The sequence below is a fragment of the Diceros bicornis genome, chromosome 22 (assembly GCF_020826845.1).
Source record: "Diceros bicornis minor isolate mBicDic1 chromosome 22, mDicBic1.mat.cur, whole genome shotgun sequence".
In the NCBI taxonomy this organism is placed as follows: domain Eukaryota; kingdom Metazoa; phylum Chordata; class Mammalia; order Perissodactyla; family Rhinocerotidae; genus Diceros; species Diceros bicornis.
This window is the reverse complement of record NC_080761.1, coordinates 55,861,038-55,933,126: the sequence shown is the minus strand read 5'-3', so window position 1 is coordinate 55,933,126 and position 72,089 is coordinate 55,861,038.

Here is a 72,089-nt window from a genome sequence, read left to right as displayed (position 1 = left end):
ACTGCATCCCCTTCAGAGCCGCAGTGCAGGAGCTGTGCCCTGTCTGGTCCGTGTGGGGCAGCGTCCCCCATGGGTCTGCCTGCTACAGCCTCTGTGATGTCTGTGAGCAAGGCTGAGAAACCGCACGCAGGATCGGGGCCTAGAGCTGGACTCTTCTCTCCTCTTTGGTTTTCTCAGAACCCGAGTGGAACACACAGCCGATTTTATCACAGCCCTGATTAGGTTAGATTCTGAGGGGCCATGTCCAGAACCGGGAAAATGGGGGTGAGCAGACAGGGACCCAGTTTAGAGCAGAACCCCTCTAAGTAGGAAGAGCCGACCTGCCTGGAGGACTGGGTCTCACTACAAGTCACGAGTCTCAACAGCTACTCACCCAGGGAGAGGGTCTCCTCGACGACCCGAGTCTCCTGGACCAGTGAGGAGGCTTCTTAAAATTGTTGTTTGAGCCTTTTCACTTGGCCGGAGGCATTAATTCAGGCCTTGCCCAAGCTGGCGGGGAGCTCAGAGCTACCATGGTGAATGTCACCCAGGGTGGAGGTGATATCCTCATCGTCAGGTACACATGCACACACACACACACACGCACATATACACGAGGAGTGAATCCCCGAGGGCACACGTGGGCCCTGTCTTTGGAAATAGTTTATACGTCAGGACCCCCCAGGTGGGACACGGATTACTTAGGAAGTCAGGTGAACCACTGGGCCTCTTCTCCCAGGCTTCAGTCCAGCCTCCGGTTTTAGAGGCTCTTCCTGAGGCCGTCAGCTTTAACCTGTTTTGTTTGTCTAGGAGCGTGGATGCTATGTGGAGGTGTTCTGTGGGAGACGTGCAGGAGCTGGGCCATCCTCCACTGTCCAGCCGGGGGTTCCAGTGTGATCCTGGGCTCGGCCGCCAGCCTGAATCTGAAGGAGTCGGGGAGCAGGGGAGGGTTTTGTTTTGTTTCGTTTGTTTTTTAGGAGGAGGGGAAGGCTTTCGGGAATAGTTCTGAAAATACAAATATCTTCAATGTCTTCTCTCCTCCTCATGCCTTTCTAGGGGTCGGGTTGTGTGTTTGTGGTGTTATCAGTGTATTTTCTTTAGCGCTCAAACCTTTATTAAGTTTCTAAATTAATTTTTTTATTTTTATTTAGATGTTTTGTCTGGAAGGGTTGTATGTACGAGGGACAAAAGTATTTTTACAGAAAACGTTTTTATATAAGTTAACTAGAAACACACGTCGTGTTTAAGAATTGGTTAGCACAACATTTTGAATTTTTGGCAGATTTTAAAATGAGTTTTTGTAACCTCTCGTATTTGTTGTTTCATAGCCATTTAATTTTCTGTTTATTTAAGTCCTTAGAAAGGTGTGGAAGGGGACACAAGGCATGGAGACCGAGATGTCGGTAACTAAACGGAGGAGATACAGTTGCAGCGAGGGGCAGACCGTCTGAGCAAACGTATGGCGCGAAGAAGAAGCCCCTTTTGGGGGAATTGTACTGAGTCCCAGTCTGGTCGCCTGCGATGTGGGGTCCAGGTTGGGCTTGTTTTGTCTCCTTTTATCAACCACTTAAGACTGCTTTTTAATTGTTCATGAGAACACTCAATTCCCAGAGCAGCTTGCGGGTGATAGGGAGCAGGGAGAGTTTGTACGTCTCGTGGTCGGGCTGTGATCAGAGGCCGTGTGCCCAGGAAACTCGAACAGGAAACAAATGTGGTCCTGCGGGGCCTGGATAGCGCAGCCTGAAAGCACAGCAGGGCTCGTGGGTGGGGTGCCTGGGACAGCCACCCGTGCTGCACAGAGCTCTGCCCACCGCGCTGAAGGCCCTTACCGCACTTGGTTACGGACGGGCTCTCTCAGGTTGGAGGGCGGTCGCACCCCATTCCGGCCCTGCAAAAGTGACCCGGGAAGAGCCATCAGTGACCCAGGCCCAGGTTTGGGAGGGGAGGTCTCTATATCCCAGCCCACAATGGGCCAGTGGCGACACCAGCTCCTGGGGCGAGGTGCCGGGAGGCAGAGGACCACTCTGAGAACTTTCCCGAGAGTAGCAAGAACCCGGCTAGGCTGGGTCTCGCCTGCTGCTGTGAGTACCATTTTTATTTTACCGTGTAGGATTCCTGAGCTGTCTCCACCCAGTGGTTTGAGACTTTCGTTCAGACTTACAACAGGATAGATTTTTTTGGCTTTAAGATTATTTTACAGCCATGGGCCCTGTGCTCAGTGTCTGCTAAAGCCCAAGAACTGTCTCTCAAGGGGCGTGTACTTCTTAGCTGATTCCAAGAGCTTATGAGTCTAAAAGCCCAAGGGACGCCTCTCACCTGTGGTGGTGTTTCCTGCCGTAGGTTCTAATCCGTCAACTGGGAGGTTGCTGAGACCTGTAAGCAAATGGTAAAATAGATGGGTGGAGCCCAGGGAAGGGTGACCTGGGTGGCCCCTTGGAGGGTCTCCAGAGCGTTCTGTTGACTGGGCCCCAATTTGATTTGAAATTTGGTCCAAATTTTGCGTATTTGACAAGTATTCTCCATTATCTACATTTGGGGCTGTGTTGTATCTGTTTCTTACTTTTTAGGTTCTCTGTTTGTTTTAAATTGAAGTATTTATTTTAAAAAAATTTTTAATAGCTTTATTGAGGTGTAATCGATATACAAAAAACTGCACATATTTAGTGTGTATAATTTGATCGGTTTGAACATATATGTACACCATGAAACCACGACCACAATCAAGGTAGTAAACATACCCATCACCTCTCGAAGTTTCCTCCTGCTCCTCTCTTTTTTAGTTTTTGTGGTGAGAACATTTAACTTGAAATCCACTCTCTTAACAAACTTCCGTGTACAATGCAGCCTTGTTAACTATAGGCACTGTGTTGTACAGCAGATCTCTAGAACTTAGTCATCTTGCATAACTGAAACTTTTTTTGAATATGTAGTTTTTATCTCTGTTTTTATGCTTTTTGGCTGTGATTTGTTGCTTTCCAAAGATAGGATGGATGAATCATTTCCACTCCACCATCTCAAATAAACCTGCAAAACATCATATATTTTAAATCTTAGAAATACAATAATTCCATCAAAAGAAATGTTTTTGAGGAATTTATATTTTTGTTCATCTTTCTTTACTATTACCCTGGTAAAGAAAGATGCAAATAAAATTGTTTTTGCAAAAATAATTGCTTAAATTACTCTTTATAGAGATTTAAGAATTTCAGTGTTTTGAGTATCATAATTGTGGTTAAGACTTATCAAGTAATTATGGGTAACTCTAGTATTATTTGTTTAATACAATGCTTGAATTATCAGAATAACTATTAATTTTCAACTCAAGTATTTTCATGTGGATTGTTTTCCAAAGTAAAACATTAGTCACGCTAGTTATCGCTACTTTAAATGAATAAGAACAGACATACTATGTATTAGATGCAGGATTGCCATGTGTGAGTCACTTCATATTCTTTAGTTTATGCATTACTCACAACAGCCCTAGGAAGTAGCTATTCCTCTCTACAGATAAGGAAACTGAGGCTCAAAGAGTTTAAGTCACATGGCCAGTTTCACATAAACAGTAGATAGAAACGCTGGGAGACACCATCATCTCTGCTCTGGAATAGCGCCATGGTTCCCAACTGGTCTCCCCACTCTCAGTCTGTTCTCAACCCAACAGTGAGGTTGCTGTTAAAACTTAAATCGAAACCACAATGAAATATCCCCTCACACCTGTTAGGATGGCTAACATCAAAAAGTCAAACGATAACAAGTGCTGGTGGAGATGTGGAGAAATTGGAACCCGTACACACTGTTGGTGGGAATATAAATTGGTACAGCCATCATGGAAAACAGTATGAAGGCCCCTCAAAAAATTAAAAATAGAACTACAATATGATGCAGCAATCCCGCTTCTGGGTATACAGCCAAAGGAAATAAAATCACTACCTCAGTGAGATATGTGTATTCCCATGTTTATTGCAGCATTATTCACAAGAACCAAGATATGGAAAAAACCTAAGTGTCCATCGACAGATAAATGGTTTAAGAATAGGTGATATATATACAATGGAATATTATTCAGCCTTAAAAACAAAAGAAATTCTGCCATTTGTGACAACATGGATATGAAGCTGAAGGACATTATGTAAGTGAAATAAGTCAGACAGAGAAAGATAAATACTGTATTTGATCTCACTTATATGTAGAATCTAAAAAAGTTGAAGTCGTAGAAACAGAATAAATTGGTGGTCACCAGGGGCTGAGGGATGGGAAAATGAAGAGATGTTGTTCAAAGGGTACAAACTTTCAGTTACAGGATGAATAAATTGGGGATCTAATGCACAGCATGGTGATTATAGTTAATAATAATGTATTGTATATTGAAGCTTGCTAAGGTAGTAAATCTTATGTGTTCTCACCACACACACACAAAAAAAGGCAATGATTCGAGGTGATGGATGTGTTAATTAGCTTTATTGTGCTAATCATTTCACAACATATGTGTATATTGAAACATCATGTTCTATGCCATAGCTACATACAATTTTTATTTCTCAATCATATTTCAATAAAGCTGGGAAAAAACCCAAACAATCAGAAGGCAAAAACTTATGACATGCCATGTCACTGCCGGGAGACAATTCTCCATGGGTTTCTTGTTTCAAAGCGCATGTTTGAATAGCAAACAGCCTTGGACCCTAGAGAAAGTGTATCCCTCCAGAGAGGTTTAGAAACCTACTACCCCATGGTAGTAAAGATAAAGCCTCTCCTTCCCCTCCACAGAGACATCTGCTTACACTCCAGGGTAGTAAGTGGTCTCTCCCTTTGGAGACGAGGAAAGACAGGCCAACACATACAGCAACCCTACAAAAGCTCACAGCTGCCCAATTTTTTGATGCACCTTACCCCCCATGCAGAGAACAGAGAGGACCCTCATCACACTGTCTTGTTGTGCTGTGGGCATGGGGACCAGCACAAGATGCTTCTGCTGTGAGTAATAACAGTCTGTGTCTTTGGTCAGTAGATGCATATAACTCTGTGGGAGAATCACTTGTTAACCTACAAATACAGTAAAAGCTCAGACCCTTCACAGTTTCTGACTCAACAGTCACTGGTCTGGTTAGACCCCGCCATGGTCTCCCCACCTCACACCATGTTAGTACAAACACCTCAAGATGATGTTTACTGGGCTCAGCAGGACTTGGTCCCCACAAGCTGTTTTATTTTCTGTTCTTCTTGTCACTCGACTGCAGCATCGCTGGTGTCTTTGCTGATTCCTGAACAGGACAGGCAGTCTCTTGCCTCAAGAGTTTGCATTTACTGTTCCCTCTGCCTGAAAAGCTCTTCCCCCACCTGTCTGCTCGGGCCACTCACACCAATTTAAGTCTTTGTTCAGCCTCCTGTTCTTAACAGGCCCTTCTCTGACCAGTCGTTTACAACTGCAACCTCTCCCTCTGTGCTGCTCACCCCTCTTATCCGCTTTATTCCTCCTCATCTCACTTATGGCATGTTGTACTTATTAATCTCATTTATTGTCTGCCTCCCCTCTTCAGAACGTGAACTCCATAAAGATAGGCTCTCCCGTCTCCTTTATTAATCCTTGTGTCCACCACACCCAAAACAGTACCTGGCCCACCACAGGAACCCAATAAAACTTTGCTGAATGATAAATGAATTAACTATCAGTCCAAATCTATGTTGTTTTCTCTTCCACACTGACTTACAGTCTTATGAATATCTTTGACTGGAAGGAAACTAATTAACATTTGAAATGATAACACAAGAGGAAAGACTACTTTTGAGAAAAGAACATCATGAATTTAAGAAATGAAATAATAATAGCAAATCTAAGGGAGAATTTTAAAAAGTTTACAGAACTGAATGTTGTACATTTTGTGAAAAATTGACAATTTTGAAAACAAAGTGGAAGCCATCCACAGCTCACTTGCTCTGGGCGGATGCTTTTGACTACCTTCTGGGAATCAGAGGAGCTTCCTTGCCTGGACAATTAGGTGGTATTTTGAGTTACAACATGATTGATTCTTAGGTACTTCGCTGCAAGCCAAGCTGATCAACTGGCGTCACATATGGCTCAGAATTGGTTTCACTCACCTTTTCTGGGCCAACAACTTCCAGAAACCCTTTCTATAAAACGTGTGACGTGAATCATTTGGAAATGATTCTCTCAGTTGTCCAAAGGAGTAATTTGCCAGGATTAAAGTTACAGAGGTACGAACAAGTCCTGATCTAGTAGGTTCTGGTGGATTCCATTGGTTTTCCAAAAAGATAAAGATAATGAGGAAATGCCAAAAAATACGAAATTAGTGTAATTTGCACTTTTCTCTGCGAGACCTTGAGCAAATCCTTAACCCACCTGAGCCCGGCTGCCTCACATACAAAACAGAGAGGGTGATGCCTGTCTCTGCAGCTAGTCCAGAAAATCAAAGGAGATAAAGAATGAAAGTCCTACATCGTTATACAGATTCAAGATTCAGCATGATGGAAATGGAGAGACGAGACGGCTTTGTAAATACAGACGTCACTTTGTGATCCATGATGAGACACGGTTCCCAAGCCCCAGTCAAAACCTGGGTGTTTTATATAATCTGTGTGACGGGAGGTGATCTGTGGTAAAATTAGACACATTCCAGGAAGCACTTCCAGTCTCGACTGAACGGAAAATAAGACCCACTCGTATGACTAACACTCTGTAGTCAGCCAGCACCGACCTGACTGGTGAAACCTCTGCCCGCTCAGCCTGAGACTTAACGTGAACTCAAGGTGCTGAGGCCCCCCTGAGGGTTTTTGAAAAACCTAGATCCTGCTATTTAGGAGCAATGGAGCCAAGTGAGTGTGTGTATGTGAGTTAGTGTATGTGAGTGTGAGCAGGAGTGAGTTTGAGCCTGATTGTGAGTCTGTGTGAACATCAGCCTGTGTATGGGTTTGTGAGTGTGAGTATGCCTGAGTGTGTGAGTGTGTGTTCTCAGCTCTCTGCCTCTCTATTTTCCCTCTATATTTACACAGAGATAGAAGAGGAGAGCGACACCATCATACACATCAGGAGAGGAAGGAGTCTATTCACAGATGAAAACATTTATTCTCTGGCAAACAGGATATATTATGTAAAATTAGAAAATCAATGTGCACTAAAATGTTAAAAAGAGTGATCTTTTCCAACTCAGTGACACACACAGAATAGCCCAAATACAGCAGCTGCAGCAACCACAGCTCTTTGTCCCTCTCCAACTCTCATGAACTCAGGTTTTGATCTCTAATCCTCTTCTCTCCAGAAGGAAATGGTTATTTTACTCCATAGTTCATGTCAGTAAAAAGTCACGATGTTTCCAGAAAAGCTAGAGCTTCCGCCCTTTAAGGCCGTTACTGGAAGAGCTGGAAGTACACAGCCAAATTTTGACAAATTGCATTAGCATCAAAATAATAATAGTAATAGTTAATGGCAACTGTTAAATTGATGGGGTTATGAACTCAAAGACGTGTAAAAGACACGGATATAAAATGGAAAGAAGGATAACTGTAATAAAAGGATGAACATAATAGACACTTTTAATTCATTATTGATTTTAATAAGTTGGAGGGTGTTTATGCTATTTGGCTTCACCTAGTTAGTCTACACCCGTGTGTAAAGAATGGGTTTGTACTTGTTTCTTTCTGTGTAAGAAGGAACAACCAACCAAAGAACTGGGAATAAGCCAAGCAGTTCTGGGAAAAATAGAAACATACCCAGAACATTTAGATAAGAACAAGCGGTGGTACGAGTAGGGAAGCCAGCCCAGCAATTGCTCCCAGTAACCAAGTGGGTTTCATCAGTCAATCCCGAAGGTGAAATTAGCCACATCTTATAAAGCAATGCCGTCCAAAGAAATATAATGGGATCCACATGTGTAATCTAAAATTTTCTAGTGACTTCATTTTTTAAAAAAGTGAAATGAATCAGGTGAAATTAACTTTAACAATTTATTTCATTTATCCCAATATATCCAATGTATATAAACAAATGAGAATGTTTATATGTAATGCACATATTTATATGAAATATGTAATGAACATATATGAAATGTACATATACATACACATTATCATTCCCACACGTGGCCCTAGACACATTTCAAGTGCTCAGAAGTCACGTGTGGCCATTCTACAGAGAGGAACTCCCTAAGTAGACTCATTCCTTTTCTTAGGGGAGAGGGGACGGTGGTCATGAGAATATGGGCACTCCAGGAAAAGCTTAAGAAAAAACACACAGGAAGGAGCAATAGCGATAACAGTAAAGAAGAGGAAACAGGGATTCCACAATACTTTGTTTTCACAGTCATAGAAAAATTATGTTCAATTTTTATCCTTGGCCTATTTTATTATAATATGCTCTCTTTTTCCTGCCTTTCAATCTGGCTGTAGACAATGCACACATGTTTATAATGCGTGTGTATGTGTGTACACTTGCATTTATATGTATATGTTCATATATGTGAATAAAATGTGCATTCACTGGACTTATGGACTTATCTGGAGGACGGAAGGAAGGTTGGAAAGTAGGGGCCAATCTACTCATCCAGTTGTATTAGAGTTTCTTTGAGTCACTGATTATTTTGGTCAAACTCCCGAAACTTCGCAGAAGAGTCTTACAACTGTGCAGCCACTAACAATGGAAGTACTTACCCTACAGAATTTTTTAAAATAATATTTGAAGGCAGGTGGAAACTGATCGACTTTCTGTCGTGTGATGGTGTTCTCATGTGAACTGCCCTTGGACCCACACTCAGCACAGGGACCGGACTTCCAGCCTGGCGTGCGCTGACCAGCCGGGAGCCTGGACTTTCCCACTAACTGCTTCTCTCTACTAAGCAGGCTTTTTCTGAATAACGGTGAAAATCTAGTCAGAGTTTAGCCAAAACCTGCTTCTTCATATTTAGCAATACGCAGGGCAATTTATCAAGGTAATAGCAACTCTCTTGGAAGCCTCGAAGGCTGCAATTCATTATTCGAAAAACAAAACTTCAACAATACTTTATTATAGTGCTAGTGGGGATGCAAGTTTCTGTTAATCAGAAACCAGAGTCCTAAGGAAGCCGGCAAAGAAACTCTCCCTCTTTTCTAACAAGAGCTTCACTCCCCCACCAGATCCCCTGCTCACTGCTTCATCTCCTAATGGGAAACGAAGATGTCAGAGTCTGATTTCTCACCTGACCCAGATGGAAAGCCTGGGCTGAACTCCTTTTCAAAGACTTTCATTGTTTTCATTTTCCAAAACTCCTATACAGAATCTAGGTTCTATGAAAATATAAGATTTTAAAGGCTAAGAATAGCTTTTTAAGAAAAAGGAAAAAAGATAGGGATCAATACCAGCTAAACTCAAAAGCCCTAATTCTCCTTGTCAGTTTTCCATTGCTGTCCAGGAATGCAAATAAATCGTTGCATAGGTTGATATACTTACTTGGAAGTTTGGCAAACATCACCTAGATAGATGATGTAGTTAAGTGCGTAGACTGCCTGGATTCCAGTCTTGCTCAGGCATTTGCTTGCTGTGTGACCTTCAGTAAATCACTTAACCTCTCTGCATTCTAATCTTCATATTTGCAAAATAAAAGCAAAATGGTATCTGTCTCACAGGTTGTAGAGAAAACCAAATAAGTTCATACAAGTGGCCATTCATAATAGGATGTTTTTAGAGTGAAGAAGTTTTAGAATCATTCATAACTAAAGGGTTTGAATAGAACTTTGAGGCCCCAACCATGTCTGGAGACTCCAGATTTATAGTAGCCCCCACCAGTAGAGTCATGGAATTTTTTGCATGCAGCTGCTATGAGGCAACAGATGACAGCACTGGTAACAAATTGGGATTCGTGGAAAAGAGCACAGTGGAAAAACAAGGTCCTGAGAGTATTAAGGATTCTGGGGTGAGGTGAGGTCAAGTGTTTAACTAAAGAGTTCATGTTAGAGAGAAAATGTGGTTGCCCGGGGCCTTCAGAGCAAAGAGGTGGAGAGAATGAGTGAGTTTAAGGCGGGAAGACCGAGGGTTTGCATCCTGGGAGATACTGGGGTTTAATAGTTCAATGTGACAGTCCAGGATTCCTACGGAGCAGGTGGTAACTCCAAACAAAGGAGAAGATTTATTTTTTAAATCAATAGACTGTAATTCACATGGAGATTTCATCCAAGATCACAGGTTTCTTTTAAAGTAAACATATCAAATAGGTATTTTGTTTATTTGATTTGTTTTTTGAGATAGGAAAAATACAAAACATTCAAGTAATCTTTCTTTTGACTCAAGAATAGTGATCATATAATTATTTCATAAATGTAAGAAGCAACTCATATGCTGCAGTTTAACAATGCAGATGTGACTACAGCATGCGTTTTCAATAGGGGCCATATCACTCCCAAGGGGGTGAAAACTTGGTTCTTTGAGAGAAAAAATTCTTAGATATGACAACTGTGTATGGCCCTTCAAAGCTCAACTTGACCCAACAAAATCTTATTCCTTAGTGTTTAATTTCTCTCATTGGGTTTTCTTGGATATCACACAAGCAGTGTTGACATTGAGTTAATGGCATTGACCCAAAATGTATGAAGGTCACGATGCAAAACTATGCGAATGGATGGCTGTGGGGGAGGTCTTTCTCTCCACCAGCTGCTCCAGCTCAAGGCACATGGCAAGAGGCGGTGTGTGCCCACTGGCTGCCTCATGGGCAATGTTTGTTCAAGCTCACTGATCTTACGTGTGACTTCGCCTTTGAGAATTAAAGAGTTCATGTTTTATCATTTAATTCTAAAAATATTATTCAATTCACCATTAATTATGTCAAGTGCTGACCTAAAAAACATCTGTAATATCTGAATGATAAACATTATCGTCTCATAGCAAACAAATTTAAAAGTTCATTTCACTAAACTTTTTAAAAAATTAATTTAATTCTTCAATTATTTCACTTTTGCTGGGAAAATAACAACAAAATGATTTGAATTATTTTTAAATTTTGTATTACTTTGCTATTATTATAGGTTTATATTACTAATGTGATACATTACAATTTATACAAATCAATAAATTACATTAAAAGCTGTTCAGATAATAAAGTTAAATGTTATAGCTTTTAATTTTTATTTGAAATTTTAAGTTGAGTAATTCTTAACCCTGCAATGAGTAAAATGAGTAAGTTTTATGCTGCTCTTTTTCTGTATAAAGCACAGACATATACGTAAGCAGGTATACAGTATATCAGTGGTGTTAAAATTTCTTGAGGGTAGTGATTAGGCAAAAAATAGCTAAACAGGCTTTTGGCCCATTCTGTGGTGTGTGTAGGAGGAAGGATGGTGTTAATAATGGGGAAAAAGTTGAGAAACGCTCCACTAGAGATGGATACCCAAATATGTCAGAGGTGTTCCTCAGCCACCCCAAGGTTCAGGGAGCACCAGGTGGAGGTGGTGCCCCTCCTGGAACACAGCAACCAACAGTCCACCCCCGCCCCCCACCCCCCTCAGCATCTTCCTCCCCGACAGGCAGGCCTGGGGTTCTGGTCCTCTGCTGTCAGCTGTCTTCGCATCACCTCTCAAGGCTGCCCTGTCTACTCAGCTTTTCCACTCACCGATGTCTATCTTCTCTTCCCCAAAAGTAACGCAATATCAGCAGTAGTGCAGTGAGGTAGTCTAATACCAGCATTAGGCAAAGATTGGACTTGCCAGTAACAGGATTTGAGATGTTTGAGAAATTCTCTCAAAATTAATAAGTTGGTGAACTTACTCCGTTCTTCTCACTTTCCCCTGAGATGTAATAAATACACTGAGGTTGGCTTGTATTCTCTTTGTTTTTATAAGTTTTTTATAAGTTTTTATAAGTTTCTAAAATATGTTTGTGTCTATACTTTTTTTAATAAGTTTTTGTTTTTATAAGTTTCCAAAATATGAATGTGTCTAGAGCACATTAAATAATAGTATGTGTTGTTACAAGTTGCATTTTTGAATTAAAAAGAAATGCCTGGCTTTGAGTGAATACTCATTGGTGTTTATTCCCATGGTCTGGATAAAGTTCAGCTCCTGGGCTGGGCCCTGGCTAAGGGCTTATTTCTCTGATGCATCCCGAAGACTGGCTAGTGCAAGCTCCCTTTGTGTTTCACTAGCTGGGTCATCAGGAAATGAATGAAATCGAGTCATTTCTGTCTTGAGACTGAAAACTCAGTTAATGAAAAGGCTCCACTTTAAGGGTTAAGTTTTTCTCTATGGAGAGAAGCTGAGTGGGTTGATATGGGGGCTGGTCTGAACAGATAGTCTTCCCTGTAAGCAAGTCGTCTGTGATGTTTGGATTAGCAAGACAGGCCACTGGTCGGGGTGGGGTGGGTTGGTGTATATTACAGAGAACATTACCCCTGGACGTGCACACACATGATTTAGATGCACACAGAGCGCACACACAGAGAACTGCACAGGCTCAGAAGGACATTTCTCTCGTCCTAATGGTGGGGTATGGTGACAGCACTGTGACCGAATTCGAGGTCTCCCAGCGAGAGCCTCTTGTTCTAAAGCCCTTGTTTGAGGACCCTGTGTTCAGGGTGGAACTCCCAAAGGAAATCTCCCATCTCTCTTACGCCAATTCCCAAATCACGCGTCCCTGAGCAAAAGAAAGCCCAAGGATTGTTCGTCTTCCCTGATACTCCCGTCTGCACCATAGCATGTTTCTGGTAATTGCTTCTCACCTGGAGGCCCTTTTGAGATGACATACATTGGTACACAGTCTCTTGCCACCCACATCGTCATAAAAGAGCAGAAATTGGTGCCTGTGACTCATCTCCGGCAAATCTGAGATTGTTTTCTCTCAGACTTGGAGCCCTGTGCACGGGAGGTGGGCTGCTCCTGCTGTGCTGAGAAGGGCTCCGAGGAACTCTGCAAGCGTGACATCACCGCAAGGCCATTTGCAGGGTTTCATTGGCATTCGCCGCTGGGAATTCCTTGTGGTTAGCTTCTATTTGTGTAATAAATAGAAGCTTTTTACCTAAAGGATCTGTAGAAGCATCGAGAAGCAGCCTGTACCTTCCATGCTGTGTACGCAGGCTAATGTCCACATTTTTAGTGCCCTCTGCATTTCAGGCTCCCCCTCCCGCCAAGAACTCTTTCCAGCCAAGCTCAAACATCCACTGCGCCTTGGCTGTCCCTGATGCTGTTCCAGTTCTCCGACAACATCTATCTTAACAACAACCATTGTATTTGCTCTCGATTCTGTGGATTGGGAACCAGAATAGGGTGCGAATGGGTTAGTTCTCTGCTTCATGGGGCATCAGCTGGGGCAGCTGGCAAGGCTGCAGACTGGTAGGCACTGCTTGTCTGGGAACCCACTCCCCGTGCCTCAGTGCTCACTGTCAGCTGGGTTCCTGGACTCTCGTTTGACCTCTCCACGTGGTGTGCCTGGGGCTTCCTCGTGGCGTGGTGGTCTCCAGGAAGTTGGATTTCTTCATGCTGACTGGCTTCGGCCAGGGCCCTACAGCAGTAGCTTAAGATTTAGGCCTGGAACTGACACTGTGTCATTTTTGCCACATTCTAGTGGTTAAAGCAGCTCACAGGCAAGATCGGACTCTAGAGAAGGTGGGAGTACCAGGAGAGATGGTACATCAGCAGCCACCAAATGTCCATTCGCTTCCTCTCCTTGGAACAGCCGTGCAGCTTCTCTGCCAGCTTCTCTCTCCCTGGACATCAAGAACGCCATCACAGAGCCCTCCTTGGTGCCTCCAGCCAGAAATATTCTCCTCCATCTGAATTCCCGTTCCCTTCTCGTGGACCCCTCGCCTTCTCCCTTGCAGTGTCTTGACTGTTTCTTGATTCCCCTATTAGACTGCAGGCTTCAGATAGGCAGGAACTGTCCATGCAAACGTGACATTTCCGGCTGGGACAGTCCTCTCTGCCCTGGCCCCTTTTCTTCTGCCTTCACTCCCTGCTACCAGTTTCTGCAGGGCTTCAATACACAGGGGGAGGGTGCGAAGTGGTCATTTCTGTATTAGATTAATATTTTGTAAAATTATATTTGTAAAAAAATAACAAGTTAAGTCAGTCTTATGATACCTTATGTGCTAAATATAAATGTTTGCCCTGGAGTTATCAATTTGGATGTTAGAAATGCAACAAAACAAAGAAAAGAAATAATGAAAGAAAGAAATTATCTGAGACTTACTATTTAATAATAGTTAATATTTAATAACAATTAATAGAAATATATTTTTTGCATTTTCCTATATGTTTGAAATATTTCTTAAATACAGTAACAATAATACAATTATTAAAAATAATAAAAACAGTTAAAAGTGAAAAAAGTTCCACATTCATTCAACATGTGTTGATCTCAAATTTAAATTTCAGAGGGTGATCTTACTGTCAAATTCAAAATTGTTGAGGAATATTTTATACAGAATCGATAAGATTTCTCATTTCTAAGTCATCAGCTACAGTGAGGTACAGGAAAACATGGTTGTATTTATTAATAATGAAGGTGGAATACCCTCCCTCTTTAAAAAGACGATTTTGATTGTCTAACCAAATAGCTGTAAGACAACACCTGCCCTCTAAATGCTTATCATCTAGAAGTTTATGCATCATTTGGTAGTGACAATTAAAATGGTGGTGATGTGGGGCCAGCCCAGTGGCATAGTGGTTGAGTTCGGCGTACTCCACAGCCCAGGGTTTGCAGGTTCAGATCCTGGGCACAGACCTACACCACTCCTCGGTGGCCATGCTGGAGTGGCATCCCACATATAAAATACAGGAAAATGGGCGTGGGTGTTAGCTCAGGGACAATCTTCCTCACCAAAAAAAAAAAAAAAATGGTTATGATGATGAGGTTTAAAGGACTAAAAATCCTAGGCAACAAAGGAAAAACATTTTTCCCCTATTGTAGAGGGAAAAATGGTGACTTTTCACGTGTACTGACTGGTTATCATGTGCTGGGCGTTATCCTAAGCAATGTGCCTACATTACCACGTTTAATTCCGCAACTCTGGGCTGGGGTTTCATACCCCCATGTATGCATAGGAGGAACCTGAGTCTCCCAGTTTCTAATCCACTTGCACAAACTCACAAAAAATAGTATATAATTGAGCCAGGATTCCAGCTCAAATCTCCTCTTTAAAGCTTTGCTGAGCGTCCTCTTTTACCAATTTGTAAAAAATTTAAGTTAAATTAGCAAAAGCCCATCAAGTGTGTGTCTCAGATAATGTTGGTTATAGATTGATTCTATCATCCACATTGTAAACAGTTACCTGAGGGTTCAGGAACCTGGATCCTTGACTTGCCTCTAGGTTAAACTATTCTACTGAGACGTCATGATTTAAAGGTTGAGCAGAGATTTATTTATTTATTATTATTATTTTTTTAATTCACAAAATCCCTTCACCCCACTTCGGGGAACGGCAATTTTTACCTTTTGGAAAACTCAGGGAATTACCTCTTCACTGGCGTGCATTGTCTGGTGGGCCTGCGCAGTAAGATGTTATCCCCTCCTTTAGCAAAATACTGGGTAGTGACCTCAGCTAGCCTAGTGGAATGGCCTCTCAGACATGTGAAGTCTGAATGGGTTGATGCAAGGACATAAAATTGTCACTCGTGGATTTTGTGAGATGAACATTAATGAGATGATCAAGTTGTTGGCACCTGCCACCCAGTCCCCCAGAACCGCCCTGTGTCCTGTCCATGTTCAGAGCTTGGATTTCCAGATTTTGGTTCACTCTATCTGTGACACTGTTGACGTATACCCATTTTGTAGTAATTAGCCAGAGTAGATGTCTGTAGTCTGTTAAAGAAAAAAAAAATTCAATGACATTGTGAAAGCATGCTGAGGCAGACTTCATTCAATGGGGGCCCATCTCAGTGGGTGCAGGGACCACTGTGATGGGATATTGCAGCGAGGGAGAGGGATTGGGTTCAACTCAAAGTACAATGAGGAAAAGTGGGGATTTATAGCCAAGGAGCAGGGTAGGGGTCAGTGGATGGACAATGACTCAGAGGAAACACCAGGGGTAAAGGGGGTTCAGGCTAAACTGACTGAAGGCAGGGCAGGTGGTCAGACATCACCTGGGGGTGGTGAGGGATGAGGAACTGGATCAGATGTTAAGGGTGATCAGATGTGGAGGATGGGGGATTCTGGTTAAACTGACTTAGCAGGAATCTTGCTAAAACTGGACAATGCAGGATGAACAGGGAAGCCAGAAAGTCAGCCCGAGCTGAAAAAGAGTTCAGGGGGCTGAGAAGAGTTTGGTCAGTGAGAGAATCTTTGCAAGTCTGCTAACAAAGAATAAATTGACAAAGGCTCTCTCCTTCACGAAACCTCAGTGAGGCTCCTGGGAGCCCTCGAGGCCTTGACCTTGGCGTCCGTCCTTGTGGGGCCCCGCATCACCCAGTTGTGGCAAGAATCTTGCTGAGTCAGTTTGGAGAGAAGCCTCCACCCAAATATCAGATCTGATGCTCTGTGACATCTGATAGATGCCTCACCCCCTTTGATGTCTAAGCCCCTGGTCTGCTTTCAGCAAGAATCCTGTTAGGTCTGTTTAGCCAGAACCCGCTACCCCTGATGTTTCCTCCTAGGCATTTCATCCACTGACCCCCACCCCGCCTTGGCTATGCTGAGGTCTCTTTCCCCTCTTGCAATCGTTCCTGAATGAAATCTGTTTTCACCACTTGAACTACTGTCTGGCTCTGGTTTTTCTTTAACAGAATATGGTGACTGTGTTTGGTGTTGCAAAATGAGGACACGAGGATATTGTCCATCGCTTTCTCCTCTCTTTTACGTGAGTGGTACTCTGCCCCCCAGCCTCACTTTCAGGGAACACATCTTCCATATCCTTCCTGATCTTCATTTCTGTTCTCTCTGTCCTGTTAGGAAATTAGAAGCTCTGCACCCAACAGTCACTCATAAGTTAACGTTTTTCCTTCATGCAGGTGTTTATCAAAAGAATGAGAGATCCAGCTCAGGCCCTTTCTAGAATCCCGTTATCCTTTGCAAAATCAAAGGTCTAGGCCATGCACCCGCTGTGCCTGAGGCGCCCTGGGCTGCTGCAACATCAGACAGGCTTTGGGTTATTTTAAGCCGGTTCCCCCCGGGTCTTGACTCTGTGGCTGTGTTTCTGATGGAGGAGCGATTCAACGCCACACTGGCCTGGTTTCGAAAGAGAGTCAACCAAGTTAGAAAACACCTGACAACATCCACCAGAAGCCATTCCGTTTGCTGAGGCTAAGGCGAACACTTTTGGCAATGGAGAGATTAAAGAGACTCTTATTATCTGACTGCCAAAAAGAGAGGCTCTTAACAAAATGGTGGGGGCAGGCGTGATTCTCAGTGTCTGATGCAGACAGGCAAGACACAGCCTCTTCTTGTTACCACTTGCATCAGCTTGTGTTCTAACACCAACTCCCAGCAGTTTCGTGAGAACATTTTACATCCATGACAAGTGGAGTCCATTCTCACGGCCTCTCCCAGGGAGCACATCAGAATCCTGGAGGGTTCCTAGTTGCCTGCAAATGAGGAAAGGGCTTCTCACCTCCCACGTATGTCAGTCGCTACTGGCGTCAGCATTTTGAGAGCTTTCAGCGGTCAGTTAAATCCCAGAGCTCTTGTGTGTGTGTGATATTTATGGGCTGTTATAATTTTTGCTGAGCCTGGGAACCCCATTCTTAGTGCCCCAACCCCTAAGCCCACCATAGCGTCGGCATCTCTGAGATCTCATCTTCTGTCTCAAGAGATGCAGAAGAAACTGCAAGTGCTGTTGGTGCTAGCGAGTTCCCAGGCCCCTCTCTGCTTCTCAGCTGATATCCCCTCCCCCTCGCCCGTTCAGAACACCTGGCACACATTATCTCCTCTGTGGCTGAGGCTTATGCCCCAGGTAGGCTGCCAAAGGCTGCCTCTCTTCCAGGCCAAAGTTCTCAAGACAAGAAATTGTAGAGCCTTGGTACCTGCTGGAAATACAGTGCTGATGTTGGGAAATAAGAATGGATATTTAAAGCAACATTGATGCCTCCAGTTTCTCAGCATACGTTCGGAGATGTATGTGGCTAACAAGCCAGCTTTTGTTGGTGGGGAACATCCACTTTCCCTTGGTCCAACTCCTGCGTGGGACCACAGGACGCTCACTCCATTGAGGATACAGCAGCCTCCACTCCACGCCCCCAGGGGATCACAGGAGTTTCAGGTGCTCTGAGTAACGTGAGGTTGATGGAATCTAGTGATCAAGAGAGAGTGCACCATGTTCCTCTAGAGCCCGTGTGCAGGTGGGGTCGGTGTGAGGCCAGGCACTGCCCTGGATACAGACGAGGGCTGCAGGGTGGGTGTCCAGGTTAGTGCAACAAGGATGCTTGCCTAGTTCTGTTCACTCAGTTTGGTTAGCTAAGTGTGTTAAGTTAGGTCCGAGGCACAATGCATTAGTTCCTCTATACGTAGTCATGGAATTCAGTGGCCTGCTTTTCCAGGGAGCTACAAAGCCCCGTCACACCCAGCCCTTCTGCAGGTTCACGTCTTGTACCAACGGCTTTGCAAGGCCCCACATCGTTGTTGCTTAGAAGGACAACACGCAGCTCAGCTCCATTCTTCTTCGATTCAAGAAAACCTGAAGAGGAGCTTGTCAGACGTAATTTCAACGAAATCTCACAGGATAGAACCTGCTCTGCTCTGGAAATGCAAAGAGATCAACACTGCCGTCCCTTCCTCCTGATCAGACACCAAGGTAATGAAAGACCAAAGCTGCTGCGGGGTCATCAAACGCTGGGGTTCCTCTGAGCCTCTGCTTTGAGTGCCTAGGATGCTGGTGGGAATGTCAACTCCTTTACCACCTGTCGTCCAAGGGTCCCACTGAAGTCCTGCGATAAATAAGGAAAACAAGGAATATGGACTCACAAATTCAAACTGCCTTTGAAGAGCTCCAGGACAAATGTTTTATTCAGAAGTGTTGAATCAGAATTTTTTTCCTAGTGTGTGAGCTTCCTCCTCAGTATAAGTTATGCACATTTGAAAGCAGACTGCAAGGTGCTGTAAATCAGCTCTCCTTGGAGTCTCTAACACTCCATTTCATGCCCAGGAGCTGCGGAGTAGAACTTCTGTGGATCCAGCCATGTTTAAAAATAGTGAGTTAAATTAATAGAGTCCCCTAAGTTGTCAGGATATGCCACCGATTAATACAGGAGATTCATATGTGAATTTAGTGTTCGTAAATTCAGCTAAAGCTGCACCATCACTAAATCCCAGGGCAGAGGAGAGCACCCCAGCACGACTGCTCTGCCGTCCTACCCAGAGTGTGTCAGCCCCGAAAGAGCGTGAGAGGGAGATGTGATCTGCTACTTACACCTCTCAGTTCCCATGAATCCTGCACGAAATGAGCACACTTCCAGGTTAAACGTGAATCTTAGATTTTATAGGCAATCAGAACATGCCACTCCAAGATATACCACTCTGGCATAAGGATTATTTTGAGCTGGAGACAACTAATAGCAGACACCAAAAAAAGCTCTCTGTCATCCCCACCATTTGCCTGAAAGCAGGCTTAGCGTTGTATTCACCAGAGACTCTTACTGGCCCAGAGACAGCAGGAGAGGCATCTACATAACAAACTTGCTAAAACAACCCTTATCTTCCACTAGTTCCCCCCATATATTTACCTTCCCAAATTCGCTGCCCCTACAAGCCTAATTCCTTTTCCTTTGTCTTGTCACTTCTCCCCAAATTTATTGTTCTTTGTTAAGATGCTGTATCAGCCCAAGTTCTAGCCGCCCCTTCGAGCTACTCGTCACTGAGTGCTCCCACCTGTCTGTGAGATGCACACGTTGTTACATTCTGTTTGTTCTTCTCTTATTAATCTGTCTTCTGTTAATCTAATTTGCGAGGCCACAGCTGAAGAGTCTTAGGAAAGTAGAGGAAAAAGGGGTTTTTTTTCCTACCCTACAACTTTAAAGTGTATGATTTTCTCTCAACATGGCTCCTAAAAAAACACCCAGTAATTACTGATAGTCAAAGGAAGAAACTGACCTGTTCAAACATAGGAGGGAAGAAAACAGCTTTGTGGACCTGGTAGAGAGAGCTTATCTGAACGTCCAATTTCTCCTTTTCCCAAGAAGTGAATCACTCCTGTGTAATTTTGACTATATAGTCCTGCACCGCATAACAACATCTCAGTCAACGACAGACAGCATATACAACGGTGGTCCAATAAGATTACTACCATACAGCCTAGGTGTGCAGTAGGTCACGCCATCTAGGTTTGTGTAGGTACCCTCTGTGTTGTTGGCACAACAATGAAATCCCCTAACAATGCATTTCTCAGAACGTATCCCTATTGTTAAGCGATGTGTGACAATACATGATTTTCCCCTACGCTGACTCTAAAGCAGAGCTCCCAGGTAAGATGTGATCCCACTCTAGGTAAAAATTTTTATTAGGCTTAGTAGCTAATGAAATTTTGTTCTAGAATTTCCACACACGCATACACTCAGACACACAAATGCAGACACACACATACACACACACAAACACACCCCACCTCTTTATCCCCGGGGTTGCTCTATGGGTCCAGGGCAAATCCAGCCACCATGTCCCCCAGCCTGGCCCCCTTTCTGCCTCCAGCAGCAGCTGTGTTTTATGTCTTTATATATAAAGACTCTGTGTAGTATTTTTTTTTTTTTTTGGCTGAGGAAAATTCACCCTGAGCTAACGTCTGTGCCAATCTTCCTCTATTTTGTATGTGGGACCCTGACACAGCATGGCCGCTGACGAGTGGTGTAGGCCCGTGCCCAGGATCCAAACCTGAGAACCCAGACCACGAAAGCGAAGTATGCAAACTTAACCACTACACCACAGGGCCGGCCCCTGTAGTATTTTATCTAGAGGGAAAAACATGCATTTGCTTTAAGTGTCATGTAAATTAGTGATATAATCTATTGGGAAACACTGACAGGCAAAATGGAACAGCCAAAGCAGTGACACAGAGAATCACTTTATGACAATAACTTCCATGTTGTTAGAGACCCAGGAAGCCTCAGCTTGCTCTGCCTGTCTGCAGGGAGCCACCCCTCCCTCTACCAGGTGTCTGCAGACGCTGTTCCCCAGGACTCAGCAGGCTCTGTTTTGGCCTTTCCAGTCTCTGATCTGTACTGTGTTAAAATTCCTCTCATTTAGTTACCACTAAAACGTGGCTTTTCTACCAACATGTTTTATCTCACTCATGTGCTCCGAGTCATGGCAATTAATTTGACTAAAACTCCCAATCGATCAGGCGAAGCTGAGCTGCTCTGGTTCCTGTATCTGGATCTCCTTTCTTGCCCTAAAGCATCTAAGCGCCAAAGGGGCACAGACTGCACTTCCTCAGGTCAGAAATACATCAGCTTTTATTGAGGAAATTCCCAAGTCCCTCGTGAATCTTAGCAACGGCTCTGTGACCCTGGCCTGGAGGGCATAATTATCTTTATAGCCTTTCAACCGACCGAGCCTTTGTCTCCCTTTGTTAGAGATGTGCCCATTGTTTGTGTGATAGGAAAGCCCCCCAACCCTTGCACACAGCAAAGAATAACAGGAGGGCTTTCCCAGCAATAAAACTTGAGGCAGAGAGAGACACTTTCTGCACGATCACGAACAAAAGCTACTAAGCAAAGGTTAATTGGGGAAGTGCAAAGGCTGGCTGTGTCTGGAATAACCTGCTTTGAGGCCAGTCCTCAGTGGTCACCATCCCCCAAGACCCTGAGCTCCGGCTGGGATTGGGATTATGTTGCAGTAGATGTCAGCCTTTCATCCAGGACTAGAGAACAGCGGCGCATGGGCTACCTGCTCCCGGGCCGAGGAATGGCCTATAGAGCTGGATAAGGACGTCTACACAGTTAAGAAGAGCAATAATGATGTCCCCAGAGGAGGAATAATGATGCTTGGGTTTTCCCTTGGGAAGGGATTGGGGGTGGGAGGAGAGGACAGAAGAGATGTGAATCTCTGCTGGAGGTGCTGGGTAACGGGATACTAGAGGAGCTGCTTCCACAGCTGACCAAGGGTGTTGGGACTATGCATGACGTGAGTTTACTGGGCCAATTTTCATATGAGGTTCCACGAGGAAGTGTGGGGGGATCAGGGGCCCCGAAGTGTGGTTTACAATCCAATAGTGACCCACCAAGAAGGCTTAGGGAAGGCAGTGTTGAAGGAGAAATCCGTGGCCGGTCATACCCTGGCAATGCTGACAGAAGGACTCAGGCTGGCCCTGGGCTTGGTGGTGGCTGCTCACAAACCACCGTCAGGGAGTCAGCCTTGCCCCATGTCACCAAGTACCAGAGGCTTGGGCTGCCCGTGTTGGCTGCCCTTGAGGGTTGGGCGGGAGGAGAAATTGGAGGAGAAGCTGAGGTTCGAGGAGGAGCTCAGGGGCCGGGAGCAGGGCAGAGTTCTCCAGAGCTGCTGGAACTGCGGCTAAAGGCCAGGGGTGAAGCTCCTGTTTGCCGTGCGATGGTTCTCGTTTTAGCGTTCAGCCTGGAGAGGGCAGACGGTGTCCGGGGATTTGCCACGTTCTTGGCCACCTGGCAGCTACAGGCCACGGCAGTGGAGGCCACCACTCATGATCCTGGAACGTGGCCCATGCAGGTCTTGATTGGGGGGACTTCCCACCAATGTGTCTTGCCAGCATCAGGCTGCACACTCACTCCTTCAGGGCCAACAGAATCTCCCTGCTCTGTGGTTAATTTAAGCACGGAGGAGAAAACCAGTGATAGTAACACTACGGACGTGTGGCATGTCCTGGGGTGGTGTCTGCGCTGTGGTCGGCAGTGCAGATATGACCACAGAGACTGAGCTGAAGAGCAGGGGAGTGCACCAGAGGCCACGGACACAGAGGTTCCCCACGTCCCCATCCCTCCAGGTGGTGGGCTGGGTGCTCTTGGCAAACTCACACCCTCCTCAATGGTATAACTCCTCCTGGCTGGAAATTCAGGAGAGCTGGAACTGTCAGGGAAAGGGTTGGGGCTGCAGAGCAGGGAGCCCAGCCCCCAAGGGAGCTAGGCTTGTCCCCACTGCAGGCTCTGATGCCCACCCCAGTGGTCAGGAGCAGCTCCAGGCTCTCTCAAGACTGGGATGAGCAAGGCCACAGGGACACAGGCCATTAAGATTAGGAAAGAGCTTCGTCACAGGACGTTGGACTGTGGAACCTCAAGTCACTGCCAATTTTCAGTCTGCCTATGGACAGTCTGGGCCGTCACCCCTTTGTGAACTCACAGGGGTCCTTCTTGTGAGTACGGTGCTACCATATCGGGGTGCGTTGTGTAACCCTGTAAAGTCTGAAGAGAAGCCAGAGCCCCCACTCTGGTGCTGTTTCTAGAGCAACACAGACTGGAACAAGCGTCCTCTGACTCTTCCCGTCTCGGGGTCTCCAGTGGCCAGAGTGACATTTGGCCACTATCCTCCTGACACAGGCATTCGTGTGAGTGCACCCTGAGGGGAAGCATCCCTCAGAGTGGGCTGTTCGTGACTGTGCAGCTGAGGCCCTCGCAGGGAGAAGTTGTCAGATGCTTCAAGTTCTCTGAGCTTCTGAGCAATGGAAGGAGAAACTTAAGACCACTGTAAACTGATTTGTGTGTTCTCCTTCATGAGCGGAGCATCCCCAGATGCAGTGATAGGCCATCATGCTGTAAAAGGCCTCCTGGAAGTTAGCAGTGTGAGGTCAGCAGTCACATCGAAGAACTCCAAACCACATCGCAGTCGTGGGCAGGCGGTAGGAAGCATTTAATGTATGATGTGTGTGGATTGCCCCACCCTAAAGCAAAGGCGCACAGCACACCAATGCCCTGTGCCCTTAGTCTGTCCCAGACTTTATCCTAGAGTTTGGGTGGGATTCACCCACAGAGCCATGCCATCATTATGTGGAATAAACACAGCAGACAGCAAAGCCTGTCCCCAGTATATTTAAGGGCCCTTTGTTGATGACAAAGCGTCAGGGGTCTGGACCCTAAACGAGGGCTGATCCCACCGGCCCCAACTTCATGTGGGGAGAGCTCAGGGAAGCCAGGGAGCTGGTGTCTCGGCTATTGGGGAAGTAGTTCTGACAGCTGCAGAGCTGACACGGGACTCCGGCATGGAAGGGGAATGGGGGACGTGTACATCGGTGGTTCTCGAACTTCACGTGCATCAGCGAGACTGGGAGGGCTCGCTAAAGCACACTTGCTGGGCCCCCCACACCCGAAGAGTTTCCAACTCAGCGGGTCTGAGGTGGGGCCCAAGGATCTGCTTTTCTAACAAGTTCCAGGTGACACTGCTGATCTGGGGACCCCACTTTGAGAACCCCTGTTGTGTATTATAAGGATGTACGAGAGCAAAGGCCCATGGCTAGCTAGGGACCTGTCCGATAGCGAGGCCTGATAGCTTTCTCATACGATAGGCTTGTCAGCTCTGAGAGGGCCCAGAAGTCTGCTCTGAAAGGGCCCAGAAGTCAGCTCTGAGAGGGCCCAGATGTCAGCTCTGCAGATCATCCAGATGTCAGCTCTGCAGAGTGCCTAGATGTCAGCTCTGAAAGGGCCCAGAAGTCAGCTCTGCAGAGTGACCAGAAGCAGAGAAAGGTCGTGTGTGAGGCAGAGAGCCAGCACCTTATGTTCACCCTCACTGATGCTAACCTGGACATTGCCGGGCCGAGACAGGTGGCACCTTGGCCGACGGCCCAGTCCAGAGCTGAGACCTTCACCAGAGGCTGTACTGAGGGTCACTTGGGATCCCATCACCCAAGCCCATTCCCGCTGCCACAGACGGGGTGTGGGATGGACAAAGACAGGCCTTGAAGAGGAATGGCTGTGACCTACCTCCCCAGTCATTAAGGTTCTGCCTGGGGAAGCCCCTGATAATGACAGAATACTATAGAACATCCTGCAGCACCCCCCAAAATAGCCTTGGAAATAGTGGGTGCTGCCTGGGAAATACCACCCCACAGTGCTGATGAATTTGGAAAACTGAAGGGACTGTTTTAAGGATAACAGGGGTATAGTTCTTCTGGTACAAAGTGATAACAGATATTTAGGGAAAAAAACAAACTTGCCCCCTGCACCTGCTGCATTTGGTAGAAGGTGTTGCCCACAAATATCGCCTGTATGTCAAGATGATTCAGACCAGGAGATCCTTAGAATAACACTCGTTGACATTCTGTCCTCAAAGCTAGACTTGAAACCAAGACAACACATTCATTGCACTGGGCAGTTTACTACCAACCCCAGAAAGAAGTCTCCCACTCTGCTCAGATATGGTGGGAAAATCTTTCTCCGATGTGTGCTCCTCATCCAGACCTGTATAGGCCACGGGGGAGCATCTGGGAGGCTGTTGAAATGGAATGGATGCGTTTAGGGGAATAGAAGACAGGAGAGTGAGGCCTTTGATGAAGGAACTCAAGGCAGAACCAGGCATACTTTTATCACAGTAGAAACAGAATTTCCAGGAATTTAATCCTCAACTTATGAAATATTTTAGGAAATTTGCTCTGATGCTAAACCAAACCAAGAACCTCTTCCCTCATTCCGACAGCCTCAGAATACTGAGTGCCCTGTCTGCCATCCCAGGCCAGCTCAGCAAGTGACTGGATCAAGTTGAATCCCAGAGACTTAGAATGAGAAGAGGTGAAACCAGGAAGGAGCTTAAGGGGAGAGAGGGCTCTGGTGGAGGCAAGAAGTTAGGCAGGCCGTACGTGGAGGACAGGCTTCTCAGTAAAGCGTGGGGTTTATAAGTCCTGTGATCTGCCATTTGCAAGCTGGAGACCCGGGAGAGCTGATGGTCTGAGTTCTAGTCTGAGTCCAAGTCCGATGGCAGGAGAAGACTGATGTCCCAACTTGAAGAGAGTTGAGCAGAGAGGGGGACTTCTCTCTCCTCAGCCTTTCTGTTCTATCCAGGCCTCAGTGGATTGGAAGACACCCACCCACATAGGGAAGGGCCATCTGCTTACTCAGTCTGCAGATTCAAATGCTAATCTCACCCAGAAACACCCTCATAGACATGCCTAGAATCATGTTTAACCAAATCCCTGGGCATCTGTGGCCCAGTCATGTTGATGCATAAAATTAAACATCACAAGCGACAATAGTGACATACAAGTAGCAAAAAAAACTTAACAAATCTTCCTTCTAAAAAATTTATGTGTGGTGTGTATACATATGTGTATATATATATAAAATGGTGTCACAATTTAATGTAACAAAAAAATTATATTTTATTAATGTGAGATCTTGATTGATTTTAAGATTTTTCTGGCTTATTTTTCTGAAATGCAATTATTATCTCACCAAAATTTATACTTCTAGCAACTTATTTACAATTGACATAATTGAAAGCAAGGTCAGTCACTATTGGAAAATGCAAAAGAATTTTTTATCGTTGTTTAAATTTGAGAAGGATCTTATGCTAATGAAAACATTACTGGAGCTGTTAAGGGTGTTTTATAGGCTGTGACAACATTGGGATAAATTTTTGTTAAATGATTTCACAATATGTATTTTAGTACATCTAGAACTGATGATCTTATCTAACAAATTTTCTAAAAAGGTTTAACCCTCCACACAAATTTGTTTCATGTAATTCTGAATTTCACTTTAAATGTAAACACAATGGCATTTTAACGTGTTCTCAGACAGTCCTGCATCTTGTGGTGGTCATACAAGAAAGCCCAAGTGGCTTCGTGATTTGTACACAATTCAGATGCCTGTTTGTGCATCCCGTCACTGTATCTTCAATTACAAGAAAAAACAATTCTGAAATTGTCGTCCTTGCTCATGATTGGTCCATCAGAAGCGTCTTCTGAAAATAGTTTTCTATTCAGTATCACAACCTTTAAATTTAATTTCTGTTTCTGTTACTAAGACTGTGGATGCTTGCTTTGCAATGTTGCAGCTGCTTTCCAAACCATAGATTCTAAACTCTTAGGGGAAATCTCATAACTCTCTGCAACGCCTTAGTGCAATGTCCACGTGTGCACTTTTGATCTGTAACAATTTCACTAAGCTGACAAAATCTGCAGCCTACTTGGGAAGTTCCTGTTCTGGCTCCAGGGGCTGCCCCCATGAGGAGCCCTCCTCTCTCCACGGCCTCCGCTGCTGCTGCTGCCACTGCCACAGTCATGCCAGCCATGGGAGCCCACGTCCCATCCCCACTGTGCCCTGGGCCCACAGCACCCTGGACCACCCTGGGCATGCACAGGGTAAGCTGCGTGGCCGGGGCAGCTGCCGTGGCCTGAGTGTGTGTGTGGACATGTTGCCACACAGCATATCTCCTCTACTCACACCCCTCTGTTGTCCACACTTCACTTAAAAAGCACAAGTTCAAAGATAAAATTATTAATAATTTCAAACAATGACAGTGGTGCATTAAACCAAGCATAGGACCCTCCTGAGAGTAGGGGCCCTGTTGGAAGCCCACGAAGCTGTCTGGGCCTCCACCGTTGTATTTAGAGGGTGCCGGCTGGACTCCCACCATTTGCGCATCCTTCTGGGGTCTGTGTGGAGTCGGGCATGACTCACTGTTGGGTTAACCACGCCTTCCTTTCGGGAAAAAGGGCTGATGACACTGAGAGCATCGCCACGCTGTTGTCATGGGATTCTAGGCTTTCTCCTACTTGTAGGGTCATTACTGGTTTCTCCTTCTAGGCACCTTAGCTCAAACATTGGTGGAGACATTCTCTCCATCCGTGCTCAGTTTCGCTGCTGCTCCTCTGCAGTCACTCTGCATATGTTGTGGCTGAAACCAGTCACAGGGAGAACCCGGGTTCTGACAGTAAAGCATTTTACCCAGAGAATAGCCACCATGGTGAGAAGGGTGGGAAAGGTTGGTTATTAGGGCTGCTCTAGGCCAATCTGAGTTACAAACAGGAAATTATAAATGTGAATTATATTCATGCATTTGGCCATCTACAAAGTAATTCTATGTCTGCAAGCATATTTGCTAATATATGCTCTGCTGCTGAAAAGTTTCACTATACTTAATTGTAAACGTGATACTGTATAAATGAATCTATAAAACTGAAGAGACTGCTAAAAGCATTTCTTCGAATATATTGCCAGATATTTGCATGAATCTTTGGAACATATCTTCATTAACATAAAGCACTGGGTCAGAGTATGAAGACGGTGCTGCAGAACTTGCACTTGAGGGAGGGAAAATACACAACTGGGGATAAAGACGAGATTAATACAGTGAACGCCACAGCACTAGTATTCAAACCTGCTGCTGTGGACTAGTTCACGACAATTCCCTTTACAACAGTATCCTGCCCCTGCCCTTGCCGGCATTCAGCTGGACTTGGGCCAACATACACATTCAACGTCTAGGCAGCACCCTAAGGCAGGAAGACTCCTTGTGATATAATTCTACATTCCTAAGAAGAGAGAGTTCACATAAACAGGAAATGGTCATCTGATGCAATTCTAACCAGCTCATTTTTTTTTCCAACCATTTTATTTGAAAATGTTCAAACACAGAAAAGTTAAAGAATTGCAGGGTGAACACTTATGTAACCACCACCCAGGTTCTACCGTTAACACCTCCCTACACTGGCTTTGGGCTTGTCTGTCCATCCATCCTCCCCTCTGTCTGTCCATCAGTACAGCGCATTTTTTGACGCATTTCAAAATAACTTTGACATCACTTCCTTTTCCCACCTAAATACTGTGGCCTGCCTCCCATTGACTTGAGTTCAATATTTGTTATCTGTTCTGTATTAGTTTGTGGTACAAGTTACATGGACTAAAAGGCACAAGTCTTAAGAGGACCATTTAATGTTTTGACAAATGCATATACTTGTATAGCCCAAATCCCTATCAAGATACAGAACTGTACATCCCTCCAGAAAGTTCCCTCGTGCCCCTTCCCCACCCCCCAGTAGGCCCACTATTCTCATCTTTTCACCATAGATTAGTTGTGCTTATGGATCAGTTCATTTTCATCTTCCTTATGCACTTGAATAAATAAAATTTTACAGATTTTGCTTTCAAACTAGCGAAACTTCAGTATTTCATTGGATGCTCATTTATCCTTTGATATTTAGGGATAATTTCTAACGACAACAAAGAAAATGCCTCAGGAAAAATGTCAAAGTACATCTTTGACGCGTTTAGGGAAAGTGCAGGCTCCCAGAGGAGCAGATCTCGGCAGAAGGGGGAAGGATTTATTGCTTCCCTCGAGGTCGCTTTGCCTGTTTAGGAGAGAAAAATAGGCAAATTCATCTGTTGAATAATCCTTGAGGGAAAATCAAAACAGCTCTCTTTTCATTTATCGAGGACACGATGGGTTTTCTTTCTCCCACATCACAGGACAGCAGAGCGTTTTTCCTCCCACTCGCTCTGCCTGAACTCTTCTTCTGTTTTGTTCTCAGAAGGCACTTGCCAGAGACAGCCGGGCTTTCTGCAGGCTGCACGATTTAATCAGCAAGAGTGAGATGTTCCAGCATCCAGTGGCTCCCAAGGCCTCGCCTCCTGGAGGGCACCGAGCACTTACCGTAGATCATGTCCAGAGGGCCGCCCGGCAAGCCCACAAATAGAAACACAGCGGGAACTAGCAAAACACCGGTGCCTCACCTCCCTTTCCTGTTTGTTTTGCTCAGTAAGTCGATTGAAACTGGAACACCGTGTCGTCCAAAACCCAAAACTGTTGGCCTGGAGCAGAGCTCTCAAACCTGAATCCACCATGTCCCGGGCATTACCTGTGCAGTGGGAGACACTAGTGCATGAAAGAGAATAAGCTTCTGCCCTCCTGGAGGTGACACTCTAGGGAGGAAAACAAAATGAGCCAACAGCAACAAGAAAACGTTGGAATTTCAGATCATGGTAAGTACGATGAGTAAGAAATTCAAAAGCAAGGGTCATGTAACACTGTCTGAAGGACACAGAGCAACAATTTATAGAGTAGTCAAAGGAGGCTCTTTGAGGTGAAGATATTAGAACTAGGATTTGAATGATGAGGAGATGGTCATGTGATGACCTGCTTGGGACTTTCAGGCAGCAGGAGCAGAAACTGACAATTACACCTCATTTTTATCTACTACCATGTCTTCCCAGGCCCAACCATCTGGTCTACGATGACATGTTATTGCTCACATATATCGTGTCCTTCACCCTGGGCTTTCTGAAATACAAACTGTAGTTCATCAATTTCCCTGCCTTCTTGCCATTCCCATCAAAATATCCCATGGCTCTCTATTGCTGCTGCATTTAGTGAAAAATTGTCCTTAGCATGGCAACAGGCAACCAGATGGTTGAGGGCTGGCCCTTACATTCCTCTCCAGCCAGATGTCACACCACCATCCTGGTCCCACTGGCTTTGTCTTCTAGTCCTTCATTGTGATTGCACACAGGGTGTCTCCCCCATCGTCAGAGGAGGTCACTCCTCCCCTATATTCAAGCTCATCCTTTAGGTTCCAAATTGTTCATCATCACCTCAAGAAAGCCTTCTCTGATCTATTTTTTAGAATCATATGCCCAAATTTCATGCTTTCAGGCAACAATGGCCTCCCATTTATAGCACTTTTCACTCTGGGAATTTTCCATGTAATTTAGGATTATTTGATTAATGCCTGTCTATAAGATTCTAAATTTATAAGAGGAGCTCCCCGAGGTCACTACTTAGAAGATAATTTTAAAATTGTTAAATTGATTAACATAATCATGAATAACTTTCACGACTTTGAAAGTTGTCAGTCTAGACAAGACATTTCAAGCCATGAGAATGGATGAGATTATCTTGGGAGATTATAGGCAGCATCAGGCCTGGGCACCTGAGCCATGGGCAAACCTACATTTCTAGAACTCACAGAGGAAGGAGAGTCATCCAAGGACACGGAAGTGGAGCAGCCAGAGAGGCAGGATGGAAACCAAGAGAGACGGGTGCCTCCACGCCAGGAAAGGAGAGTGTCCTAGTCTGTTCGGGCTGCTGTAACAGAATGTCCTAGACGAGGTGCCTTGTAAACAACAGAAATGTATTTCTCACAGTTCTGGAGAAGTCCAAGATCAAGGCACCGGCAGATTCAGTGTCTAGGGAGAGCCCACTCGTGGCTCACAGTTGGCCATCTCATTGTGTCCTCTTGTGGTGGAAGGGGCTAGGGAGCTCTCTGGGGTCTCTTTCATAAGGGCACTAATCCCATTCATGAGGCTCCACCCTCATGACCTGCTCACTCCCAAAGGCCCCCCTCTTAACACCATCACATGAGGGTTAGGTTTCAACCCATGAATTTGCTGGGACACAAACGTTCAGTCCATAGCAGAGAATGTGCTGAAGCAGAGAGAAGCCAACACTACGGAGTGCTATTGCTTATGACAATATTTTAGGAAATATAAAATCAGAAGAAAAGAACCCAAAACGAAAATCTAAGACACACACATGATGTTTGGGAAATATTCTTGGAAGACTGTCTAAGTACCCAAACAAACTGTGTGTCTGTGTGTTCGTTGGGGAGAGAGAGGTGACAAGCCTTATTAAATAATCCTCAAATCTCTGGATTCCATGCTTTATCAGCTGCTAACAGAAGAAGAGTTTTTGTTTTGCTTTGTTTTTAAAAAATTTTTTGTTTTAGGTTTTGCTATTGCATTGTACTCACAAATGAACAATGTACTGACAACTTGTACAAATGTACATTTTTGCAAATGTAATAAATTATATTAAATAATCTCAGAACAACTCTAAAATAGAACTGAATAAAAATCAGATAAATTATTATTTAATAAAGAGGGTTTTTTTAAACCTCAAAACATATAAGAAACACAACATAAGAAAGCCTTTGGTAAATATTTCAAAAATAAATTTTTCTTCATGCAGAAATTATTTTGCATATCTATTGCAAAATAGAAAATCTAATTTTCTCAAAATTTATGAACAGTTTTCATGACACAGCAGTTTGACGTGTTGAAACAATCATAGATAATGGTAGAAAGAGTATTTCTCTGGCTCTGCCCCCACTCTCTCTGAAGGAGCATTACTGCCCCTTAGATAGTTCTGGAAATCCCAAGGATATTTCCTGTGTGTTCTTAGATCCCTTGTGGCCACTTGCCAGCGACCAATGAAGACCCCAGGGCCGGTGCTGGCTCCTTGATGTTTGCAGCAAAATCAGCATTTCTCTCTCCCCGCGCCTCCATTCCCTGTGCTCTCTGCAGCCCCTCCAAGACTGTGAGCACCAGGCTTCGGCTCTCAGCATTCCAGGAAGGGTTTGATAAAAAGAGATATTTTGGTTTCAATTGGATTGATTGCACTGGAAACAATTTAAGCTTGGGTCGGAAAACAATCTAAGCAAAAGATACTTTTTCTGTGGTCCAAATGACAACCTCCAACCTTCACTCGCCAAGTCAAATCACAATACAATCTTCTTTAAAATCAACTTCTCAAATAGTCAGTGAAGATCTTCCAAAACAATTTTCTCCATGAATCTGAGGCAAACAACCCCTGTCCTGATCCTCATACACCACCACAATAGGGAATCCTGAAACTGGCTTCAGTTGGACAGAAGTCCCCAAGACTAGCCCATGAAATATACGTGGATCAGAAATCAGCAGTTTATGCAATGTGTCCAGTGTGGGTAGCTGGCTACAGACTACGGTGACAAGGGCACTGAGACCCACTATTTTCTCCCTTCCACCTTCAACAACTTCTCCTGTATCCCTCTTCACTTATTACTGCATATTTACCCACAAACATAAAGCAAAGATATACTAGGATTCTATCATAAAATTTTGCATTTCTGCACATTAGGCTGGCTTAAGTTACAATAATTTCTCTTCACAAGTTGATTGGTTATTTTTTGTAAGCATCTGTGTGCAGATAATAGGCTTTTGGGGGAGGCTAACACTGTGAAAGCCAGAGTGGGTAGGAGGGAGAAGGAGAAGAGAGAGGCAGGGAAACACTGTGAGGAGGTAATCGCTTCTACAGACACTGCAGAGCTGTAATTATCTATAATCTGAAAGGTTTAGAGGGAAAATTTCAGATCATTTCTACAGGACTTCTAGGGATAGAATTATCTACAACACTTAAAGGTTTAGATGAAAAAATTTCAAGAAAAAACATATTTTTTTTCGGCGTAACTAAGCCTGACGCCTTTGTCAACCTCATGTGTTGTAAGTGTTGTTTAATTACTGTTAGAGAGAAGGTGAGGCCAGAAGACCCTTTGTCACAGTTCAGCTTCCTGGGAAGAAGAAACATAGACTCACTAAGCAAGGGATGAAGAGGAAACCTCTCGACCTGCAGGCGTGGCTAGCGGGAGGGTGGGGTTTCTGGTTGGGACACATCATGTCACAGCAGCAGGAATTATGTGCTGTGTCATTGCCACTCGTCATTGGAAGAAACCTAACATTTCCCTAATGGGAAACAATTGCTGCGGAGTGGGCTCTGACGCCTTTATTTGTACTGAGGAGTGTGGCTGTGTTCACCCTGCAATTACAGTGACACAACAAACCTTGGCAAACGTTGGCACAGCAGAGCAACCTTCGTCGTCCCCGCACCCTGAGATGCAGGAGCTCTGGGAGCAGTACTCTGGGGTCTCTCTCTCTGGGCTCCTGCTGACCCCCCACCGTGTCATGTCCAGTGCCTGAAGGATCCTCCTCCATCACAACGTCTTAAAGTTTCCTGACAATCGGAGAACCAGAGTCACTATTTAAGACAGAGGGACCCAGGCCCCTCCCCAAACCAAGCACATCAGAACCCCCAGGGAAGGGCCTAGGAATCTGAATGTGAAGAAGAAGCCCACAGCAGCACATCACTGCCACATCTAATGGTGGCGCCACCACCGTGACTTCTGTGTCTCCAGCCTGGCAAGCCCCATAAATGGGCAGGTAAAAGAAATGAATATCCTCCCCGTTAGTCAGAGGCTGACATGATTCTGATAAAGGTCAAGTGCTAAGGCTTTGCAAGAGGTCATGGCTCACCCCTGTTTTCCACCCACAAGATAGCCAGCATGCAAACCCCTTACTAACAGGCCTTGGAAAAGGTCCCCTCCTACACACACATCACCCCAGTCCTTGAATTCTGAGGCCATCTAGGACGAGAGGAATGGGTGACTGTTATACGCTGAAGAGAGCTCAGGAGACCAAAGGACAAAGGAATCCCAGCCCACAGTGTGCCTGCGGATATGTGATTTTCATTGAGGGATTAGAGCTCTGTGGGGCTCTGAGTTTTCAGTTGTAAATTGGTGTTGATTTACCGACCTCATAAGGCTGTTGTAAACATTCGAAAGATGATGCATGAACACAACTTGTAAAATATACAGTACTCTTCAAATACTGTGTGGCTGAGGGGCAGCAAACAGGACATGGGAGCCAAGAGGATTCTCTTGACACTGTGTTTGCTCAGCAGCGAACCGCTGTCTCTCTAGGATTTACTGGAATGACTGGCAGGGTCTGATGAGCACCACTGTGGCTGAATCCCCTCAGGCATGCCTAGGCACCCTTGCAGTGCTCAGAGTCCCTCATCAAGAAAACCACACCAGGGGCCAGCCCCCTCATCTAGTGATTAAGTTTGGTGTGCTCTGTTTTGGCGGGTTTGGATCCTGGGCCCAGACCTATACCACTTGTCAGCCGTGCTGTGGTGGTGACCCACATACAAAATAGAGGAAAAGTTGCACAGATGTTAGCTCAGGGCTAATCTTCGTCAAGCATAAAAAAGAGAAGGATGGCACACATGTTAGCTCAGGGCCAATCTTTCTCAGCAAAAAAAAAGAAAAAAAGAAAACCACATCAAACAATAACAACAACAACAAAAACAAAACAGCACAGCAAACCCTCCTTACGTAACTGATTCATACCCTAAAAAACAAATACGAAAGACAAATATGTGTCTGTGGGTGAGTATACACACACATGCAAATAAATACATGCACACACACAAATATATATATTTAAGGAGATGTCTCTTGCTAAAATGAAAATGTTAAGGTAGAATTAGGAAGAAATTCTGCTCATTCTGGATATCAGAATCTCAGATAGGATCTTTAACAATATTTGAGAATATTTTTTTATAAAAACATCTAAAAGATTCATTGACAATGACCTATATTTTGGAATGGACTCATAAATGCACTTTCCTAAAATGATAAGAGAAGCATTAACATATATAAAACAAATTATATATAGCATCTTGTGTTTTACTGAGGTTGCAGGGACGTGGGGCCAAGGCTCACTGTGCACCTGGGCATCCTGAGGTGTCCAGGGGTGCCCATCCTCTGTTCCCATGCACTGTCATCGATGGGGGTAGCTTTCTGTGGCCACCTCGAGCTTCTCACAAAGTCACGTGTAAGCAAATGAGAAGTTCAGTCACACTCAGTTGCTGCTTGCACATCAGTCCTATTGAGACAAAATTGTTTCACAGCCAACAGAAGCAACTATATTGGAAGGGTGAGCCCAAGAGGGCCAGGCAGAGGACCAGGCCTGCCGACCAGGAGGGTGGGAAGCCCATCCAGGGCGCATTCCTGGGCAAGTTACCTGTAGGCTCTGGGGACTGTGGAGAGCACTCAGGACTGACCTCCGCCGCGGTCCAGCATGATGGGTGTTCACCCACCAGGTGCCTGCCCTGCGCAGCTCAAGTGCAATCCTGGCTGCTGTGCAGGGCTGAGGGTGATCCAGCAGTGGAACAAACGTCTCAGGCAGAGGAGCTGATGCTGGGTGTAAACAGGCCCAGGGGCTGGGAGGTAACCACCCACGGGATGAGGGCAAAGCCCCAGAAGCCTGTTTCAGGCCCCAAGGGGAGCTGTGGCCGCTGAGGACAAGCTCCTCCCACTGTGCAGTCTTGTCTCTGATTGGCTCCTCTTGGGTTTCAACGGCGAGACTGCTTCGTAGCACACTCGTGCTGTGCACTCTCACCAGTTCAGCCTTCCAGGGCCCTGCCTGTTTCCTCCCCACCCACCGCCCGTCTGATCACCCGTCCCCAAGAAGCGCCCTGAGTATGTTACCACCGTTACCGCGCGTAAGGGAGTTCTCTGCCCAATGCGCATAAGGAAAGCCAATTATTACACCACCAGCTTTTGAGAAAAGAAAAGGCTTCATTGTGAGGTCAACCAGTAAGGAGACAGGAGACAAAGCTCTCAAATCTGTCTGCTCCATTCAGGGTTTGGGGTGAAATTTAAGAGGTTAGGGAGAACAGGCTGGTATGTGGAAATTCTGGCAGGGCAGGTTTTGATTGAAGGGCTTTAAATGGTTATGGTAAGGTTTTAAACATTTATGGTGAAGTGTGGAAGGGGCTTTAACACCCGATCTTCCTAGACGACAGACCCCTCACTTCTGATAAGAGTCCGACTTTCAAGTTCTGGTCATCTCCCGTGTTCCGTGGGAGGAGATTCTGGTGTTGATTCTGGTGTTGATTCTGGTCTTATTTCAGGTCAAGATTTTCTCCTCGGCACACACTCCAGCTACATGACTTGCACTTTTGTCCCCTGAAAAACAGCTTTTAATCATTCTGTTGATAAGATGGGGTCAGTTTGAACTTGTCCTAATGGGCCCGTGGTTACAATTATCCTTCCTGGATCAACATTTTACATTTACTCTTTAAACTGACATTTGCTTAAGTTTTATGCATTTTTAGTTTAAATGTAAATAACGTTACAGTTCTAACCCTGGCAGATTCAGCTGTAATTTGAAAGCATTGTGTTCCATTAAAATGGAGAGCCCACTGGGGTTCCTTTCAAGAATTTGCATTAGCTAATGAAAAGTACTTTGTCCAGAACTCTCCCAGTTGCTTAAATATTAGAAGTTAAGAGCTATAAAGATGTGTGTAAAGACAAAAGCCCTTAGTTTATTTGAAATGGAACTTTTCTTACAGTTACATCAGTATCTTTTAAAAGGAAGAGAGGGTTTTTTTAAAAGAAAACTTCTTCCCTGGTATCTTCAACTGCCAAAACCCTCCCTCCCACTGCCTCAATTCTCTCTCTCTCTCTTTTTTTTTTTGTGAGGAAGATCAGCCCTGAGCTAACATCTGCCAATCCTCCTCTTTTTTGCCGAGGAAGATTGGCCCTGGGCTAACATCCATGCCCATCTTCCTCCACTTTATATGGGATGCCGCCACAGCATGGCTCTACAAGCGGTGCATCGGTGCGCGCCCGGGATCCAAACCGGCGAACCCTGGCTGCCACAGAGGAGCACCCGCACTTAACCTCCTGCACTCCTGCACCACCAGGCCGGCCCCTCAAATCTCTTTTGAAACAGAAACTCATTTTTCTCCACCAGCATGCACCTCATTAACAGAAGCAAACACTGCTGAAATCTTTAGCATTGTTTACATATAGAGATGGACTTAAAGCCGTACTCTAGAAATGCCATTTGAGAGAATTCAGGGCTACTACTTAGCATGTCTGTAAAACTTTAAATCAACCACTAATGGTCGAAGCAATTATGTGCACTGCACGTCCAGGCTGACTCAACAGGACCCCGGGGTTCAGAAGTCACTGCTCTGCTGGAGCCCTGTTAATGGAGTGATGGTGTTCAGGGCAAGCTACCCCAGGAGGCACCACTCTGGTATGCGGATTATTTCGAGCTAAAGACAATAAGGACTCAGAGTACTCAGGAAGAATATTTGCGTTTCCCCTCCCAAACTGCCTAAAGAATTTAAAACAAAAGATCTGTTTCAAGAAAGAGTTGTTATCATGATGGCTCTAAAGATAATGTAGGATAGAGGTTACAATAGGAAAGGCACCAAGACTCTTTTATCAAAAACTCTGTCTCTCCCTGACCACATTATCTATAGATGACCCTGAAAAGAATTGTCTTCCTGCCCTCTGAAGTCCCAGGCCCATACCCACCCCCAACATGCTCCTCGCCTTTAGCTGCAATACTTAAGCAAGCAGCTTAGACAGAGGGACGAGTTGCTCATTTCTGAGTTTCCCCCATGTATACATGTTATTAAACTTGGTATTCTTTTCTCCTGTTAACCTGTCGTGTTAATTATTTGGCCAGCCATAAGAACCTTAAGGAAAAGGGCAGAGGGAGATTCTCCCTCTTCCCCCGACAGGAGCATGCAGGAGGGTCAGCAGCCACTCTTCAATGACCTTGCGACTTCAGGGAATGCCCAGCTAGCTCAACACCAACAAGTGCCGCCAGTCTGTGAGCTGGAAACCAGTGTGCGCTGCAGTCCAAAGATGCAGAATCATTAATGGTGACACACAAGGAACTCCATCCTGCCATTTTTCATCTGTCTAGACTTGAGGGCATTTTAGTAATGGCTCAATATCAAGGGCAAAAGACCTGAAGAAATTTAACAATGCTTTTAGAACAAATAAGCTTTTTCACAAGGGAAAACATAAATACAGATACAAAGTGTAGCCTGGAGAAGTCAGGAACGTCCCTGGTTGCTTATGCACAGAGATCTGAAATAGGAGGCCGAGGGACCAAGGCAAAGAAGAAGCAGCCTCTAGAAGCCCGTTTCTGCAGACGACTGGGTTTCAGGGGACTTTGTACAAGATGACTCATACAGTGGTCACAGAGCCTGATTTTCAGTTCTTTTAAAGAATGCTCTTTTGTTTCATTTGCCTTCACATCTTCAGAAGTGTTTTCTTGTTATTTTTACTTGCGTATTTGTCTTTAATCATGAAATTTGTGCCTTTTTTCATGCATGCTAGATAAAGGTAAGTTCCTTATTTCAGACCTAAACTCAAGGGAACCAAGGAAGGGCTCACTGCCCAATGCGTGTAAAAGCCAGTACTACGACATAAGCTTTTGAGCAAAGAAAAAGCTTCATTGTGAGGTCAGCCAGCAAGGAGACAGGAGACAAGGCTCTCAAATCTGTCTCCCTGATCCAGAGTTTGGGGTAAAATTTAAAGGATTAGGGAGGACAGGCTGGTGTGCAGACGTGCTGACAGGGCAGGTTTTGATTGAAAAGACTAAACAAAACCATTTATGGTAAGGCATGGAAAGAGGCATTCACACTGGATCTTCTGGACAACTGACTTCTCGCTTCTGAAAAGGCCAGCTTTCAAGTTTCAGTGGTGTCTGGGGCCTTTGGTTCTGTAGGGGGCAGCAGGGGGGACTTTGATTCTGGGTCTTATTTCAGGTCAAAATGTTCTCCTCTGTGCATGCTTCACCTCATGACTTGCAGTCTTGGCTCACTGCCCCTGCAAGATAGATTTGACGTTCTGTTGTTGAGATAATGGGGCCAGTTTGAACTGGTCCTGCGGTTACAGGCCCTACCTGATGAATGAACAGCCTTTCCAACAGATCCTGGTTTCGAGTTATGCCTCAGTTTTCCCTATAGACTGAAGCACGTTTGAATAATGCAGATGTAGGTTCCAGGCTGGCTTGTGCTGCAGGAGCCCTCCTATAAACTGCTGGGACAGCCAACGGGAGGCTCCCAGAAGACCAGACAGACAGGCTGCAGCAGAGAGAATCGGTAAAGACAAGATTTGTGTAGGAGGGGCCAACATGATTGGATGGAGCTTCTCAACCGTGATGGGATTGCCTTTTATAATTTAAATACCCTTCTCTCTTTTTTTCTTACATTAATCTAGCTAAAAGTTTGTCAATTTTGTTGATATTTTCAAACAACCAACTCTTGGTTTTGTTTATTTTCTCTAACTTTTTTTCTAGTCTCTATTTTATCTCTGCTCTAAACTTTATTTCTCCTTTGTTCTGCTGGCTTTGGGTTTAGTTTGTTCTTTTTCTAGTTCCTTAAGGTGTAAAGTAGGTTGTTGATTTGAAACTGTTTTTTTGATGTAGGCATTTACAGCTATAAATTCCCCTCTTAGTATTGCTTTTCCTGCATCTCATAAGTTGTGGTATGCTATGTTTTCGTTTTCATTTGTCTCAAGATAGTTTCTAATTTCCCTTGTGCTTCCTTCTTCGAGTCATTTGTTGTTTGAGTGTGCTGTTTAATTTCCACCTATTTGTGGATTTTCTATTTTTCCTTCAGCTGTGGATTTTCTAGTTTCGTTTCTATCTGACTTTTTGAAATCATCTAATGATCTGGACAAAATATCTTTTAAAAACCAGAAACTTCTGGGCCAGACAAGATGGCGTGGACCCGTTTCTCTCTGTTTCTTCTTGTTATGTGCAAATATAAACCCTGGAAATGGCACAAGAGACACCAAAGGAGAACTCTGAAACATGGGAAGAGGAGGCAAAACTGATTTGTGGCTCCGGGCTGGAGGACCAGCATAAGCATCTTCTAAGAGAAAAAGGCCCCAGACCCGGCATTTCTCAGCCCCCGGAGAGCAGCAGAAGGCCATCAGGGCTCATTCATACCCCAGTGAACAACAGTCCATCCAATAATAGGCAGGCCCACACTACCAGGGAATGGACTGGGAGCCCTGCCAAAAATAATCTCCTTCTGCTCTGGGCCTGACTCCCCTGTCTGAAGCAAGATGCCCAGGAGGGCTGGCGGAGCCAGGAACAGGGGTGCAGCCACAGCAAGTGGCCTGATTTGCAAAGCTGCCTTGTCCCTGTGGGCCTTGAGACCCTCCTCCATCACCAGAGATACCAGGACTGCTGGGGATTCACAGCAGGGGGAATACCATCACCCCCATGTCAGTATCCTGGTGGCAGTATGCTCTAACTTTGCAAAACATCACTATTTGGAGAAACCAAGTAAAGTGCACAGGGATTTCTCTCTATTATTTCTTACAACTGCGTATGAATCAACAGTTATATCAAAAAACTCAATTAAAAAAATCAGAGAGCAACCAGGCTCCAAGATTAAGGAAAGGATGGGGTAAGCCATCACATAGCATGCATTCTTGTCAAGTGGGCAGGGAAGGCTTACCAAATTGACCTATGCTGCACCATAAAGCCAGTCCTAACAAATTCCAGACTTGAAATATACCAAGTGTGATTCTGTGACCATAACAAAGCTAGAAGTCAATAACAAAAAGAAAAATGGAAAATCTCTGAATGTAGGAATATTAAACAATGACATTTTAAATAGCCAATGAGTAAAAAAAAACCCACAATAGATGTTATAAAATGTTTGAACTAAATAATAATAAAAATACAATAGATCACATTTTTGAAAAGTTTCTAAAGCTGTGCCTAGAGGAAAATGTATAGCTTTAAATGCGCATGTTAGAAAAGAAGAACCTGCAAAATCAATGAATGCTAAGAAATTTAAAATAAAAATAAATTAAACTCAAATAAGCAAAAAGAAGGAATTGTTAAAACAAGAGCAGAAATTGTAAAATAGAAAAAATATTTCATAGAGAGGGATAAAGTTCCCTTCAGAATCTTCAGAAGATTAAAAACCTGGTAAACTACTGACAATGCTGATCACCAAAAAGAAAAAGACACAAACAATATCAGGAATGAAAAAGAGAACAAAGCTACAGATATGGTAGACACTAAAATGGTAATCAGAGAATATTAGGAAAAATTCATGGCAATAACTTTGGACAACTTCCCAGAAAAAACATAACTAACCAAAACTAAAGCAATAATAAGTAGAAAGTTTTAATAATCCTGTAATAAAACTCATTCTATGAAGAAAACTTCAGTACCAGGTGGCTTCACAAGAGAATTGTAAAAAAAATTATTTACTGAAGAAATAATACAAATCTTACACATATTCTCTCTGAGAATATAGAAAAAGAGAGAAAAATTCCCAATTTGATTAATGACAGCAACATAATCTGCTCACCAAAACCTGTAGGGATCAAGAAAAGAAAGGAAAATTGCAGCCCAATCCTTTCTCATCAACATGCAAAGCTTCTAAGCAAAATAGTAGCAAACTAAATAAAGAAATATGTGAAAATGATACTCGATCACAACCAGGTTTTGTTTATTCCAGGAATGCAAAGTTGGTTTAACATTGGAAAATTAATCAGTATAAATCACTACATTAATGGAAAAAAGATAATCTTCACATGATTCTCTCAAGAAATAAAGGAAAAGAATTTCATAAAAAGTCCAACTCCTACTTATGATTAAAACTCTCAGCTGACTTGTAACAGAAGGGAGCCTCTCTAATCTGAGAAAGGATGCCTACAACGAATTTCAACAAGCATCACATTTGATAGTAAAACATTGAAAAATTTCCTCAAGGCCAGGAGTGAGATGTCCATTATCAACACTTACAGCCAACTTTTTACTTGAGGTTCTGACAAATGTGGTTAAGGCAAGAAGAAAGAAAAGGCATAAGCATTGGTATAAGCAAAGGTATAAGCAAAGAAGAAAAGAAATTGTCTCCCTCCATGGATGACATGATTGCATATGTAAAATATCCAAAAGACTCCACAAATAAATTACAATTTATTCACTGAAATTAGCAAAGTCTCTGGATACAAGACTATCATACAAAGATAAATTGTATTGCTGTATACCAACAACAGAAAATTAGGGAGTGTAATTTTTAAGTAAACTTGCTACAATATCAAATAAAACAAATACATAGGCATAAAACTCTCCCAAGATTACAAGACTTCTACACAAAAGCGACAAAATGTAATTGAGAGCAATTAAGCAAGACCTAAATAAACAGAAGACTATATTGTATTTAAGGATTAAAAGACAACTGTGTCACAATGTCAATGCTCCCCAAACTGAGTCTAAAAATCCAGTGTCACTCCTATATAAATCTTCCCTGTTTATGTTTTTGTCTTTGTTTTTTGCAAAAATTGGTAAGTTCACTCTAAAATATATACAGAATACAAAAGGCCAGGAATAACCTAAATAATCTTAATTAAAAAAAAACAATGTTTGAAGAGTCACACTATCTAATATCAGTATTTATTGCAAAAGCATATTATATTACTTAGAACAAAGCAGTATGGTATTGGCACAAGGATAGATAAATAGCCCTCACCAGGAACTAAATCTGCTGTTACCTTAACCTCGGACTTCCAGCCTCCAGAACTACGGGAAATAAATATCTGTTGTTTAAGCCACTGAGGCTGTGGTATTTTGTTATAGCAACACAAACTGACTGAGACATGTGAGCAATCCTCCTGCTTCTACAGAAGAACTACAACAATTTATTGAATGATTTCTAAAAAATGTTAGGACAAAAAAAAAAGTCAAAGTGCAGAATTGTGTATATTTTCTTCTATCTGGTGTCCATATTTATACAAAAGGAATTAGAGGCATGCACACATGCGCACACACGCACACACACACCTGTGTAGTATCTGGATAAAAACAGAAGCAGCATGTATTAGAGGACGGGCAAGAAATTGGCAACTATAGTTGCCTCTGAGGAGTGATGAAATTCTTTTGTCACAGTAAAACTTTTGTAACACTGGCATCTTGCTTTTACTATGTTCACTTATTATTTCTCAAGTTAAAAGAAAAAGCTAGTTAAAGAAAAACAAATAAATGCAGTTAAGTCTGCCCTTAGAAAAATAAAAGACAGGAAAAGAGGAAGAAATTATTACTCATGGTAAACAAATCGCAGAACAGGCCCTGTGTGCAGCAGTCAGAAGACAGGTGCAAACAACGGACTTTTGCAGGCGCTACAAAAAGAAGCACCTGCCGAGGTGTTAGCCACGATGACTCAAGGTGAAAATGAAGATTCTCCTGTGACAAATGGCTGATTTCACCACTGCTTGCCATACTTTGGGAAATATATTTTCTAGGATATAGACTGCTAATGGGACTACTACTTATCCTTCAGAACACTTGAAAACTCAGATATGGGAGAATAAAATAGCATAAATATAACCCAGACAAGTCCTGAGCATCACTGGGCACTTTGTTCCTTCGCGGAGCACATTCTGAGTGCGTCTCCTCTTTGTGATGCTGTGCTTCAACTGTCGCAGTCAGGAGCTAATGAGCCAAGGCTTAAACAGTGCTGGAGTGGGTGCAGTGAGGCTCACTTATTTCTGAAACAGTGGGGCTAGAGCCGATGATCTCCAGGACCACTTCCTGCCAAAATAGTTCAATATCCAAGCGATCCACCCGCACAACTGTCTGTCTGTTGTACGTCTCAATACGCGCAGCATTAAGGAATGTTGAACTTAGATCATTTTGAGTTAAAATAATAGTCTTCATGAGGGAATGCAGAGGCCATCTCCAGCCGTGTCTCAGGTTTCTCTCCGTTTCACTAACTATACCTTGCTCAGTTTAAAAAGAGCTCGTTGGGTTGGACGTTGTGTTTGTGACTACCTTATCAATAGAATACAACAGAAGTGACACTCTGCAGGTTTCTGGGTCCAGGCTTTAAGAGGTAGGCAGTGTCCACCTCCCCTTCTGGGACACTCACTCTGGGAAAAGTCAGCTGCTGTGTGGGAAGCAGGACCACACCAGGGCTGCCCTTCTTGGGCCACCAAGGCCCCAGCTAGCCGTGTGGAGAGGCAGATACCTGACCAGCCCCCAGCTGTCCCCGTCATTCCACACAGGTATCATCTTCAATGCAGAGGGAAGAAGTGAGTGACAGTTGTCTTAAACATCCCAACTCCAGCAGGTCCTAGGTGGAGAGGAATTAAGGAGCCTAATCATGGACAAAAATGCATGGCCACAATCCAGCATCCCAGCCCTGTCCAGACATTAGAGCTGCCCTATGGGAAGCCCCCAGAGACAAGACATTCCCTGGGGGATCTGCCTAAAGTCCCCACTCACAAAACTGTGAGCCTAATAAAATTATTAGTTTACACCACTGAGTTTTGGGCAGTTTGTTACACAGCAGTAGGAGCAAAGAGCAGGCTGGGAAAGGTAGAGAGTAAGCTTGAGGGGCCGATAGAGGAACCTGACACAATCATCCTTGTCCCAGCTGAAATGAAGAGGAAGCTGGGTGTCAGAATTGCACATCAATTCCCAATACAATGACCCAAATAAGAAAAGCCAGCAAAAGTGAAGACAACAAAGAAGAAACAAACGGCAGCAACAAACCAGCACAGAGAGGGAAAACCTGTTGTCGTTTAAAGTGACAACGTAGTGGCCAGGGGAATAAACAGAAAATTCTGGGATGGCTGGCGTCTTAGTCTGCTTGGCTGCTATAATAAAACACCACAGACTGGGTGCCTTAAACAGCAGACCTTGACTCCTCACAGTTCTGGGGCCAAAAGTCCAAGATAAAGGTGCTGGCAAATTCACTTCCTGGTGAGGACTCTCTTCTTGGCTTGGAGATGTCACCATCTCGCTTTGTCCTCACGTGGAGGAGACAGACACAGATACTGCTGTCTCTTCCTCTTCAAGTCCTGTTGGATTAGGGCTCCACCCTTACGACTCACGTAACCTTAGTCACCTCCTTAAAGGGCCCGTCTCTAACACAGCCACATGGGGGGTTAGGGCTTCACCAGGTCAATTTGGGGGAACACAATTCAGTCCGTAACGGCTTGATGTAGATCCTAATCCTGACTCTGTCTCCCCACAGCCCTGGTGTCACAGAGGGGTGTGGACAAAATTCTGAGGATGCTTCCTCATCCCTAGATTCTGGAAAGAAGGTCAATGTGTGTATTTTCTGACAAGAGTTCAGGGTGGTGGGTGTGACTGCTGTGAGAGGTTATGTCTCTGTCTGTCATGAATGAAGATTCCAGAGGACTCTCCAAAACCCAGGAATTCACCCCATGGCCCTGGGAAACACAATGGCTGGTTTCAATAAACCTCGGTCCAGGACACTGACATTTCACAAGAGAGTGGAGCCAGGTCTTGTAACAAAAACCCCACATTATGCTCTCCTCACATCCCTCACCCCACCCTCATTTCCTCAGGCCACAGAAGAGTGTCTAGAACTTGAAGTGGCCTGTCCTGACATGAGACTCAGAGGGAAAAGAAGGAAGCAAGTGAAGTAAGTGGTCCCCAGCCTGGCCCATCTGGACAGAGCTGCCTTGGCTTGGGTCTGATGAGAAACAAACATCCTGGCTCCACAGGCACGGAGGCCGGTGGTAGAAACAGGATAAACAGCAACAGTGGAAGTAGATCTGAGGACCTCGGTGTGGAAGAAGACATAATCTGAGGAACAGAAATAAATTCCCTGTGACACTTCAACCTAGAAAACACTTTCATGAGAATGAAGCAACAAATAAGAGAGCTCGGAGGCCAAATGATAAACAGAATAATATTTAAAGGGATAATGAAGAGCTTAGGAAACAAACTGAGAACCAAAATTTAAAATTGCAAAGAGCGAACTAAACATTCCTGAAAATGGAATCCATGGCACCTAGAAACAGAAAGAGACAGAAAGTAGAGAGATTAAAAGATGAGATGAGAGACCCCAAAACACCAGAATTGACTCAATGTCAGGGCAGTGGGAGTCCATGGAACAGAGGACACAACTAGCAGAAGGAAAAGGATTCAAAAATAAAAGGAAAACATCTTCTTGAATTGAAGAACTGAGTTTGTAGAACCAGATCTTTCTCTAACAGAAAGATTAACACTGTAACAAAGCCTGGTTAACTTGTTGCAATTCAAGATCAACAAAACAAAACTTTCCAATCATGGAACAAATTGCCTAAATGGAAATAAAAAACAGGTTGTTCTCACCATTCCTTGCATTAACATTTATTTAACGCTAGACGATAATGGAGAGATATCTACACGTTCCAAAGAAAAGGATATAAGCCCCTGGAATATCAGGCCCACACAAGTCATCTGCAATTAATGAGTATCTTTTAAAAAGAAACAACTAATAAGTATCTAAAAACAAAGCAAAACAAATACACAAACAAAACAAAAGATGAAATAATCATAAACCCTGCTCATTACAAGTAGAGAACATTTGTTGAGGACTCAGTATATGCCAGGCTCTGGTTTAATTCTGTGTATCCTCACAAGAGCCTTGAGAAGAAAGCACCATTTCTAGTCTCATTTAACTAAAGATGGATGACACACAGAACAGCATGCTTAACAGATAATCAATATTTCCCTTGATGGTGAAATCAGCCAATTAATAATGTCAATTGAAATAACCAAACAAGAAACACAGAAGCTGTGGTTAAAACACACACACACACACACACACACACACACACACACACAAACCCAGGGCTCTTGAGCTCTGTACATTTCTTATTTTATAAAATCAACAAGGTATAAATTCTAGCTTAAGAGTTCTACAAACCCTAGAGAAACTTAAGTGGAATTAATGCAACTGAGTATGTTTCACTGCCCCAATCATCGCACTAGAACTCAGGGTTATGCCTTATTCTCCAGGGAAAGTACATGCATGGATTTAGGTTTCTATCTAACACTTGAGAAATCTCAAGTTATAATACCTGGTCAGAATGTTCTCACTTGTTTTGGATTCTCCCCCAGACCTCAGACATCTAGGATTGCTGGTCAACTTCTCTGCTATTTGTATGTATGTCGCTGTAAAGGTAATCTGTTCCTGCCATGAGCACTGTCAGGCTGGATGTCAGGTTGAATGGCAGTGCTTCTCAGAACCCAAGAAATTCTGGAATACTTTTGGCCTTTTTTCCTAGGACTCAGTGTCAATAGAATAATAATGCTTCTAAGTGACTGCTCTACGGTGGTCATAGCTATTTTGATAAAAATTGCCCTAAACCATCAATCAGTGGGTACTTAGGTTGTTCCTTGGCTGTTGTAAATAATGCTGCAATGAACATGGGTGTGCATTTATCTTTTCAAATTAGTGTTTATGTATCTTTTGGATAAATACCCAGAAGTAGGATTACTGGATCATATGGTAATTCTATTCTTAAATTTTTGAGGAATCTCCATACTATTTTCCACAGTGGCTGCACCAGTTTGCATTCCCACCAGCAGTGTCTGAGGGTTCGCTTTTCTCTACATCCTCTCCAACACTTGCTATTTCTTGTCTTTTTCACAATAGCCATTATAACTGGCGTGAGATTGGTGGTTACCAGAGGGGAAGGGGATTGGGGGAGGGTGAAATGGGTAAAAGGGGTCAACTGTATGGTGATGGATGGAAACTACACTTTTGGTGGTGAGCACACTGTAGTTTATACAGAAGTTTTTTGGTAATGTATAATTGGGTTTCAATTTTTTCTCAGTTATTTACATGGGCACGACATGATGTGTTAGCACTCACATATCCTCTTGATTACTTAGGACAGGATGAACATGAGGATGTTTTATTTCAGGAGGCAGTGTTACAGGTGAGCTTCCACCTAAATTTGCAGCTTAACTGTCTTTGATGATGTCATCAGGTGCTCTGTTGAACTTTCTTGAGTGGCCCACACAGCAACAGGTTGTCCATCCATGATCTAGTATGGTGATTTCTTTGAATTTTACAAGTAGACAACAAAACCTCAAAGACAATGAACAAGACTAGGATCTGATAATAGGTACATCATAGTTTTCTATTGAAATACAATTTTTTTTTCAGTCATCCCATTTTTATCAAAGATATTTACCGTGAAACTAATTTGTTGCTAAAATAACCCTAATCTTGCTAAACTTGGATTAATTAGTTACATAAATGTAGCGAGAATAGGAATTCTATACATATTCTCAAACATGACATTTCAGTCAAAGCTTTGGTAATATCCAAGGGCTTTCCATAAAGTCAACTTTAGTTTTTTAAAATTGTCTGGTGGTAAGAAATTTTGGATTAGACCTTTCAAGTCTGTTTAGGCTGAAAAACCAAGCTGAGGACTTGTCTAATTGTATCTTATTACAAGGAAAACAGATTCCTATTGAACTTATGTAAATACTTATACTGCCCCATGAAAAATAAGAATATTTAATAAGAGTTTCTGAATTTTTGAGGGATTGGGTAGGGAAAAAAGATAAATGTTTCAACTTTTGTTTACAAAAGTATATTTCACCAAATTGCCGTAAGTTATAGATAGTTTAAAAGAGAGGAGAAAAAGGGTTCTGTAAATCTGGAAAACAAAACATTAAAGATCCAGCAATGTTTTAAATAAAATCACAAAAATTGTAATCATTTAGGGGTGTCCCAGTGGTGTAGTGGTTAAGTACGCACGCTTCGCTTCAGCAGCCCGGGGTTCATGGGTTCACATCCCGGGTGAAGACCTACACACCACTCATCAAGTCATGCTGTGGTGGTGACCCACATACAAAATAGAGGAAGATTGGTACAGATATTAGCTCAGGGACAATCTTCCTCAGCAAAAAGAGGAAGATTGGCAACAGATGTTAGCTCAGGGCCAATATTCCTCACTGAAAAAAAAAAAAATTTATACTCATTCACCGGTTCATGCAGTCTCCTGTAATTAATTCTGGTTTTGTTTTATCTTGGGTTAGCAGTTTTATGAATCAATCAGTTTTCCATTACAGTTTTAGAAATTTTTACCCAGTTCAGTGTTACGATATTAAATTTATCAAAACCCTGTTATCTAGAGCACTTGTCAGGCCATTTTCCATGAATCTCTTGGAAGTTGAAGCATTTTTGCCTGTAGTTGATTGTAAATGCTTTCAGAGAAGAATAGAGAGAAAACAATAACTGTCTGTGATGACAAAAACTCAAAAATAGCCATAGTTAAAGAACTGGTGAGACTTCATACACACACACATAATTGGTGCAATTGACAAGTAAATTTGGTTATATTTGTGATATACAATATTTTAAGATAAAAGCTAGAATCACAAATGATAATATTATACCAGGACATAAACAGATTTTTAGGAATTTTCACATAATTTCTGAATTACTTATTTTAATGATGTATATCCCATATAAATATGATCTAAGAAGGTTAAACTTTACTTTTTATTTGACTATGTTTCCCATGCAATTTAACATATCAAATTAGCTTAAATATATTAACATTTCTTTTTTATAAGGAGTCATGGCAAATCTTTTGAAATCTTCTAGGGACCCTTTGGAAAATCCCAAAGTTAGTTCAAGGTCAAAAAAACTTCATTCAGAAATTGGTTTGGGAGAGTTTGTCAAAAATGTCCAAAGGTTTAAAACACTTGATCAAATAGGATCACAGGTCACTGTGAACAGTACTTAGTTATCCATGCAGCCAAAGGGACAATAAAAAGATTTCAAAGGCAAATACAGTTGTAAAAACCTTAGCTCTTTTAATGTTGAAAAGACAGTTTTTCTAAGTAATCAAAGACCTAATAAAGACAATGTGAAGCAAAGGAAATATTTTCATAAGACACAGAACCTTTGTTTCCTAGGCAGATTACATTAAAGGTAAAGAACTTTTCACAATCTTTTACTAAGAGCAGACTGATAATCTTAGAAATTTTGTGATTTTAACAGAGAGAAAATTAAACTCGAGCTTTGTATCAGCACATTACTGAGTTCATGTTAAAAAAAAAATCTTTATAAATAAATCTATACAACTTTAGCCAGCTTTGACCTCACAATCTAAAATTTCTTTTCCACAAACCGGCAACGTTCCATATCCATTTAGGTTTTGCCTTACCCTTTTTCTTTTCTTATTCTGAAATAACAGTCATTTTATTTTAGACAACATTCCTTTCTTTTTCCTTAACAAAAGCACATCCTATATTCGTTGCATACTCCTCATATAAAAACACGCCCCAATTTCTTTCCATACTTTGTATACACAGGTGTTTCCTTTCACTCTTATTGTTTCTAGTAGTTTTATTTTTACAAATTGATTATAAATTTATCAGTAACCTTTGCTTTCCAGTGAAAACTAGGAAGCAGGCAGTTGTAAACTGTCTATCATATATTAGCATCCTGTAGTAGATTAGCAAACTTATAAATACATGATTATAAAAATTTATACTTTTTAGAGTCTTACAGTACAATTTTTAACATGGCAAAAGACATTTATTAATAGACCCAAATTTCTTTTGTCTCTGTAAAAATTAAGAAGCCAATAGTAGATAAATTTAAACTTATGTTTAGCATAAGCTTATTTTGTCCCAGTATATTATCTTATTTAGAAATGATTCAGATATTCAATGAATATCCATTATTTAGCTTAACTTAGTGTAAACTTTTATCTTATTGACATTTATTTAAATTACTTGTTTTTAACAGTTATGCTTAGATTAGCTAACCATCATGTTAAGTTATTCTTGTTGACAAATTCTGTGACATAGAGATAAATGAGCTTGTTTGACTGTAAACCCCGGTAGAAAAGGCTGTGTGTCTGCGTTGGTGCTGTGCCCGTAGCTCACGTACTACAGGAGAGGAGGCGGTTTCAGTAGGGATGGTTGGCTTAGGTTTGTCACAATTCTTAATTCGCTGTAAGGTTGATCATTAGAGAGAAGTCAGATCCTGCAGGTCTATCATCTGAAGGATCACGAATAGTGTTTAAGTGTCCAAGGACCATGCCGTCCATTTCTTGTCCCTCCTGCTCCTATAGCCACTTAGCTCTCCCTGTCCTTCTGTTTCATGCCCAATTTCTGGAAAGCATAGTATTTGCTCCATTTTCTGATGTCCCAGCTACCACTTCTCAAGTGGCAATCTGGCCTTCACTCCGCTTCTCCATCAAAACAGCCCTCTTCTCAAGGTCACCGAAGACCTCTTTTGAGTAAATGCCATGGATATTGCTCAGTCTGTTTCTGAACCTCCAAGAAGCATGAGACAATGCTAACAGCGCCCTCTTTCTAGAAGTACTCATAAAATCCTCCTGGTTTTCTTCTTGCTTCTGTGGTCACTTATCAGGCCTCATTGCTGATCCCTCTTTGTCTCCTCGGAAAATGATGGGATCACTCCAGGGCTGGTTGATTCCTCCTCTTCTCTCACACTTCATGCTCTCCCCAGGAGGTATCTCATCCAGCCCTGTGCCTTCATTGTCATCTCCCAAAAACATGGCTCCATGCCAGGATTCCTTCCAACGCTCACCTCTTGGAGGAGATTGCAAATGGAGCAAAACTAACGGGCTATCTCCCCAGATCATCAGCCACAATAAGGCTCCCCGCCTGGACGCTCAGTCCTTTCCCACAAACTCCCTCCTGCTTTGGTATGGCTTTTCACAACGCTATTTCCTCTCCTAAAGAAATTGTATGTATCTTTCAGGCCTCCATTGAATATTGTCCTCCAAGTAGACTACTCGGTTACTCAGGTGAGTTTCCCTCTGTGGTGTGCCCGCTTCTGCCTCCACCTCTCCATCATGGTACTGGTCACAGGCTTTATAGAGAATGTGTTTATCTGCTCTCTGACCAGACTGTGAGCAAATAGCACTGAGAATTCGCTATCCCGCCTTAAGCAGGTTAATTTTTATTGTTCTTCCTAGCACTTACTGCCCTCTGATACGTTGTATATTTACATGTTGGTTTGTCTGTATCATCTTACCAGAATGTAACAGCAGTGAAGGCAGGCACAGACTTCTCTGTTTGGTTTTTGCTATATCCTCAGTGTCTGGTTTCTAGCAGATGCACAATTCAAATTTGATTAAATAAAAGAACTAACCAAAGAGTCAATTAATAATATCCAAAATTAAATTAAGCATTTATTAGTTGAATAGCTACCGTTTTCCACAGTTTATTTTATGGGGTGGGCTGAGATAGTTACTGAATTTCAGGAAATGTTAGAGCACTGTATCTGAAACCATGTATATATTTCTTTGGATTTATTAAAATCTGCATAGTGACTGTGCATCTTTCTATACCTCTCCATATTTCATACAACCTCTATGTTTTAATACAGAACTTAATCGGGCTCCTCCTGCAATGGTGTGTGTTCTACCTCAGACACAGATCCATGTAAACATAACCAACTCCATCAACATAAATGCACGTACGTTTTCCTGTTTTCATTGAGGAGAATGCAGTATTAAACCATTAAGACCTAATGTTATTTGAGAGTTTGATCTTGTCTTTAAAGGACCTTGCATTTCTATTTACTTTGATTCTACTATGACAATAGAAAACATATTTTGCAATAAAAGTAATGAGTGGGAATCTGCATGAAGCTCATACTCTTTCTTGTTGCCACTTTCTATCTATAGAGTCCAAGTCTAGCAATTGTCTGGTAACAGCCCTGCACAATTTTGTCATCTCCTGAAAGATTTCCCAAAGCGGTATGAAAGAATTCAAAAGGAAAGCAAATATCCAGAAATCCACCATTTCTTTTGGGAAAGTACTGAGAGAGATACCTGGGTAGACCTGGAATTTGTTGAGAAGAAAGAGAGAATATAGTTGTGAGACAGCACACGGGATTTTGCTGTTTCTGTTTTCATGAGCAGTTGTTGGGCAGCAGTGGATTGAATGCTTGTGTAAAGGTAGTCCCTGCACTTTGCTCCAGGGGTATTAATTACTGGTGTGTGCCAGATTGGGACATAACGCTGGTAGTTATTATTCACTCATCAATATGATAAATTACTTACTGACTTTGCACTCACAGAATATATGTGTATATATATTGAGTATGTGTGGCCTTCACTGGGAAACAAAGGTGGGTAATATAGAACTTCTGTCATTCGTTGAGGACAAGGAGATAAGGATAGATGTGATAAGGAGCAACTTCTTAAGTGGATGTGGTCACAGTAAAGTGTTGTCATAGCAACAAGGACGGGGTAATTGTTTGGTGGTGTTGGGAAGGCAAGTGAGTCATTATTTCAACTGTGTCTACAGGGAGTGGAGGAGTTTACAAGCAATTAAAGAGAGAGTGAGTGGCTTTCAGGCAAAGGAGCACAGTGAAAATCACCTCTTATTTTTCCATGATTGGCTCAGGGTCAAGGGCACGTGGGGAAGAAGAGATGGTGAAGCTGGAGACGGTGTTAGAGATAAGACGGGCTGGAAGGTGAAGCCCCTTGTATACCAAGCTAAAGATTTAAAATGTTATCCTTTATAAAATTTATCCTTTAAAAATGTTACTTAATTGTTTAGACATACAATTTCAAGGATTAAGATTTATCCTAGAGACTTTAATTATAAATCTATCAGGTTTTAAGCTCTTTGTAATTTAATCAATATAACACTGATGTCAATGTGTTGGATAAACCAGAATGAGAAGGGAGCAGGGACAGAGAAATCATTTAAGAGCCTATTGTAAGAATATAAGGAAGAAATCACCAATGTGGGTGCTAAAGCATGGCGTTAGTGCCAAGTTTTATGCGAGAGAATGGAGAGGATCTGATAAGCGATTGCTGAGTTTGGAAGTGGGTTCAAAAGAGGGAGTGAGGATGATGTTGGAGTTTCTAATATGCAAGAATGAGGGTCATACTGCAAAACGATATCAAGAATTTGGGGGCATAAAAGGTGAGGAAACAGAGAAGATAATGTAGTTCTGGCCATGCTAAGTTCGAAGACCCTGCAGAACATCCAGGCAGATGTGCTCAAGTGGAAGAGAGGTTTGATCTGAAGATGCAGTCAGCCTCGAGGTTCACCAGTCAGTTCATAGAGTTTCTGGCCGTAGGAATGGCATCTGACATCCCCCAGAAAGACTGTAGAGCAACGACAGGAGAGCGTCGGTGTGAGATTTTAAGAAAAAGTTTTTTTAATAGCTTAATCCAATGGCTATTTCTCAGTTCTCCTCTTAACAAGCTTCTCAGGCCCATATGACATACTTGGTCACTTTCTCCTTGGAATGATCTCTTCAGTGGGCTATTGATCCTCCTGGATTTCCTCCTGTCCCCATCTCTAACTGTTAGAATACTGTAGGGATCTGTCCCTGGCCTTAGTTCTCTCCCTAGTTCCACTTAGTACCTCCGTGGCCTCCTCTGGTCCATGGATTTAAACAACGCATATTCACCCACTCATTCAGGAGATATTTACCGGCTGCCTATTGTGTACTCAGCATATTTCTAAGGCTTACATGGCAGTGAATAAAACATACTGTTCTCATGGAATTTACCCTCCATTAAAGGGAAATAGGTAATAAAAATACATAATTTGTAGATTCCTGAAGAAAAATGAAGGACAGTAAGGGGATGAAGGCCAGGGAACGTGCTTCTCAAAATGTCTCATGTGAGCAGCGACGTGACACGCAGGATGAGGGCGTGGACGTTCCAGGGGGAGGAAACAGTAAGTTCAAAGAACCTGAGGACGGAGGATGCCTGGCGTTTTGTGTCCAAGGAGGAGCAAGGAGGCTAGAGCGGGTAGAGCCACGTGAGTGAGCAATGGGAAGGGAGAAGATGGGATAGAGCGGTGTCCCATGCCCAGGTTAGGTAAGGCTTTGAGGGTCACAGTGGAGGTTCAAATGTTATTCTGAGAGAGAAGGAAAGCCTTCATGGGGCTCTGAGCAGAAAAGAAGCATAACCAGACATATTTTTAAATGTCACTCCCTGGGATCCTAAGAAGCAATCCAAATCTGAGTGTGTTTTGAGGATCAAGCCAGGAGGTTTTGAAATGGGCTATAAGTGGGGTAAAAGAGAAAAGACGAGTCAGGGACAACTACAAAATTTGGCTGCCATATGGTGAGATGAGAAGCAGTAGCTATGGAGCATCTTTTTGGGGATAGCAATGGGCAGGGAGAGAGCGGAAAGTCAACTTTTATATCTTTGTTTGAACAACCCTTTGAATTTCCCCTAGAAGTAGTGAATAACTAGCTGGAGGTTGAAGTTCATAGGAGAGATCAGAATGGGAGATATAAATATGGGAGTCGTTGGTGTCTACTCTCACCAGCCACTCCTAGGACATCCCAAATCTAACTTCTTCTCACCACTTGCACTGCTACCAGCCTAGACTGACATGCTAGCCTGTCTCACGTGGATTTCTACAATAGATTTCTAACTGGTTGCCTTCCTTCCAAATTCGCCTCTCTGTATTCTATCTTCCACAAGGCAGCGAGAATTTTCATTCCAAACATGAATCGTAGAGTGTCCTCTGATTCACAGCCCTTAATTGGCTTCTATCATCCCTCTAGTTCATATGGAACCACAAAAGACCCTGAATAGCCAAAGCAATCTTGAGAAAGAAGAACAAAGCTGGAGGCATCACATTTCCTGATTTCAAGCTATATTACAAAGCTATAGTAATCAAAACAGTATGGTACTGGAGTAAAAACAGACACAGATCCAATGGAACAGAATAGAGAGCCCAGAAATAAATCCATATATAAATGGTCGACTGACCTTCAACAAGCATGCCAAGAATCCACAAGGGGAAAGGATAGTCTCTTCAACAAATGGCATTGGGAAAACTGGATATCCAGCTACAAAATAATGAATTGGACCCTTATATTACACCATACACAAAAATAAACTGAAAATGGATTAAAGAGTTAAACATAAGACCTGAGACTGTAAAACTCCTAGAAGAAAACATAGGGGAAAATCTTCTTGACATTGGTCTTGGCATTGATTTCTTGCATCTTCCTTACTATAGTCAACAAGCCTTTATGAACTCTGGCCCCTAGCTACTCTGCACATTCATTCCTGATTCTTTGCTGCTCAAGTTTTCAGTTCCAATCCAGTGGCCCCTTGCTTTTCCTTGAAAACATCAATCAAACTCTACTTAGAATGAAAATGTGGAGAAATTGGAACTCTCATGCATTGCTGGTGGGGATGTAAAATGGTGCAGCTGCTGTGGAAAGTAGCTTGGTGGTTTCTCAAAAAGTTAAACATAGAATTACTGTATGACTCAGTTATTCTACTCTATATACCCAAAAGAATTGAAAACAGGAACTCAACCAAGTACACGTACACCCATGCTCATAGCAGCACTATTCATAAAAGCCAAAATGTGGAAACAGCCCAAATGTCCATCAGGAGATGAATGAATAAACAAATTGTGGTATATACATAAAACGAAATATCATTCGTCTGTTAAAAAAAATGAAGTACTGATCCATGCTACAATGTGAATCAACCTCCAAAACATTGAGCTAAGTGAAAAGAGCCAGATACAAGAGGTCATATGTTGCATGATTCTTTTCATATGAAATATCCAGAACACACATTGGTGGTTGCCAGGGCTGGGGGAAATGGAGAGAAATGGCTTAATGGGTAGGGGGTTTATTTTGGAACTAGACAGCATTGTGAATATAGTAAACGCCACTGACTTATTCACTACAAAATGGTTAATTTTTTGTTATGTGAATTTCACCTCAATAAATTATTGTTAATCTCACCTCAGGGCATTTGCATGGCCTCTCTTACCCTGCTGGCCAAGTGCCTGTGCTCTCACTTTGTTTAGGTCTCAGCCTAAATGTTACCAACTTGGAGGACTTCTCTGACTTCTGAAAATAGCATCCCTCTTCACTCTCTTTCTCCTTACTTTACTTTATTCTTTCTAATCATGATTAGATATTATATTATGTATCTATGCTTATGCCTGTGTGTGCGTGTGTGTGGTCTGTCCTAAGTTATATATCCTGCTACTGTTTACTCTGTGCCCATGTGGCCTCAGTTAAGTCACTTGAGCTTCTTTAATCCTCAGCTAATGAAAACAAGGATATTGAAATTTTCCATACAGCATTGTTATGAGAATTGAGATAATGCATATAAAATGATTGACACAGTGTCTGAGCATATAGTAGGTACTCAATAATTATGGTTATTAACTCCAGAATTTACAAAATAGACACATGACCAAGAGGCAGTGAAGGAAAGAGAGAAGATACCTGAGGGGGGCGGGGATGGTCATGTTATTTGTTGAACCTGAGAGTGATTCTATGGACTGCAATGGAGCCAAATGTGAGAAGGATGGTGGACCAAGTCTGTTTCTGGCGGGTGGAAGAGTGAAAGTGAATTTCAAACATTATTCATTATTCACAGCATCTGGTAAAGTGGGAAGGCTTCGATCTTGACTGGAAGATAGGTCACGGAAAGGGTGTTGGCTTCTCTGGTACTGGTTTGGATGGAGACTTAAACAGGTTTGAAGGTAAAAAGTAAAGACAGGAACGTTAAACAAGTACAGAAGAGACCAGAGGTACAAAGTTCCAGAGAAGGCAGAAGTGAAGACCCCACCCCGGCCCTCAGGCACCTCTGTAAGTGCTCCTTACTGAGCGCGCAGTGCTTCAAGAGCATTCTCAGCACATCAGATTCGAGTGAAAACTGCACATTCCCATGCGCTCTCTCTCTGCAGCTGCTCTGCCTCTAGTTGGGGAGAGAAGGCAGTGAAGCCCTGATCAGGAACAAGTGCTGTGGTTCAGGTGCACGGGGGTATTCGGTCAGGGGACTGAGGGCACGGGAGGGAGAGCCAACGGCTCGTCTGTGTATGTTTTAGGACAAAGGATATTTTTTAAACGGGAATTCGGGAATGGTATCTTTTTCAGGGTCAGTGTATTTCAAGTTTTTATACATATATTGTTGCTATAGTGAAAATTGTCAAAATACACCTCCAGACCCACCAGAAATCAAGATTTTGCTGCATTTGCTTAGCCCTATTTTGTTCATTTCTTGTTATTATTGAAGTATGTTAGACAAAAAAACAAGATTTCCTGTCATTTCACTACTACCATGTTTCACCATGTATTTCAAAAGAAAAAAAGAGATTTTTAAAAACATAATCACAATGCCTTTACAACTCTTAACAAGATTAATAATAATTTCTCAGTAACATATAATAATGACTCCATATTCAAATACCTCAAATCATATCAAAAATATCTTTCCATATTTTTTTTTTTCCAAATCTGGACCAAAAAACTTCCCATGCACTGCCTTTGGTTTAGCCTGTTGATCCTTGTTTAATTGAGCTTCCTTTTCATCCCTTTTTTTATGAAACTGATTTGTTGACATAACCGGGTAAATTGTTCCATGGAATATCTTGAGTTCTGGATTCACCTTCTTTCCTCTAGTTGTCATTTAAATTTTTCCACTATGCCCTGTACAGCCTGTCATTTGAAGCTCTAAGGGTTTTATTACATCTGGATTCAGCACTTGGGATAAGAATGCCTCCCGGTGACATAGTGCATTTCACACTGCATGGCGTTAAGGAGGCACCGGGGTCTCCTTGTCCACTTTCCAGCGATGCTGAGACCCATCAACAGATGAGAGTGGTGAGCGCCCAGTCTCTTCAACAGGACATTTCCCGTCCACCTTTCCCCTTGGGCTCTTGTCGGCCAGACGACCATCACCTAAATGAAAGATTTCATGAGAGGATGTAACACATGATTCTCTACTGCTGTCATTCCTTCCACAATTATTATCTGGAATTCCTCTGTAGAAGAAACTGTTCCTCATCAACTTCAGCTCTTTAGTACCTGAAATATATTTGAATCCGAAAGGCAGAAGTTCTGAACAAAATAGTCCCTTCAGTCATGACCAATGAGAATTTTGTTTACGTGTTTGTTTTTAAATTTCCCTTTTATCTATAATTATAAATTCACGTATTTTTATGTATTCAATGAGCTTGATTCAGGTGAGTCACAGGGTGGTCTCGGGGAGGCCCGCCATGTTGCTCCTCCATCATCCACTGTGTATCATGCAGCTGACATTTGTCTTATATCATAAAGCTAAAAGATTTCATCTATTTTTTACAAAGGTAACGTGTGTGTCCACACAAAATCTTGCACAGGGATGTTTATAGCAGCTTTTTCATAATTGCCCAAACTTGGAAGCAACCAAGACGTCCTTTACTAGGTGAATGAATAAATAAACTGTAGTTCATCCAGACAATGGAATATTATTTAGCACTAAAACATAAATGAGCTATCAAGCCATGAAAAGACACGGAGGAAACGTAAACGCACGTTACCGAGTGACAGAAGCTAACCTGAAAATGCTGCATGCTGTATGGCTCCAACTATACAACATTCTGGAAAAGGCAAAACTATGGGGACAGTAGAAAGTGACTGTCATGGGTGATAGAGAGAGAGAGAGATGACTAAGCCGAGCACAGAGGATTTTTAGGGAAGTGGAAATGCTCTGTATGATGCCATAATAATGGATATGTCATCAAACATTTGTCCAAACCCATGGAATATACAACACCGAGAGTGAACCGTAATATAAACCATGGACTTTGTGTGATAATGACGTGTCAATGTAGGTTCATCAGTTGTAACAATGCCTCACTCTGGGAGGAAATGTTGGTAATGGAGGAAGCTGTGTGTGTTTGGGGCAGTGGGTATACGGGAAATCTCTGCACTTTCTGCTCAAGTTTGTGGTGAACCTGAAAATGCTCTTTTAAAAAGTCTATTAAAACAACAACAAAAAGTTAACATATAAAAGATCTCAACCCATTCTATTTTTAACGGTATTTAGTGTGAGAATCTTATTTTGCCTGTAAACTCTACTAGATACCAAAGTCATAACCTTTTCACTAAGTAAAAATTGTGCTTCACTTTGTAATGTTCTGGCTATAAATAAGCCCAGTGTTCAGGTTAAAAAAGGCAATGATAGGGGCTGGCCCAGTGGCATAGTGGTTAAGTTTCGTGCTCCGCTCCAGCAGCCCAGTGTTCACGGGTTCGAATCCCAGGCTCGGACCTGTGCACTGCTCATCAGGCCATGCTGTGATGGCGTCCCACATACAAAAAATAGAGAAGGATGGGCACAGATGTTAGCTCAGGACCAAGAACAATAACAAAGTCCATGATAAACAGAGTCTTCTATTATATTGGAAATACACCAAAGAAGTAAATCAAAGAATGACGCTGCTTTTCTGAGTCTAACAGTGACAAATAAGATATAAAGATTTTGATCTAAAGCTCAATCAGTTTTCTCTCAGATGATGCTAAAAAGTAGACTTCGCCAGACTCTATGGCTTTTACTATCGTGGTTTCAGGTTACTGCACTAGTTAAATGACATGTGTTCAATAGAAACAGTGAAACAAATAATATATCATTATCAATGATTTAATGGTGTCAAATATCGTTATCTGGGGATCATAAGGCTATTTCCAAAGATATCTCAAAAGAACAATACATCTGAAGGGAACCTGAATCATGTCATACTAAGAAACTTTCTTTTCCTTGACCTCTGTATTTTCTCTCTCCCTTCCTCCATTTCTCCCTTCCTTCCTTCCTTCCCTTCCTCCCGCTCTTCCTCCTCCTTCTCCTCCTCTTTTCTTCTTTCCTTCCTTTTTTAGTTTTTTCTTCTCTCCTGCTGAGTTGGGGGAAAATAAAAATGGTTGAAGTTGGCTCATAGCCTTGGCTTCTCATGAATATGTATATGTTTTATTCGAGAAAGCTTTGGCTCTCCCAAAGGTTTATTTCCTTGGGCTTGCTGCAGGCTTCCTGTAAGTGGATTCAAATTCACTGACTTCACACACATGTGCACACACATAGACACATATCATCAGCATAGAAACCGTAAAGTTCAGTTGCGCTCATTTGAGGGCACACGTTTCTGCTTAAGGCAAATCCACTGACCTTCCTGGGAGTGGGGTATTTGGCATAAAGCATGTTCTTTTTGTCTCTCACAGTCATATTGATCATTTAGATGCTCTATTAAGAAATCATAGAAAAAGCAAACAGATTTGTGGATATATCTATCTTCCAGCTGTCTGTACCCTTAGAGCAATGATTCCCAAAGTCTGGGCCTCCACTGTGGTGGGGCTAAAGAGTTCCCATGAGCTATCATCAGAGCCAAGAGTGCACCAAGCATTGCTGGCACATGGGATAATGATGTTTGACTGCCATATATAAGATTGAACCATATGAAATGGCTAATATTCAATTTGTGACCTACATAAATAGCAATTTCATATGATTAATCCTAATCGTAATTACACACATACTTTCATGTAAATATATTATTTTCCAAATAGATGAAAAAGCTGTCATGATTGCTTAGGTGCATGTGAGACTTCACTGAACTTATTGCCTATTTCTTGCTTGAGCAATTGAGTGAAAGGGAGACTAGTCCAAGAGAGGGATGAGGAGGCAGGAGTGTGTATTAGTTTTCTATTGGTGCCATATCAAATTATCACAAACTTAGTGGCTTAAAACAAAATAAATTGACTATATTTATTATCAATCCAAGTGCCAGCAGGGCTGTATTCCTTCTGGAGATTGTAGGGGAGAAATAATTTCCTTGCCTTTTCCAGCTTCTAGAGGTCTCCTGCATTCCTTGGCTCATGGTCCCTTCTGTATCCAAAGCCAGCAATGGCTGGTTGAGTCTTTCTCACATGGACTTGCTCTGACATACCATTCTGCCCCCTTCCTCATTTCAGCACCCTTAAATCCTCCTGGATAATCAGGATAATCTCCTTCTCTGTAGGTCCGTTGATTAGTAACTTGAATTCCTCCTTCCACGTAACACAACATGCTCACAGGCTCTGGGGATTAGGACACAGACAATTTTGAGGAGCCATTATTCTACTTTTCTTTTTGCAGGGTCTGAAAAAGACATAGGGATAGAGGGGACAAGAGGTAGAAACCACAGAGTAGAGAAAGGACTTTTATTGATTGAAAAAAAATAAAACAGGAATTGAATTGTGAGGAAAGGGCTGAACCAAGGGAGGGACTGAAGATCAGGTCTGAGGGCTCCTTAGTGGGATGCTGTCCCCGAGAAGGCAAGGACAGGTGGACCCAGAGCACAAGCAGAGGGGAAGGCTGGGAGCACCCTTGAGAGATGAGACGGAGGGCGGGTGTATTGTGTTGTATCCTATCGTATTTGCAGCAGGGACAGAATGATGAAGAAGAGCTTTACCGTTTCCTCTAGAAAATAGGAGTTAACATCACAGCTGGGAATGGGAAAAAAAGATGAACTCAGCCAGTCTTAAAATGTGAGCATAAGTGGCCAGAGGGAGATGAGATGACCTAGCAAGCCTGCCCTCATCTGGGGTTGGAGACCATGGATGGCTTTACTCCAGCCAAAAAACCCCAGGTCCTGATGACGTTTTCCTCAGTGCCCAGAAGACAGCCAGAGTGGTGTGAAGCTGACAATCTGTAAGTCAGGCCCTGAGGAAAGACAGGTGGGCACCCTCGTATCTGTACCTTGGAGGTGGATAAGGTCATGTGTAAATAACAAAAGAGCCAAAGGACTGAAATCTCCCTGAAGTTGGGGACATGTGTCCTGGGAGAGCAGCAGGAGGCGGGACCGTTGAAGACTGTAATGCCATCATGCTTGGCTGTCAGCTGCTCATGAGTTCCAGGCTGCAGTCCTGGGAATGGCTGACGTGGAGAGGAGGGAAGGGCGACGTGTGTCATCAGCTTTGAGGCTGACCTTTCGTCTGGATATCTGTGAAATGGGAACAAAAGTACATACCCACACAGCTGTGGTGAGTAACAAATGAGATAATAAAGACAGGGCAGAGTCTCAGTTGGGCAACTGGTAGGACAAACTCAGTCTGCACAATGGATTCGGCTTGGGATGTGAATGCTGTGGAACATAGAACAAGCAAGCATTCTCAAACACTATGGCCCCCAGGACTCCCTTGACCTGACAGAGACCCTCAGTTTTGTTTTTCTGGTTGCCCTGGCCATTACAGTTTGAGATCCTCGACGAAATGACTCACTGATGTTCAATACGTCGGAGTTGTGGTGTCAAGGATGGTGGTGAATATAGTCTTAAATGAGGAAATAACAAGGAAGACATTTTCTTTGCTAAAAACATGTCCAATTTTTGTATCAGATCCAAATGTATCTAACAAATGTGCATAGTTGTTAAATATTTTATTTTTTGCTCATATTAACAAATTACTAGTAAGGATGATCAGTTTAACTGTCAATTCAGGAATCTCTACCTTTCTGTATTAGCAGTTTCTCCTCCTTAAATCCACACCTAAAAATATTGGTCACTGTAAGTGGACAAACTAATATAAAGGAAAAGCTCATACAGAGGAGCATCTGGAGTTTTCTTTTAATTAAGAACATCCTCCTTTGAGATCAGCCATGAGTTGGTAACTGTTGAAGCTGGGTGACATGTACATGGCAGTTCGTTACACTCTGCTTATTTGTCTGAGATTTCCACATAAAAAGTGTTTGTCCTTTACTCTGCAAGACAGTGCACCTGTGTGTCCTCCTGCAGCTGAGAAGCTCTGCGTCAGTCCAGCTCCTCTGAGACCAAAGTCTGTCTCTGGGCTGACACCTGAAGCCACCATTGCAGCACTGTCACTGCTCGTGGCTCCAAGACTCCACATTAATACAGAGTCATGGCCCCAAAGAGAGCCGCACTGCATCTGTCCTGGCCGCGTCTGTCCTTGGGCAAGGGAGTCACCTCCAAGACTGTCTTCTCCCCTGCGTGGATGGAGTCATAAATGTTACTTGCCCCTTCCATCATTGACAGGCAGCTTGAGGGTAATGTGTGCAAAGTCCCTGACATTCAGGTACTCATTAAATGATAACTACTGTCTCCATAGTTTCTATCATGACTTAAGCACTTGTGCCTGGCTGGCCTCCAAGTCACAACCATTTTGTCACATTAATGCTGTTCTACTTGAGGTTGTGTTTCTGTGAATTCTTAAGAGATTTCTCTTGCCTTCCCAGCTTCTGATCACACTGCCTTAATATATGACAGCTGCCTGGAACCCTATTTCTGATTAAAATGTTCTTTGAAATTCACTTGACTTGGCACCGACTTTAAACCATTGGCCATCAGATGCCCTGGAAATGCAGCCGTGGAGGCCAACGCTGTCAGATCTAGATTAGAATGGGCTTTTTTTCCCAGGAAATGCTTCAGAACTCACTTGTTTCAAATCAGTCTTTGTTTCAAACTTTGTTTTTAGACATTTCATCTTTCTCATAAAGATGGATCTCAGGATGAGTAGCCACAAGGATATTCTGGGCAGAAATAGTGGAGCTGTCTGTGCAACGTTAATTATTGACTCAAGGGTGGGAGTCACATTCTTTCTGATGATCTCCCCACCGTCCAAAATCCTGGCTTTTCAAGTTAGACTTGCTGGGTTCAATTTCTGATTTTGAATCTCACTAGTTTTGTGACCTGAGGGAAACTACTACTTAGGGTCTGTGAGCAGCAGTTTTCTCCTTTGTGCAGTGGAGATAATTCATACCTTTCTGGCTATTATGCCACCATGCTATCATCATCTCTTTATTTCTATTATGAGACTTAAATAAAGTAATCATCCTGTATGTGAACCTGGCTGATAGCAAGAAAGCTTAGTTTTCTTCTTTCTTTCCCTGCAGGGAATTGCTTTCAGTGTTTATGACGTCCTTAGAATTGTCAGGACTGCTCCTGGTTTTCTCTATCATGTCTTTCCCACTCACAAGATATCTTCCTATAGGCTCATTGACTTTCTTGTCTTTCTTGCAACAAGTTCTTCTATAAAATGTGAAGAAAAATTCCTGCTGATTGTTTTTAAAATTTGCATTGAGTTTTCGGGGAGAATATGTGTCAAGGGTATGAATAATTCAACATCATCAGGAAAAGGTCATATTTCTGCCCCCTTGTCACAGTTTTCTCCAAGTTCATCTTCATGCATGACTTTGTCTCATTCAAATGCGTGCTTTAGTTGTGCGCCCTCTTTCTCTGTGTCTGATGCTCTTGCACATGAGGGGTGAATCCAGTGCAGTGGAATCCACAAGGAAGCGAGAGAGATGCCTGCTCTGCCTTCACGAACTCATTTCACTAAGGGGTCAGCAAGTGGCTCCGCTGTTCAAGGATGAATAACGATGCTGTGCTCAGCCCACCTGCTCTCCAGTGGTTCTATTTCATGCCCCTCAGCTATATTTCCATGTCTCCATTTGAAACTTTCCAAAACTCTTCATGTCTTCTGAGGTTCGGAGTCAGGCACAGCATTTTAGTGCCTCTGACCACGAGGCGAACAAAAGGGAAATTCAGCTCATTGTTGAGGGCCACGTATTAGTGTCTTGGGGTTGCTGTAAACAAGTATTACAAACCGGGTGGCTTAACAAAGGAAAGTATTATCTCGCAGTTCTGGAGGCCATAAGTCAAAGTCAAGGTGTCAGTAGGGTTGGTTCCCTCTGAGGTTCTGAGGGAGAATCTGCTCCGGGCCTCTCTCCTAGCTGCTGCTGCTGGTTGCTGGCAATCTTTGGTATCACTTGGCTTGTAGAGGCCTCACCCCAGTCTCTGCCTTGGTCTCCACGTGGCATGTCCCTGGGTGTGTGTCTGTCTCTGTGTCCAAATTTCCCTTTTTTATAAGGACATCAGTCATATTGGATTAGGGCCCACCCTGATGACCTCATCTTAACTTGATCATTTGCAAGAAAGATCCAATTTCCGAATAAGGTCACATTGACAGGTACTGGGGGTTAGGACCTTCAACGTCTCTTTGGTGACACATTTCACCCCATAACAGCCCACTTCATCTTTGTTCTTTGCGGTCAAGACAGTTGTACTTTCTTTACCAATTTACGAAGAAGACTGTCAATAGGTGGGGCCCACAAGACGCAAGCTCAAATGCAGGTTCTCCTATCAGCACAGAAGGAGGAGCAGCTGGAGACAAATTTCACCAGTCCCTGTAAGTGACTCATCCTCTCCGGGAACAGGTCTCCCGCTCTCCCGAGCTAGAAATTTGGCCAGAGGAAGGGGCTGCAGTTTGCTAAAATAGTTACCAGAGCTGTGGATGGGTGACTCATTTTTTAGGTCATACAATTTGAATGTATCTTTAATTTTTGAATGCCATTAAAATTCCAGCATTATCCTGAAAATATATATTAAAATATTTTCTACTGGAACATATATTAAAATATTTTCTACTGACTATATTTATACAACAGCTGACATGCAATTGTATAGCATACAGGAAATATGTGTAAGAATTGTTTCTTTGGGAATGCATGTATTTTAAAAATGTAAACAATATAAATTCTACACAAAGAGTCAGTTAATAAGAGATGGAAGGCACAGTTAGACACCCCACAGAGGTCGTCTCTGGAGTTCCTAGCACAGCCCTGCAAAGCGGATGGCATTTTGCCATTTTATGGTGACTGACAAGCTGGCTCAAGGAAACTGAGGTGGGTTCAACTCCACGGAGCTGGTGGTGCAGTGCCGGAGCCCCCAGCGCTCTCGGATTCCGCGTTTCACTGCACTGTCCTGCTCAACTGTGCCAAGAGCTATGACTTTTCTAGGAATACAGCCCAGAAGGGGAGACTGTGTCCTGTGAAGTCAGCCTGGGTTTGAATCCAGCTTCCACATTAGCTGTGTGAACCTAGACTAGTGACCTGATTGCTCAGGGCCTCAGTTTCCCACGACCAAATGCACAGTACTTACTTGTAGGCTTGTTGTGGGAATTACATGAGATATTGTTGATAAAGTATCTGAAATAGGGCCTGGCACATAAAAAGCATGTAATGCATAGCAATGTCATTGTATGTAATGAAATCATAATGAAGTGGTCAATTAGACAATAGCATTTTATAACTTACTACAAAAGAAGGGCAAAGAGTTTGAAAAAACAGAAGCCACTGCTTGTTTGAACATAGGCCTGTGTTCTTAATTAGCCAGCTGTATTGTCTCTATTCTGCTTAAAGCAAGAAGGCCGCTCTCTAGCTCCTGTGGCCAAGGACATCCCAATGAACTCTGCGCGTGTTCTTGTACTTCCTTTGATGGACACAAATCCACTCTGGCCAACAGGTCAGGGCAGGGGCGGTGGTCATTTTCAGAGTGCGTTATTGGCTGATTAGGTTTGAGCTCAAAAGGGCCCTGGCCATCCCAGCTTTTCTCAAACTCAACTTTTTGACATCCAGGTGATACTGAGTGAAGGCAAAAGTATTTGCTTTTTTAAAAAGCACATTCTGAAAATCTAAAAGTGACATTTTAAAACTATCACTGCTTCTCCAGAGATGGCTGGAAATAAACACGCTCACAGTCTGCTTTTTAAAAGTGCCTCTGGGCCACACGGAAGGCACCAAGCTGTTGTGTTCATTTTAACTTCTGTAGATGCCTTACACTGCCACCCAGCCTTGCAGACGGAGGACTTCATTGTGTGATTTCAGACTTAAATCGGTAATGTGAAGCTGGCTGTGAAAACCTCCCTACGCCAAAACCTAGCAATATGAACAAAGAATCAGTTATAATGGAAAGAGGAGGAAAGGAAAGATACCACGAGCAGAGGCAGCAGAAAGTACACCCACTCAAATTTAAAGTAAACGGTTTGATGGCTGGTGGCCTGCAGTTAAACAAGAAGAAAGGATTGTCTACAAACCTTCAGACCTCAGCGTGGTGCCTCTCCACACAGCTTTCCACTCTGTGCCCTGTGGAGGCAGCTTGGCGAGAGCTGAGGAGGGTCCAGACAGATCATGTCATCCTGAGCCCTGGACAAGGAGAAATGGAAGGGAGGGGGTGATGTAGGCTTTACACCCTCCTCATTCTACAGGAACAACCACAAAAAGCCAAAACACAACCCACAGGGAGTCCACGCTGGTGACTTCTTCAAGGGGGAAAAACAGGAAAAAGGGAAGGAAGGGGTAATTATCTTAAACAATAAATAGAAATTTAAGCAAATAGAACACACACAAGGTCTCAGAGAGGCCCTGTGGGCTCCTTACACAGGAGCCCAATCACCTTCCGGTTAGTCCACCTCTGCTTGCAGGAGGGCGATAGCTGTGGGAGTGAGACGGCTGGCTGAGGGCAGGGACCAGCCCCAGCGGGATGGAGGCTGCAGGTGCAGGGTACAGAGGTGCACAACCCAGAAAATGTGCAGAGTCACCAGGACATCTTAGAGTGGGATGTGGTCCCTTGAATTCATGATATTCAAGATAACCACAAAAGAGACGGCAAAGTCTGGGACTGTCAATCCTTGCTGTAGGTACTCCTCTCTGAGCCCTGTGCCTCCCTACCCCTGGAGCATCAGGCCCTGAACGTGCAGTTATCGTATCGCTTCATAGGGGAAGTGAGGCAGGTCCATGCACTATGAGGGGAAAGTCAAGGAGAATTCTCCATATAAGGACAAACAGAAGTTCTGGACAGAGGTGTCCACTTTCCACATCGTGATATTTATGCAACAGTTGATAAATAAAGAAGAGGGAGAAAGGAGAGGACTACAGAGAGGGAAAGATGGAAACAAGGAAGGAAGGAAGGAAACAAAAGAGAAGAAAAGAAGGAAGGAAGAAGGGAAGGAAGGAAGGGAGGGAGGGAGGGAAGGAAGGAGGGAAGGAAGGAAGGAGGGAAGGAGGAAAGGAAGGGAGGAAGAAAAGAAAGGAAGAGGTAAATCACCTTATTAGGGAAAAAAATCTTAATCCAAGGAAATAAGAAACTCACTCATATTTTATTCTGTACAGAAGGATATGTAAATAATGGGTTTATTTTTAAAAGATTTCAAACTTAGGGTATTAAAAAACAGAAGCTAAAGATAGAGATCGTAGAGATTAGAAAATTACAAATAAAGTCAGTATGCTACTGAATAAAAAGAGAAAATAGAAACAGCAAAGAAAAAAAGGGAACAGTTTAGAACTAAGTTACTGATACAGAAAAAGGGATTTAAATAATCATCACGAATGCAAAGTAAGAAACAAGCTGATTAAAGCAATTAAAGGAAAGATAATATATTATGGAGAACAAACAGATAATCTAAAGCTGAGATAATTAACGTCTTTGTAGTCAAGAAGCCCCAAAAAGGAAGCAAAATTTTATTCAGAGATATAATGAGATGAGTTTTCCAGAAACAGAGGACACACTGTTTGTACAGATCACAAAGATCTGTACACTTGGTCCCAGCAAAACTGATATAAAATAACCAACACTTACTCATATCTTATTTGTGTTAGTGAATTTTAATAAAAAGAGAGAATTCTTCAGACCACCAGCAGACAAAGCTAGTTACTTAACAGGAGGAAAATCGAAATGGCCTCAGATTTCTCCAGCAACATCTAATGTCAGAAAACAAGGTTCTGAGGGAAGAAGGTGGAATCCAGGATGTTCCTCCTCATGAATTTTTCATTTAGGGTGAAGAGAGCAGACAGACCTTCTCAAACATGAGACACCCGTGAGCACTTCCTGAAACAGACCCAGACAACAGAAGAATTCAGCCAAGCAGGCATTCAAATCGGAAGCCTGGAAAAATGCCTGGGGTCAGGTATTAGACATTTACAGGGAGAAAAATGACTAAGCTGTGGGAAATATGATTCAAAGGTAACTGTTATTGATCTCAACATTGTGCTGAAGGATAGCTTTTTTTTCTTTTTTTGCTAAGGAAGATTAGTCCTAAACTAACATCTGTGCCAATCTTCCTCCACTTTACATGTGGGTTGCTGCCACAGCATGGCTGACAGGTGGTAAGGTCCATGCTCAGGATTCCCAACCCACAAACCTGGGCTGTGGAAGTGGAGTGTATAAATTGAACCACTATGCCACGGCGCTGGCCCCAAGGATAACTTTAAAAAAAAAAAAAAATTTGTAGGCCTGCCTGGTGGGAGTAGCGGTTAAGTTTGCACGCTCCACTTCAGCAGACCAGGGTTTGTGGGTTCAGATCCCAGGCACAGACATTCATAGCACTTGTTAAGCCATGCTGTGGTGGTGACCCACATACAAAATAGAAGATTGGCACAGATGTTAGCTCAGGGTCAATCTTGAAAGAAAGAAAGGAAAGAAAGGGAAGGAGGGAGGAAGGAAGGAAGGAAGGAAGGAAGGAGGAAGGAAGGAAGAAAGGAAGAAAGAGAAAGAAGAAAGAAAGAAGAAAGAAAGAGAAAGAAGAAGAAAGAAGAAAAGAAAGAAAGAAAGAAAGAAAGAAGAAGAAAGAAAGAAGAAAGAAAGAAAGAAAGAAAAGGAAAGAAGAAAGAAAAGAAAGAAAGAAAGAGAAGAGAAAAGAAAGAAAGAAAGAAAAAGAAAGAAAGGAATTTGTGACTTCCATACAAATATAAAACTGTGTCAAAAAATTTGACTCATTAATTAATGAAAGAACCTACAAGATGTTATAACTAGTTCAAAAGAGAATTCAAAAAACCACACATAGATAGGGAATAGGGAATTCTGAAATCATTTTACAAATAGATGCAAAACAGGTCTAGCCACAGGGCAATAATCAATTGCAATCCGCAGCACACAATTAATTTGCATTTCTTTGGACAAGAATAATTTGCATTATCATCAGTTTTCTATAACTTACAGAGTTGTAAAATAGCTCAAAGACCGTGATAGGCAGAGATAACCCAGATGGATGAGCTAGACAGGAGATCCACAAAGCTTTTTTTGCCATTTTAGTTTTTCATAACTTTTCCTCGTAATTGTAAAAGTTACAATATACAAAACAATAACAAATGGAAGAAATTGTATACGTGCTATTATCCTTATTTTAACTTAAAATATTTAATAAGGAAAATATATTCAAGTTTATTTCTTAAAGTTACTACAAAAGCCACCAGAAAAAAACTAAGATTAAGAATGTAGGTAACCACAATTGGAAGGATTCAAGAAAGGATGAGAGTGTGAGAATGGATTGTTAATTTTTATGCAATTTGTAGCACAGAGTCAACTGGTACAATATGTAAAAGAGAAATTATTCTGATGTTTGTTAAAATGGCAAGAAGACTTTACTCAAGCCTGTTGCAACGGGGGAGAGAGATTGAACTCAAGTCCAAACACAACAGGGACAAGTGGGGATTTATAGCCGGTGGGCAGGATGAGGGAGAGGCTGGAAAATAACCAGGAAGAACTTGGTGAGTAATCAAAGGAGAAGGGGAAGAGGAACTTAAGCAGATATCGAGGGTTGGGGAAGAGGAGCTTGGTTGGGTGTCACGTGGGGGACGGATTCTCCATAAACTGACTTGGCAGAATTCTTTGCTAAGATTGGGCTTGGCAGGCTGAGGTCAGGGCCAAGGACCAAGGTAGTTAAAAGACGATTCAGAGGAGCCTGATTCAAGTTTAGTCAAGGAAGTCGTCTTTGTCAAGTAGAAAGTTAATAAATCACAAGAGAGGGGTAGACTATAATGTTTAAACTTATGTCCAAGAAAAAAAGGCAGGGGCTGGCCCTGTGGCATAGTGGTTGAGTTTGTGCGCTCTGCTTCAGCAGCCCGGGGTTCACGGGCTCAGATCCCAGGTGCAGACCTACGCACCATTTATCAAGCCACACTGTGGCAGCGTCCCATATAAAGTAGAGGAAGATGGGCTTGGATGTTAGCCCAGGGCCAATCTTCCTCAGCAAAAAAAAAAAAAGAAAAGAAAAGAGGAGGATTGGCAACAGATGTTAGCTCAGGGCTGATCTTCCTCACCAAAAAAATAAAAAGAAAAAAGGCAACAAAGACCATTGCAATAAATTTAAAGAGCAGAAAAATTAAGGACCATATTTTATTTAACAACATGAAATATATTTAACATCAATACTAAAATTTGAAACAAAACTAAAAATAAAAAAAAATTTTGCAAATGTATGTACTTACTTAATCTGTTATTGGCACCAAATTTGCCAGCATCTTTCTCTCCTGTTGAAACATTAATTTTTTCCTCTGTTTCTTGGTCACTTTAATTTTCGGAGGATCTCGGTGCTGTCAGAATGCTTGCTAGTGGACTGACCCTCAGAACACACATGGATACATGCCCTCTACACAACGACCAGGCTGTCTTTCTTCTCCCCCAAAGAGTGAAGAATCTTGTTCCTTCCACGTTTTTGTATTAAATTCCAACACCCATCTTTCCTTTCAGATGAGGGACAAAGTTGCAATAACTACTTTCTTGAAGCGTCAGTTGAAGCTATTTCTGCAAGCTGGATGGTGGTGGGTTCACAATGT